We start from the raw sequence: 68,919 nt of genomic DNA, 5'->3' as shown, positions 1-68,919 counted from the left end.
TCACCGCATCTTAAGCCCCATGTGGCCCAGACGCTGTCCGGCCCGGCCTCGGGCCCCAGACCCCGGGCAGAGGGTGCTCTAGGAAGACGGCCTGGGGCCCTGAGCACAGGATGCCAACGAGCTGACGCTCACGTGTCCACCGGGCTCAGCCGCCTCCGGTGCCGCCGACCGGGGGGCGGCCAGCAAGCCCAGCGTTACAGACGAGGAAGCGGCGGGTTGGGCGGCGGCTGCACGGGGAATCCGTTTCCCAAGTGCATGAGGGAAGCTAAGCTCCCCTGGGGCCAGCCCACCTGCCGCAGGTCCGTGCCGGCGCCGCTGGCCTCGGGGCTCCAGGGCAGTCCTTGCGCTTGCTCACCCGCCCCCCGTACCTGGCTCACCCTGTCCCGTGCCGTGAGCCGGCGTTCCTGACCCATCCTGTGGAGGAGGGAAACGGAGACTCCTGCACTGCCCACCCGCTGTGCACGCTTTCCTACCGAGCGTCTGCCGCGGCCCCTTCTCAGACGTGTCGGCCAGTCCACGGCTCCACGGGGCACCCTGGCATTTAGAGGCCAGGAGCCGGGGGTGGGGGGTGGGGAGTGCCCGGCAAGAGCCTCTTCCGGCTCCCTGAGGCTGGTATGTCTTGCCGGCCTCGGCTGGACACGGCTTGCTCCTGGGGGGGCAGCACGGGAAGCCGTGTGACAGGTGGGCACAGGTGCTTCCGTGTCACCCTCCGGGCCCGGATGCCCTGGGTGGGGCTGGTCGGGGCTCGTCTCACTCCGGGGTCTCTGGTTTGCAGTCCGTGTACGAACGACAGGGGATCGCCGTCATGACGCCCACTGTTCCTGGGAGCCCGAAAGGCCCGTTTCTGGGCCTCCCCCGAGGTACGATGCGAAGGCAGAAATCAATAGGTAAGAAGCATGGCCTCCACCCACAGAGGTTGCCCCCTGGCTCTCAGAGAAGCCCTCAGAGTCCCCCAGGCAGAGCTGCCCCCTGGGGCCCACCCACCGGGGGGCCCTTTAGACCCCCACACAGACTCAAACTTTTCTACCTGCTGGAAATGACATCCAGCCTCGCGGGCCGAGCGGGCCGTGCTAATGCCAGCGGGGTGACGGGGCACGCGCCAGGAGGGAGGCGGAGGGTGGCCCAGGGCAGCCTAGGAAGCCCCCTCCACCGCCCTGCGGGGACCAGAGTGGCAGGTGGAGGTGGTCGCCCGCTCAACTCGATCCCCACATCCCCCGAACCGCCCGGTCCCTGCCACGTTCCAAGTGGGTGAGCTCAGCGGACACACTTCTAAGGGTGGTTGGGCCACGTTCTAGAACGCCGACAAACTCAACGTACTGCGTGTCGTGGAAAGCCGCGTGCCTTCTTGTTAATGCCCCAGCGATACCTACGGGCACTTCCGGGCATGGCGAACGTGACCCTGCCGGACGGCCCCCCGTGCGATAACCCGACGCTGTCTGTACCGTGTAAAGCCTCAGAGGAGCTGGACCCGGCGGCCCCAGGCCGGCCCTCGGGGACGCCGCGGGTGATATCTGGAAGCGCCTCCTGTTATCGGAGGCCTGGCTCCTCGGTCACTAGCGTGAGGTGGCTCCCAGTCCGCCGCTCCTCAAACCCGCCCTCCCCAAGAGCTCAGGGCCACCGCAGAGTAGCGTAGACGCCACTTTGTGCGCTGGCTCTGTTACTGCTTAATAACAATTCATTTCCTCCTGTCAGACAGCAGAATCTTTCTATCAGGTTAGTGAACCTTACGCTTCCGAATCTGTAATCTGAATGTAACCCCTATACTTACTCCTTAAGGCGTATTCTTAAATTACGACTCCTTGGGAAAGTTGTCGGGCGACCCACATGTTAGCGACTGGTCGAGAAGGCCTTTTAGAAATCCGTCTGTTCGATGCCAAAACGCCCTCCCACAGGAGTACGTTAAATTGGGAATACCCTTATCGAACGGAGATTTTCATTGGAATAAGTTACCGTAGTTTGTCCTACAAGTTTTTTGATTTGAAGTAATCCATTTTGTTACCTCCTTGAGCAACCCGCATGCCCCCCCCCCCCACCGAGTGAGACCCCAGTGCCTCCCATCTGTCGGTGTCTGTGTCTGTGTTTCGCTTCCGTCTCCTCGAGTGCATTCTGTTGATGTTTCGATATCTCGGACTGCTGGAAAGAGGGTCTGGAAAGCCTGGCCCAGCCGGCCCACACACAGAACTGGGGCCATCGCCATGCCGGGCCCCTCGGCACTTTCACACCCGACATCATCCGCTGCTTCGTCAGGTGGGGTCCTGCCTATGACGTGACCTGACTTTGTGCCAAGTCAGCTGAATGTCGACCCCACTTAATCGTGATGCTGGGAAACCCCCCGGCCCAGAGGGTCTTAGGCGGGACCCGGACGGGCTCCTGGGGCCAGTGGCCCAGGGTCTGTTCAGGAAGCTGCTCCCGGCTTGGGCTAAGGAGGAGTCTGGGCTCCCTCCCCCCGTGGCCGTGTGTCCCTGATGGCCCGGGAGCACCGATACCCTCAAGCCCTTGGGTGGCCCAGAGAAGTCAGGCAACAAAACGGGTCCCTGTCACGGGGGTGAGGCCGGCTCCATCGCCCCTCGGCCGCAGCACCAGCCACGGCACGTCCGTCAGTCGATGCGGTGGCACCCTCCCCCTCATCTCCCACGGGCAGCGTGACGGTGTCGGCCCCCAGACCCCACGCCCCGGGCCCGGGCCAGGCCCGAAAGGACAGACGCGTCCCGATCCAGCCCAGTCCCGACGCTCGCCCGCACACACGTGCGCGCACACACGCGGCTGGCTGCCCCGGGCGCCCCGCCGCGGCCCCACGCGTCGCTCACACCTCTGCTCCGGGCACCACAAGCGGAACATCTCAACAGCACGCACTCGGTGCCTCCCAGTGCCTTTCCCCTTCTTCCTTTCTTTCCTTTTCCTTTCTTTTCCTTGCGGGGGGCTCGGACGGGCCCCGTAAGCTCCTGGCGTTGTGGCCTGTGCTGTGCTCCGTGAACAAGTGCTCCACTGTGAGTGTGCAAGACGTAGGGCAGCACACCGGCCTAGGGGCTTGGTGGGGGGCTGCCATCACGGTCCAAAGCTGAGTCTGCCTTCTCCTTTTGCAGGAATAACGGAGGAAGAGCGTCAGTTTCTGGCCCCTCCGATGCTGAAGTTCACCAGAAGCCTGTCCATGCCCGACACCTCGGAGGACATCCCTCCCCCGCCGCAGTCCGTGCCCCCGTCCCCGCCGCCCCCTTCCCCCACCGCCTACAACTGCCCCAAGTCCCCGACCCCGAGAGTCTACGGGACCATCAAGCCGGCGTTCAATCAGAACGCCGCCGCCAAGGTGCCCCCCGCGGCCCGCTCGGACACGGTGGCCACGGTGATGAGGGACAAGGGCTTGTACTACAGGAGAGAGCTGGACCGCTACTCCCTGGACTCCGAGGACCTCTACAGCCGCAGCGCCGCCGCCCAGGCCAACTTCCGCAGCAAGCGGGGCCAGATGCCCGAAAACCCGTACTCGGAGGTCGGCAGGGTGGCGAGCAAGGCCGTGTACGTGCCCGCCAAGCCCGCCCGGCGGAAGGGCATGCTGGTGAAGCAGTCCAACGTGGAGGACAGCCCCGAGAAGACGTGCTCCATTCCGATCCCCACCATCATCGTGAAGGAGCCCTCCACCAGCAGCAGCGGGAAGAGCAGCCAGGGCAGCAGCACCGAGATCGAGCCCCAGGCCTCCGAGCAGCCGGGCCAGCTGCGGCCTGACGACAGCCTGACCGTCAGCAGCCCCTTCGCCGCCGCCATCGCCGGGGCCGTCCGCGACCGGGAGAAGCGGCTGGAGGCCAGGAGGAACTCCCCGGCCTTCCTGTCCACGGACCTGGGGGACGAGGACGTGGGTCTGGGGCCGCCCGCCCCCCGCGTGCGCTCCTCCAACTTCCCCGAGGAGGCCGACTTCGGCGAGGAGGGTGGCGCCGAGCCGCTGTCGCTGCCCGCGCCGGGGGCGGCGCCCAGGGAGCCCGAGAACCATTTCGCGGGCGGAGGCGAGGCCGCAGCTCAGGGGGAGGCCGGCAGGCCGCTCAATTCCACATCCAAAGCCAAGGGCCCCGACGGCGGCCCCGCGGTGCCCCCCAAGGGCGGCAGCGCGGCCGGCCCCGAGAACTACGTCCACCCGCTCACGGGGCGGCTGTTGGACCCCAGCTCCCCGCTGGCCCTCGCGCTCTCCGCAAGGGACCGAGCCATGAAGGAGTCGCAGCAGGGCTCCAAGGGGGAGGCCCCGAAGGCCGACCTCCACAAACCTCTCTACATCGATACCAAAATGCGGCCCAGCGTGGAAGCAGGCTTCCCTCCCGTCACCAGGCAGAACACGCGGGGGCCCCTGAGGCGGCAGGAGACGGAGAACAAGTACGAGACCGAGCTGGGCAAGGACCGGAAGGGCGAGGACAAGAAGAACATGCTCATCAACATCGTGGACACGTCCCAGCAGAGGTCGGCCGGCCTGCTGATGGTCCACACCGTGGACGCCACCAAGACCGACCGCCTGCTGGAGGAAGAGGAAGAGAAGGCCGACGCGGAGGCCAAGCCAGACAGCCTGCTGTCCGAGGTGCCAGAAGGCGCTCCCGAAACCGAAGGTGCTTTACAGATCTCCGCCAGCCCCGAGCCCGCCGCCGCCGCGCCCGGCAGGACCATCGTGGCGGCGGGCTCCGTGGAAGAGGCGGTGATCTTGCCATTCCGCATCCCTCCTCCCCCTCTGGCATCCGTGGATTTGGACGAGGATTTTATTTTTACAGAGCCATTGCCTCCCCCCCTGGAATTTGCAAATAGTTTTGATATCCCCGATGACCGCATCGCTTCCGTCCCCGCCCTCACGGACTTGGTCAAGCAGAAGAAACACGACGCCTCCCAGCCCCCTCCGTTGAACCCCAGCCAGCCGGCCAACTGTGCGGACAGTAAGAAGCCGGCCGGCCTCTCCAACTGCCTGCCCGCCTCGTTCCTGCCACCCCCCGAGAACTTTGACGCCGTGACGGACTCTGGGATCGAGGAGGTGGACAGCCGGAGCAGCAGCGACCACCACCTCGAGACGACCAGCACCGTGTCCACGGTGTCCAGCATGTCCACGCTGTCGTCCGAGGGCGGGGACAACGTGGACACCTGCACGGTCTATGCGGACGGGCAGGCGTTTACGGTGGACAAGCCCCCGGTGCCTCCGAAGCCAAAAGTCAAGCCCATCATTCCCAAAAGCAACGCGCTTTACCAGGACGCGCTGGTGGAAGAAGACGTGGACAGCTTCGTCATCCCTCCCCCGGCGCCCCCGCCCCCGCCGGGCAGCGCCCAGCCTGGGGCCGCGAAGGTGACGCCGCCGAGGACCTCCAAGCTGTGGGGTGACGTCTCGGAGGTCAGAAGCCCGATTCGCTCGGGCCCGAAGGCAAACGTGATCAGCGAATTGAACTCAATCCTGCAGCAAATGAACCGAGAGAAATCGGCCAAGCCGGGGGAAGCACTGGATTCGCCCACGGGCACCAAGCCCGCCAGCCTCGCTCCCAGGTAAGTCCCACAGTCGGCTTAGACAGAGACTGCCCCCTGCCGGCCTTCCCATCTCGCCCAGTCAGTGCTGGCCAGGAAGTGCCCTTGGGGAGCAGCCGGAGCGGACACGCGCGGGCCACACCTGTTACACAACGCTTGCGTCCCTTTCCCCTCCTCTCCTGGACGCCGGCACAGCCGAGTGCGGACCGCATCCACGCTGGCAGGACGTGGCTCTCCCGCGTAAAGACCTGGGATAGAAGGCAGCCAGCCACGGCAGACCATCCCTGCCCTGGCTTCCAAAGGGGAGCGCTGCTCCCTGTGGTTCCGCGTTCTCCAGATCCTTGCCGGGACCCCCACCCCTCCCCCCGCCCCGTAAGGCCATTCTGGAGCCTCGCAGAAGCCAAAACGGGTGAGCTCCACCAAGCTGGTGGCAGGGGAGTAACCGTGCCCATGGAGAGTGAGTGGGTCGGGGCGCGCACACGTGCGCGCGTGTGGTGAAGCGTGCACGGATCCTTCTCGCCTCCTCCTGTCGCCGACCGGCCGGAGGGCTGGGGAGGTGCCAGGCTGTGGCTTCACTAGTCAACTCGGAGGGAAATGGCAGCCCCCCCGCCGGCCCTTCCCATCCCGGCTGGCAGGCGTCACGGAAGGAGGCGGCCGGTTGCCCACGGGGTGGCCAGTCACAGTCTGACGCAGAGTTCGAGGTGCTGCCGTCGCGGCTGGGGGTAGAATGTGAGGGGCCACTTGTGAGGCTCTGCCCAGGCACGCCACGCCCTAGAGCGGGCCGCTGGCTCTCTGCCTGGAGCCTCTGCCCAGACCCTGGGGGTGCCGGGCGCTCCCCCCGCCGTCCCGGGAGCCCGTTGTTTGCTGGCCTCCGCTGACGTCCGCGCCTAGGTGTTGACGCTTTGACTAACCCGTCTTCTCCATACTCCCGTTGGACAGGCTTTTGACTCACACGTCTTGGGCCGTTAACCAGCAACACCACACCGTGGTTGGGCCTGCACGTGCGGGCCAAGAGCCACAGTTTCCCCAGCTGTCTTTCCCTATGGACGGAAATCAATTTCTCACGTGGCTCGCGTTACACCCGGGAGAAACACCGATTGGCCGGCCGTGGTAGAAAGAAGCACAGTAACACGCCGTCTTTGCATAGAGAATCCACCACCAACTGTGAGGTTCAAACAGTACCGCCAGTTGAAGACAGAGTCCGCAGAAGACCCCATTTCCGGTAGACGTCTACACACAACTTCAAATGTTATAAACTCGAAAGTCCTAAAGGACTTAAAAGCGGTCGGTTTTGCCCCTCCCCTTAGGTAACAGTACAGCTCTTCATCGCTGCCTGACGTGAGAGCACGAGTATCCGGATGCTTTCTCCTCGTGTTTCACACCGTACCGGGTGCTGGCATGTGAGCGAAGCATCTTGAGGACACTGACTGGGGAGCAGGGGGGCAGGTAGGGACTGTACCCATTCTCCAGGAAGAGCGACCGAGACGCCGAGTGGCAGGTCCCCGTGCGCGGCGGGAGGCCGAGCGGGGACTCGGGCTGAGGTCTCCGCCTGGCATTTCGCCTCCTTAGCCACGTCTGAGCACGCACGGGAGGGTCCCGAGGGAGGAGTCCAGGGCTCAGGCTGCCGAGGCTCCCCTCCCCGGTCCAGGGGCCTCCTCCGTGCCTTCCCCAACCGGGTGAGCCCCCCCGGGGGTCGGGGGCAGCGGGCGTCGAGCTGCGCCTCCCCAGGGCTTCCCCGCCCGCGCTCCCCTAGCGGGGAGGGGCCTCGGGGCACACGTCACCCGGCGGAACCCGCCGGATTTCTGGAGAGCTGCTGCAGGACCGCCTCCAAGCGGTGCTCAGGAGCCAAGGACGGCCGCCACCCCCCCCCCCCCCCCCCCGGTCCGTTCTGCTATTTATAACCCAATTCACTCACAACGCGAATATCAGCCGACACCTACTGAGGCCTCACCAGATGCCGGGCCCCGTGCTCTGCGGGGCCTGAGCTTCTGCCCGGTGAGCACAGGAGCAAACCGGAGGCCGAGAGGGGGAGCGCCTGGCCAGGGTATTCCACCGGAAGGCAGAGAGCCCGACCTCCGACCCAGGGGGCGTCTCAGGGTCCGACTCCCGCGCCCTTGGAGGAGCCAGAGAACAGCCTGGGAGGAAGGCACGGCCGGCCGACCCGCCCGCGGGGCTGAGTTCGCCGAGGGTGGCTCACCCGAGCCCCGCCGCACACCCAAGGCAGCTCTCTGCTGGTCACCAGACGGCCTCCGGCACCGATGAGCACCTGCAGCTGGCGTCCTATCCTCTGCTCTCGGCCGAGGCTGGCACTGACGTCGGTGGCAGCCGATGGCCCCGAGGCCCAAGGACGGAGAGGAAAGTCATTGCCTTTGGGCACTAAACTGGGCACTCTGCCGGCTACCGAGGCTTTGCTGATCCCACGGCCTCACCAGGCAAAGCTCTAAGTGGATGTGGGCTGCTGACAAGGGTGAGGCTGGCGACAGCTGCTGGGCAGGGGACGGGACGGGAGGGGAGGCCGGGCTGCCCCCTCACTTGTGGGTCTGTCCCCGGAGCAGGCCTCTCTCTCCCCTGCTGGGTCTTGCCTTGGTTGTCAGACCTGGGTATTTGCCCGTTTGGGGAGCAGACACAGCCTGCAAACTCACCCGCCAGGACGCTCCCTGCCCCGTCTAAATGCATCTCGAGGCTCCTGTCGGCACGGCCCTGGCGGCGTGAGGCCCGGACCCGCGATGAAGGGCGTCCTCCTGAGGACAGGGAAAGGTTCTTCTAGGCAGACGGAGGGGCGGCCGTGTGCGCGAATCGCATCCCCACAGAAACGGTGTGGTCTCCCGAGAGGGCCGAGTTTTGGAGCTCCCCCCTTTGGGGTCACCTGCCCCCTCGGGTCCTTCTTAACAAGTGCGGTGAGACCCTCACTTCTCACCAGAGCCCAGGGTGGGACAGGGGCGACGAGAGCGACAGGCCCTCGCTCACGGGGGACACGTGTGTCCGTTCCCTGAGATCGGAGAGGACACGGGTCTGGGGGTGTCTGATTACGAATACCTGGTAAAAAGGTGAGCAGGCAGCCTTCCCGCGTACTATCGTGGGAGGCGCCTCCTCGGACCACCTGGAAACACCCCGCCAGGCAGGCAGTTCAGGGGCAAGGGCGCCTTCAGACGCCCAGGCTGACTTTTCCAGGAAGCAGCCTCAACTCTGAAGAGAGTGTCAACCTAGATCAAAGGGCAGGGAGTGGGTGAGGACGCGGCAGAGCCCCGGCCGTTCCCGGGAAGCTCAGAGTCAGGGTACCCGCCCGGCCACCCTCCCTCCACTGTGCCGGAGGGTCCCCACAAGTGGTGGTCTCCCCGCTGGGGAGTGCCTGACGTTTTGCCGGAGGTGGCGTGGTGAGGGCAGGCTCCCCCAGGGCAGAGCTGGGAAGCGACGGGACACCATCCTTGGGCCCGGAAGCCTCACTGGCCATGAGTCCCCGGGCTGCAGTGTGGTAGGAACCAGTGCCAGGCCGGAGGGCCGAGCGGAGCAGGAGGGGTCCACGCCCGCAGGGGCCTGGGCCCTGGGACACTGGGCAGCAGACGCACGGTTAGCGATCGACTCTCCTGAGCCTTGGGACCCACCCCCAAACCAGACGACGTTCCAGGTCTCTCCTCTGGGGAGCTGCGCTCGCGAGGGGGAAAACGGACAATAAGTGATGAGACACACCCAGAGCACAGCAAGTGCCACAAAGGAATGAAAGTATATTCACGAGTGGAGTCGGAGTGCGCATGGGCAGGAAGGAGGTGACCGTCCTTGAGGAAGGGACCTTTGAAGGACCTGAAATACGAAAAGGAGCCAGCTGTGTGGAAAACCAGGAACGGAGCGTCCCAGGCAGGGGGACGCGAGCACAAAGCCCAGAGGCCAGAAAGCACTCTCCACACCGAAGAAACTGAGGCCCCCCCCGGAGAGGGCTGGCAGGCCGCGGGGGGTGGCGGAACTGCGTTCCGAGCAACGGCGGCCATCGCGGGCTTGCTCCAGGCTTAGCCTGACCTCATCTCCGTGTCATGAAGATTACCGGCAGCCAGGTGGCTCTCGAGGTGGCACAGGTACCCTTCAGCAAGCTGCTTCAGGGTCCACGTGCAAAGGCCAGCGGTCCTGCGCTCCGCAGACGAGGGGGTAGATTCGAAGGCCGAGGGCCTCAGGAACGCAGAACAGCTCCGTTGGCCTGACTTACACGCTGTGGCGCCCCAGACGTCGTTTCCAAAGCGAGACACGCACGCTGCTCTTTGCCCAGCATCCCCATGGCCCCAGAAAGTCAGTCTCACTGTGACCCTGTGTGTGCCGGGAGGAACAAGGACAGCACAAGCTGGCGGGGATCCCCGTCTGGCTCCCGTCCGGAGGGCCTGGCATCAGCTGGGTCCCCAGGCCCCTCCGGATCACCTACCCTTCTCGGTGGGCCCAGCGGTAACGTGGGCCTGGCCCTCCCCGCCGCCCAGACACAGATGGGCTTGTGGGGGAGGGAAGTCATCCCCTGGAGGCCCCGGGGGTGGGGGTCCAGGCTGCCTGGAGGTGTGAGCAGGGCCCAGTCCTCGGGAAAGCGGCCCTCAAGCTCCTGGCTGCCCTTCTGAGGCCCCCACATGGCCGCCCCCCTGTGTCAGCCCTCGCCCGGCCCCTGCCTCCGGCTCTACGGCAACTCTGCAATAATGGTCCTGAGAGCCTCCTGGTTTTAAAATAAATCAATTTGGGTTGTTAAAAAATTATCTGTGCCCAGCTGGTCCCAGAGCACAGACTTCAAACCTGGCTCAGTAACAGAAGCTGCTTAATGGCATTTTCACAACCTCAGTGCCATCAGGCCGGCTTTGTCATCTCGTGGCCCCCGACTGAAGCGTTAAGGGGATGTCGGTGCAGATAATTAGGCGAGTGCTACTTACAGGGGCTCCCGAAATTTGCTTTCGGTGTGTTTTCTCGAAGACCGTGTTCCAAGAGGGTTCTCCCGGCCCGGCTGCGGGCTGCCCCTTGCTCACGCGACCTCCCGTTGCAAGTCTGGTCCTTAGGGTCTCTCTTTCCGGTCTGGACATTAGGATCGGTCCGCGGGAACGCATCAGGGGGCGAATGCTTCTCCCTGAAACCTGGGTTCCTTCTTGACCTGCTTGGACGTGAATGTTCCGGTGGGAGGACCCAAGGCACCCGCTCACGCACCCGGTCTGGCTCTTGTAACCTCGGTCATGTCACTTAACACGCCGATCAGGAAACAAGCTTAACTGTCTCCACCCGCCATCCACACAGCAACGACACTGCACACCGACTGTGGGCCAGAGCCCGGCGAATGCAGACAGACTGGGGCCCTCGGGGTGCTCAGGGCCCAGGGTGGCTGTGAGTTCTGGGCATCAGAGGCAGCAACAGGCCCCAGGCGTGGAGACACCGATGGCAGCGCTCGGACCTCGGGCAGGCTTGGTCCTGACTTGGTTCTCCTCCCCATCCCCTGTGTGTCTGTAACGCCCCACCTGTCGAAACGCTGTGCAGACAGCTTAAGCGCGGACAGCAAACATGCCGAGCCGTCGTCACTGAGCGGCCTCTGGCCCACGTTCAGTGGTGATTGTTCCGGAGCGAGACGGAATTTGTAAACACAGTGAAAAAGCCGCTTGGCTTTGCCTTCCCCCATCCCAGGTACCCGGTACTGACTGATGGCATAACAGCACGTCTCTGTGTATGTCCCTGGTTAGCTCTCAGTTCTTGCTTTAATTCCGCTTCCATGTGGATTTGATCTAAAAGGCGGCATAGAGAGTGCTGATCCAAGGGAGAGTGTGTGTGTGTGTGTGCGCGTGCGTGTGTCTGTGTTCCAAACGAGGGCAACAGATTCCTGTGTGCTCCACCCGGGAACCCAGCAGTTGCTTAGCAACGTAACGATCTCTGCAACCAGGAGGATCCTGTGAATGCCGTTAGCGTGGGGGAACCGAGAGTAACAGAGCTACCGAGAAGGAGGGCAGGATGGGCCAGCCCAGGGCCGGCCTTCACTCTGCCTCTCCGACTCTCCCGGTTACTCTTTCCGGGGCCATATCCCGCAGGGGTCGGGGGCCGGCCCCAGACACGTGGCCAGATCTGATGTCCCCCCATCGTTGGCCGCCGGGCTCTCATCTCCTACTGTGTAGATTTGCAGCAAAGCACGGGAACCCAAGGGGCGCCCTCCCGCACAGGGCACGTTGATTCGGCCTTCACGCTGCCGGTGCAGAGCCCAACTTGGGGCTCAAACTCATGAACCCGGAGGTCGTGACCTGAGCCCAAACCGAGAGTCAGAGGCTCGACCGCCTGAGCCACCCAGGCGTCCCCCGTGTTGTCTCTTTCTTGACAGGCTTTCCCTGACGACGGTCTTCTCTGTACTTACGTGCTCCCGAGCCACAGAAGGCAGGGTCGTGAATTTCCCATTGTAACCACGAAAGCAAGGCCCGTGTTCATCCTCCGCTCTGGGCCGCCGTGTGGACCGGCCACTCGGCCTGCCTCCTTGGCCAAAAAGGACGAGCGTCAGTAGATTCTCGGCCAGTGTCCGTACCTCTGCTTTCGTTTCATCTGTCCAAAGAAGCTGCTCTGTTTTAATTTTAATTAATTTTGCAGTGTTGTCTCAAGCCATTCCGTTCTGTCATTTTCACGTGCTCTCGTGATGGGTGTTAACAGAAGAGGGTCGTGCTGAGCAGAAGTAAGTGCCGCCCGCGAAACTGCCTTGACCTCTGGGGTGTGCTGCTGTCCCTCCCTGCTGCCCACCCGCGTGTGGCGGAGCCTCCTCTTCGCCCCTGGCGCCTGCGAGCTTTCCTTCGAAAACGAACACTCCCGGCCAAGTGAGGACGGCTGGGAGACTTGCAGTGGGCGAGCGGTGCCGACCAGCGGCCTCTGCTCAGAGACGCCCCCACGCCCTGGCCACGGGGCCCGGGCCTGGGGACCGACTCCCTCACCGTACCGCTGTGCCGGGGCCGCCCGGAGCCGGGGTCCCGGGCGCCGTCGCCACGCCGCGTCACCTTGGGAGAGGGCACCCCGGGACTGTTGCCGCGAGGCAGCGCCCGAGCAAGGGGGCTCTTGTGGGAGGCTCGCCCACTCTCCACGGCACGGCTGTCCTCCCCCAAAGGTCCTTGGCCCGAGTTACCAACTCGGATCGCCTCTGGATGGAGCAGCCTTGCGTTGACTCGTGATTTCATCTCCACCATCTTGGCTTAATTGCCGTTATGGCAGCAGAGCGAACGGGTCTTCCCCCGAACAGATGGGCCCTGCCGCTGTGCCCTACCACCGGGGGGCAGGCAGAGAGGCCGCGCTAAAGAGCACCCCACGGCGTTAGCCGCGGCCCAGGCTGGCACCGGAGTGGGCTCTCTCCAACCCGCTCGGGCAGCAGAATCTGCAGGCTTCTCCTTAAATCTTTGCCGCGTCCACAGCCGACCCCTCCCTCGGGAACCCGGATCTAGATGCGGGAGGTGCCGGTTCCCTCTCCCCGCGTGGGGGGCCGGACGCCAGCAGGGCTCCTCCCCCTTGATGCTGAGTAGCCCAGCCTGGCAGTAGCACATGGGTGGTCTTTACCCTCCGGTATAACCAGCACCCACAGCCCCCGGGGCTTCTCGACCGGGTTAACAGACCCCACCTGGGGCGCCTGACCCCCAGGAAGCTGCCTGTGGATGGGGCGGGGAGGGGGGGGTCCCTCGACAACTACTGCTCCAGCATTCCGTGCTTAAAGCCACAACGGCTGCCACCGAGTGGGGAAGTGCCACGAGGCTTAGAGGCCTCGAGGCAGCCGAATGGTGGTTACACCCAACTCTGTCGGTGGCAGAGAAAACAAACAGCAGCAAAAGGAAAGCTGAGGCAGGGAGCAGGCAGAGCGGGCCGCGTGCCCAGCTCACCCCTCCCTTCAGAGAGGGCCCCCCATCCCTGTCCTTGTCTGTTTTCACCGCCCACCACGTTAGCACCTGTGCCACTCTCCCCGCGCTCCCGAGCAGGCCCCCGCTCTCGCCGGCTGGGAGGGAGGGGACCCCAGCTCACACACGGAGACAAAGGCTCACAACGCGCACCCACTGGTGTTTGGCCGGGATCTTTCCGGAAGGGGGCGGGTGGTCCATCCACACTCCCGTGAATGAGCCCAAAAGGCAAGAAACCCACAGCTGCTCTCGCCGCCTCTCCGGGGGCTGTGGCTGTCCCCGAGCAGCGGCATGGATATGCCTTCAGTTTGGGGGCAGCAGGGAAGAGGGTGAACCGGAGCCCGGGGGCCGGACGGCCTGCTGCGGGCCCTGGCCAGGGCCAGTGAGGGGCTGCACCTAAGAAGGCCCCTCTGTACAGGCGAGCACACAGACCAGAGCCTCCCCTGGTAGCACGATGCAGCCTCGTCACCCCCTCAGGGCCAGTGCAGGCGGAACCTCAAAGATGAGGCTGCCCCCGGCCCGGCCCCTGGACTGCACCTGCCACAACAGGAAGGGCATGGGGGGGGGGGGGGGAGGACTCCCGCTGCCACTCGGGACAGTGGGGTTCCTCTCAGATCGCTGCTTCTTTGCCAAGCATCAGACACACCACCAGCGAGCCTCTCACGCTGGCTTCACGCGGGGCTGAGACCGCCCGAGCGAACCACCCCATCCCGCAACAAAACGGCCCTGCCGACGCTGGGCAAAGTCACAGCGCTCGGGCCCAGTACAGGTTGCGTCTTGGCAAATCGCTCCTTGCTTGCTCTCAGGGTCCGTGGACGGTTTCCTCAAACCCCAAGTGCCCTCAAGCTAGGTGTGGGGCTGCCCACTCACTGCAGCAGGGCCAGCCTGCAGGGGCCCTTCCCCGCCCTTGTCCCTTCGGGCCGAAAGGCTGAAGGCCTGACAGGCAGCTGGGAGAGAGAGTCTCCCCCGAAGGGCGCTCTACCTTCTACCTGCCTCCCGCTGGCGATCTACCTGTGATGTCCCCAGACACATCGCACCCAGGGAGCAGGACCTCGTTCAGGCCCCGACCTCAGGTCTCCGAGGGAGCCCTTAAAAGCGCCTCAGTGGCCATCCTCGTCTGGCCCTCAGTGCTCCCGCGGCACAGGCGCACCGCCCCCCCCCCCCCCCGCCCCAGGCAGCAGCCGACCCCCCCTCCCCGCCCCCGTCCCCGCGCAGGGCCAGGTGGGTGGGCGGCCTCGGTGTGTGTGCTGTGGTGTCTTCTCGGAACTCTGCCTCCTGCCCCCTTCCTCCCTGCCCCGGTCCTGGCGTGGCGCGTCGTCCGCTCACTTGCCAGTGCACCTGCCCTCAGCATGTCTCCCGCCGCCTCCTCGGCGACCTGCGTCCCGCAGGCCCCGCGCCGCGACCCGGCTTGTGACGCTCTCCTCTCTTGTTGCCGTTTCAGAAGCCCAGAGGTCATGAGCACCGTCTCAGGTACACGGAGCACAACGGTCACCTTCACGGTTCGCCCGGGGACCTCGCAGCCCATCACCCTGCAGAGCCGGCCCACAGACTTTGAGAGCAGGACCTCAGGAACGAGGCGCGCCCCGAGCCCCGTGGTCTCGCCAACGGAGATGAACAAGGAGATTCTGCCCGCCCCCCTGCCCGCTGCCGCTGCCGTCCCTTCCCCCACGCTCTCAGAGGTCTTTAGCCTTCCAAGCCAGCCCCCGGCCGGGGACCTGTTTGGCTTGAACCCAGCGGGACGAAGCAGATCGCCGTCCCCCTCCATACTGCAACAGCCAATCTCAAATAAGCCTTTCACGACTAAGCCTGTGCACCTGTGGACTAAACCAGACGTGGCGGACTGGCTGGAAAGTCTCAACTTGGGTGAGCATAAAGAGACCTTCATGGACAACGAGATTGATGGCAGTCACCTACCAAACCTTCAGAAGGAAGACCTAATCGACCTTGGGGTGACTCGGGTCGGGCACAGAATGAACATAGAAAGGGCTCTGAAACAGCTGCTGGACAGATAAGGGTGGCTGCTCCTTTACCTTCACAGACTCCTTGTTATAAGTAGAGATGGGCTTCTACTGAAATATGCGGGCGGCCAAGCACGGTCTGTGAGCGCCAACCCCATTCCACGGGTTCGTCTCCCGGTACCCAAAGAAACGCCGAGTGTGTCCGGGTGTGGCTGAGCGAAAGCCTGGCGGCTCCCCCACTCCGCACGGGGGCTTCACGGGCTGTTTCTGTGCAGCGGGGGACGAGGGGAGGGAGTCCTGCCACCACGGAAAGAGAGTCACGGCCTGCCTCGCGGCGTGCAGGTGACCTCCCTTTGCCAGGTCCCAGGGACGCCCCCGCCGGTTTAGCGCGGGAGCCCGGCTCTCGCAGGCAGACACCGGTGCGCTCCAGATACCTCCTGAGACCTCCCTCCTCTGCTTTCCGGGCAGCTCCCGCCCCCACCCCCGGCCCGCCTCAGTTCGCGGCCTCCGGGAGGACACTCCATGCTCACTTGCTCCTTTATTTCCTGCACTTGGCTTGCGGTAAGCCACCCCGGGCCTGTCTCTCCGGTGCCCCTCGCTGGGCCCCAAAGGTAGAGAATCTGTTTTTTTTCCTTTGGATTCTTTACCCCGCCTCCTCCCGCGATGTGCATCCGTGGTTCTCTGGCCAGGAAGTTCCTGGCCGTGGTGGGGAGTCTGATGGGATCGTGCCCGGCTTTGCTTAGCTTTCTTTCTTTCTTTCTGCAAATCTATTAGCATAATTCCAAAGTGGTCAAACAGATGTCACGTGGAGTTAGTCAAAGCACAAAGTCACGATTCCGAGCAGGAAGGGAGGCCCGGCCCCGGGAGCCAGCCGGTGCGCGGCCGCTTGGGTCTCTTCTAGGGGAAGAGCGGGGAGTTGTCCGCCGAGCGTCCCCGGCGCGGTGAGAAGGGGATTCTCTGCCTTTCGCACGTTTTTAAAATGGAAAGCGTGTCTCGTTCTGCAAAGATCAGAGCAGGTGAGCGTCCACTTTACCACGAGGGGGAGACACAAGGCTAATGGCGGGCATGTGCTGCTGTGGGGGAGACGGCATCTTCCCCGGGTGCGGCACAGTGACCTCTGTTCTGAGCCCGGCCAAGGGTAAGCATCTCTGCCGAGAGTAAGCATCTCTGCCGAGACCGCCCCTCTGCTCTCTGAGGCCAGGGAACCCCACCAGTCTGGCCGGTACGACAGGCTTTTCGAGAACCCGGTGGCTGAGGCGTCCGTCCACACAGGACCCAGGGTCCAGAACACGCAGTGGGCTGCAGGCTGAGGGTGGGAGCAGACACATGAAGAAAGGAAAGACAGGGAGGTTTCCCGGGCTGCACCAGGCAGGCCCCTCTCTCGCGAGGTTTTCTCGAGTCGCACCCATTCTCTTCTCTGGAGTCCCCTCCCCTGTGACAATACCGCCAATTTCCAAGGGAGGTTACCACCTGCACAGGGGTCACCGGACATCCAGCCAGGCTTCCAGCACATTCTCCCACACTTGGAAGAAACTCGAACAGCAGGTTTTGGCTTTTATTATGATTTCAGAACTAGCCTAGCCCATCTCTAATTATAAAAACATGGTATTTTTTTTTTCCTTTCTTTTCTTTACGCTCACAATCAAGTGTCTGATTAGGTCTGGAACAGCTCTAGAATGAACACGTAAAATTTAGCAATTTAAAATCTCTTTCTTTACTGCAAGTTTAAATAGTTGTACAGATAGTTTATAAGCACAATATTTTAAGAAAAAAAAAAGTGGCTGGTCTACTAGGCAGCCTTTGTGCCACTTCAGTGCTAGAAAGTTAAAGACAAAAAAACTTTTGTGATTTAATAATACTATTTCTGTGGAATTAGAAAAGTATGACCTTTTTAAATCAACCTTATTTGGATGCGTCTGAACCAGCAGAGCTGTGTTACATTTTCTATCTTTGCTAGAACTTCGTCATCGAAGGACAATTATTTCTTCAGAAGTGGTTACAATTCACAATGCAGCGGTTTCTCCAAAAACAAACACGCACCCCCCACCCACCCACCCACACACACACGCACAGTTCTTCCAGCCACGTGCCCCCGAATTGGAAACTGAGTTCCGGCCCTTCCTCCGCTCCAAACCCCTTTGCAGTCAGACTGGACCTGCACGCCCCACCCCTACTTGAAGTCAGTTGAACGTGAAGGCGCTTCTCCCCCCCACCCCACCCCACCCCCTCCCCCGTGCCCTTGCCGTCTCTCCGTCGTGGGGTGCGCCAGGACGCCGTGGGTGGCCTGCTGAGGCCGCCTGCTCGTTCACAAAGTGCAAAGGTGGCGGTTTGGCCATTATCCGTCTTCCATTTGGTGAGCTTGCCAAATTCAGTCAGTACACCGCCTCACCGCGGCCCTTCTTTCTTCTACCTACTGCTGGCATCACCTCCGTGGCCGGTGCCAGGCGACACGCCGGGGCGAGGTGCGAGTGAGGGAAAGGCGCTGCTGGGTGGCCACCGGTGGCTGTAGAGCCACCGGACCCTGGCGGCCGGGCGGTGAGGGTGGCTGCCACTCCCTTTCTTAGACTTCAAGCCACGGGCAACTAACCAGAAGCGAGCAGACTGCAAGGGGAAACCGAGAGCTGAGCAGTCATCAGTTTCTGCCTTGTCTTATTAGAGAAAAGTCACAGGAGCCCGCAGAACCCGCACTGACCGAGAATAACACGTGTTGCCAAGACCAATCCATCTCGAGCCCTAGTCAATGGTTTTGCTCCAGAAAGCAATAGTTCCTCACTTAACTCGCTGCCCAGTGCTCTTCCCCTGCCCCCCTCGGACACGTTAGGACCAGGCCCTCTTCCATGGTGGGACAAACGTCAAACTGCTCATATAAGGATCATGTGAATACTATCCCGGGTTTTCAGATCAACTTTTCTTACCTACTGTAATTTAAATAAATTGCATTTACATGCCTCGTCTCTGTAACATTGTGTATACAAAACCAAAATTTCTCCAGATGTAAATTATGTACACCTGCCAAGATACCTTCTCCAGGGTGTCTGTGCACATTTTAAGTTAATTCATAGAATATAAAATGACTCAATGTGACTGTTGATTTGCTGAACTCTACATATCACAAAGTGGGTTATCTGTGGTACTTTAGTTAGTAAAATGGTGATTTTTTTTTTTTTCTGGGTTACCGAACAAGCAAGCATTACCCAGGTGATCTGGCGATGACTTCGTGTGTGGGCCACAAACATGGATTTTTTCCCATTAACCAATTTTTTTTTTGTTGTTTTTTAGAAACTAATATGTTTCACACTACGGTTTGTGTAACTTGTGTTCGCATTCTCTGTGTTGCTGTTACTTTTGTGCTTTTATTCCTTTTAAACTTTATTTTGAAAAAGAAAAAAAAAAACGAAACAAAAAACGAGCTCCTGTAATCTGCACTTCCTCCCGATCCTTCGATCTCTTGTATGGCAACCAAAATGACTGTAAGAGAAATAAATATACGATTGCACTAAGGTTGTGGCTCTGATTACACACAGTGTAGCTGTCTGAGTGGACAAGTTGCCAGCTTGCGATCTCACGCAGGTAGGACAACACCGCCACTCTACCTCCGTGCAACTGAGCAGGTACTAGGTTTCGTCCAAGAGTAAGAACCTTCCTTCCGGCAGCTCACCTGCCGCGGCTCTGCTTCCTTAAAGCGCTCTCGTGACGCAGACGGAGACACGCCTGACTTCAGAGCCAAGTGCGTGTCGGCGTGCACGTCTGTGAGCTCCAAGAGCCCGGCCGAGGCCCGGCCGTCCTCTCTGGTTGGGGACGGCAGTGGGGGTGGGGCCGAGGGGGAGCCGGAGTCACAGCTCTCCTTGAAGCACAGACCCCGATGCCCCCACCTGCCGGTCTTCCCCCCACCAGGCTCTGGGGCCACAGCACCGGGCGGCCTCTGTCGTTCCCACGAAGCCAGCCATGTTGTGCTAAGCCGGCGGGCCCCAAGCCTCGAGGCAAGAGGATTCGGGTCCTTTGGCAAAGAGCTGAGCCGGGGAGACACGGGCTATCCCTCTGCCTGTAGGGAAGCAGGTTTTCAACACCGAACCTCTTCTTTGGCCTCGTCAGTGAAAACCCGAGGTCTCTGGTTCTTGGACACTCTCTCCTGTTCTGGCACATTCTCCATCTGCACAGCGGCCACTATGTTTCTGTGCTCACGAAAAGTTCTAAGCCTCAGATCTTTCGTAGTGTCCTCTCCCCTAGGCCCCCTGCCTCGCTGTCTGGTGGTTTCTCCCAGACCTTAACCACCCCCATCACCTCCAGTGGTTTCTTCCAGACCTCCTCTAGGTTAATGTAATCAGTTTGTCTTGCGGTGGGGGGGAAAAATTCGAAGCGTTTTTCCTTCCCTCGTACTTTATTTGAGGCGTTTTAACAAGCAGGGCACTGGAGTGTCTGTCCACACCTGTAGCTCTCCGTGTAGACACCGGGTGGTTGGAAGCCCCACGGCGCCCGGGGGAGCACGGTCCCCGCTGCCCCGGGGCAGCCGTGCTCCCGGGGGGACTCGGGGAGTTTCCAGACGCGACCCTCCGACTCCAGCAGACCTGACCACTTCAGTTTCTGAGCCGCACTGTGTCAGTGATTTTCTTTCTTTACTGTTCCTGTACCATGTTTCTCCATTCCACAGTCTTTACCGTTTTGTGTCTAAGATGACAAGCACTGTCCATTGCTTCTACTCTGGAACTCTCTGTTTATAGCAATTCTGAGACTTTAATATGAGCCTTCAAATAAATACAGAAAACAAAAACAAAAAACAAAAAAAAAACAGGAAAAAAATCAAGTGTGTGCCTTGGGTGTTTTGAACCTGATCTGCATAAAAACCATATTGTATTCAAATGCTGTATATTGAATGAAAGGATAAATCTATCTTCACTGTATTAATGTAGCTGATAAAATAGTTATAGTGCCTTGTTTTCTGAACTGAGAAGCCCGTATCAATGCACAACGTAAAGTAAAAAACGATTCGAGAAATGAAATGTTGAGAAGACCTAGACATGGTTCTGGAGCCTTCATCCTAAGACTGTGCCACACACACAGTCGTTTAAATTTAAAAATAAAAAGAAAATTGAAATAAGATTGTGTTATCAGTTAATTTTCCACTGCAAGTGCTCTCTGCTCTTACTTCCACTATTTTTGTTCACTTAAAACAGAGCGTGTCTGAGAGGCCCCGTGGGCGAGAGGGGCGCGCGGGCAGGAGTCCTGGGCCCCCGCCTGCTGCCCCCGCTGCTGCCTGGCCCCTGGCGGCCCTTGTCGGTGGCTTGTCGACATCAGCGGCGTTGACTGTTTGCAGAGTTTGTAAAAAAAATGAACAAAATATTTGCTTTTAGTGACGGAGGCCACCCATCCCAGCACTCTTTCCAATGTTTACAAGTCAAAGAAGCAGCAGCACACAGTCCGATTTTCTTGTAAAAGAAAAATGACACGAAATACACAAATTCTGGCCCAACGCCGCCACACTCCTCGTGCTGAAGGTCATGTGAGCAGCCCTTGTCATCTCACAAGTTGTCCGGGGTGCAGGGAGCACGTCGGGGCCCACCGCTCCACCCGCAGGGCCACGGTGCAAGCGGGGGATGGCTCAGCCAGCCCGGAGGCAGGGACACACCACGTGCTGCGTCCCTCGCCACGTCTCTGGGCTCTCTGCAAACACGCGTCTGGAGGGAGCAAGGACCTACACGGGCTGTGCCTGTTTATCTCGCGAGACTCTCACCGGTGCCGCTGCGTACCAGGCCAAAGTCAACTAGAGATCCAAACTTCTTCACTGCAGGCCACAAATGTAGCCGATCACCTGACAATCTGAAAGGGGCGGTTTGGGAGACACGGCAGGGTTTCTTAGGGGTCCCCGTTCCACATGCCACTGGCCCTGCCTCTGCCGGAAGCGTGCACGTGTCCAGAGCCAAAGGGGTGTGCCACAGCACCAGCCACGGCCACCAGGCAAGACCGACGGGCAGCCGGGCCCCGGGCCCCACAGGAGATGGGGATCAGACAAACGGCGGGCTGGCCTTCAGGGCGGCCAGGTGAGCAGGTGTGAGCGCGAAGCCAGCTGATCTCAGCCGTCTCCGGTGGCAGCACACCTGTCCCGTGCCCCTAGCCATCAAGCCTTCCTGCCACCGCCCACTCGCAGTCTTTCTTGCCAAGGGGCTTACGCGACTTAAATGTGTTCTGCAAACCCCAGAGCCCAGAGGGCAGGAGGAGAGCACAGCCTCTGAACTGCCAGGGAGGTGACCACAGCAAAAGACAGACATCAGCTATACATCTACCGGGTGCCTGTGTGCCAGGCACCATCCAGACCACTGCCCTCACTGAGGGTCTAACAGCCCTGTGGTAGGGAACAAATAGCCCCGTTTTACAGATGAGGAAGCCAAGTCTTGCCAAGGTCCACGGTGAAGGCCCACCCAGGATTTGCTATAAAACCTCCACGGCGAAGTCCCTCTGTAGGAAAGAGAACCCCCATCAGGCGCCCCGAGAACGGCTGCTGGTGTCAGGGTCCGTCACTTTCTGACCCTCCAAAGTCAACTGTGCAGGGCCAGGGGTCCAGGAGGCTGGGCAAGGTGGGGGCTCCTTCCAGCGGAACCGCCTCAGGGGTGTGACAGAGGGAGAAGATCCAATTCGGAAGTAACCTGTTTACCTCGCTGCCCTCGACTGGGATCAGGGAAGCCAGGACCTAGGGATCAAAGGCTGCCTTTCCCAAAGACTTGATAGAGGCCCGCAGCTTAGAGCTTCATTACACGTGGCATCTGCTTTAAGGCTCGCAAGGATCCGCGAGGTAAGTACGGAAAAGACGATCGTCTCTCTCACCGATGACAAATCATCCTGAAGACGGTGAGGCCTCACCAAGGGAGCACAGCTGCCCTGGACCCCGTCCTTCCCAGGCCCTCCCGCTAAACGCTTCCTCCCTTGGCTCTGGGCCACCCAGAACCCTCCCAGCGTGTTCCTTCGTGGCCTTCGTCCACCAGAGCCCGCCTCCGTTGCAAGCAGAGAGGCCTTGCGGCGAACCGCTCCCAGCCCCGATGCCCGTGTGTTCGCTCCCACGCCCCTCGGCCTCCTTCCGCCAGGTAGAACGGACGCAGCCCCTCCTTGCCCTTCACAGTCACCCTCGGTGGCGGAGGAGGGAAGGCGAAGCGAATGGAAGATAAGGAGCCAGTCACACGGCTGCAGAATGAGTTCGAAAGGGAGTCTCACAGGCCCACACAGCTTTGAAGCTTTACTGAAAGCCACCGGCACCAGGTCTCGGAGCCTGCCATCTGGGCAAGCTAAAAATAAAGGTTCCGTTTTGGAGCAAGAGTTTATAAATGGGACTACAAAGGTCCCGATAAAGACATCAAGGCTCTGGGGGAACCGCGTGGCCTGAAACCTCTAGCCCTGGCAGGGGTTGCCAGGGAAGCCCAGCCCCCACCTCCCCCCCCCCAGCAGTCGCGAAGCGGAGAAGGTGACGGCTCTTTACGGCTGGGGGGGGGGGGAGGGACCACAAAAGGAGAGGGCTGGATCTAGCTTAGCGGCAACACTACGGACACAGCCGCGAGGACCCCAGCCCTGCCCTTGAGGCCTGGGCCCACGTCATCCGGAGCCGTCGGACCCCCGCCCCCCTCCCCAAGCTCCTCCTTGCTCACCTTGCTGCCACAGGTGGGGGCTCCAATCTGCCTGCTCCTCTTGGCGTCTGGAATGTTCTTCCCCTGTGTCTGCACCGCCTCCTGAACCATCAGATTCAGAGTAAAAGTCATCTTAATCACCCACTCACATCGCCGTGTCTTCTCTTCTCAGGGCAGTTATTACTACCTCAAAGTGGCCCCTTAATTAGCTGACTGGTCCCCCCCCCCCAACCTGGCGGGCAGACACATCCACACCCACCCACCCACCCCAATCCGGAAGAGACGTCCGACAGCACAGGAGCCTGTCCTGCCCCATCGCAGGCACTGCTGTTTCCCTGCCTGAGCAATGCCTACAGAGGCAGCCGCTCCTTCCAGACACCCCCTACCCTCCCCGGACACCCCTCACCGCCTCAGCACCCCCCTCCCACGCCCCGCCCCTCCCCTCCCCCCGCAGCTGCGGCCTCAGTGCCCGCGGCTCCCGTCTGGTCCTCCCAGTCCCGGTAAGGGAGGCAGACTTCCCTAGCGCCCCAAGGCCCTGCCCGCCCCTGGGCTGAGCCGCCCTGTCCTGGAAAGTTCCCGGGGCCTCCTGCCCTCGGCCCACCCGTTTAGGTGCAGCTCCTGCCGCAACCATCCGTGGCCCCTGCTCCCCCACGACCCCGGGCACCTGTTCTCTCTAGGGCTGCCGGCCTCGCAGGTCCTGCCTCGGGGAAGCTGCGGAAGCGGTAACGGGAGCCCGGCCCTGGTGGGGATGGGGGTGGCGGTCCCTCCCCAGCGAGGGGGCCCGACGGGGAAGTGGGGCTCAGCCCTCCTGCTCCCCGCCTGCCACGGGCCTGCCATGCGGCACGCGGGGTGTCAGCGGCGGCCGCGAGGACTGCGGCTGGCGCGCAGGGGCCCGGACGGGGGGGGTCTGGGGGAGCCCGCCTCACCCTTGGCTCCCGGAGAGGCGGCCCCCGGGTCCCGAGCTCCGACAGCGGTCTCCGTCACAGCTCCGCCGGGCCACGGGAGACGCCACGGCCGCCCGCCTCGGCCGCAGAGGACCCTGGGCCTGTCGGTCACGTGCCCCGCGTGAGCCAATCAAGGCCGGCACCGGGACTGCTCTGCACGTGCCCAGCGAGGACCAATCCCGACTGGCAAAGGGGGGATCGTGATTGGCCCAGCTGGAGGAGAGGCAGCTTTCGACCAATCCCGGGGGCCAGGAGGCGGGCCGTGGATGAAGCGCCCCGCCCACCGGGGAAAAGCTCGCCGGCAAGTGAGGGCGCAAATAAGAGGCTTGCGGTCCAGCCTCAGGGCTTCTAGCGGGCGAGGCTAGAGCGGCCTCACAAAGCTGCGAGCATCTATCTGTCTTCACCCCCCCATCCCTGGAAGCAGACCAGTATAAATAAAAGGCAGATTGGGGCTGCAAATAATGGAAATTCCACTTAATGGCGTCAACAAAAACTGCTTTATTCTTTCCATAGGACTTTGTACAAAAACGTAAGCTCCGCGTGGGCAGGAATTTTATCTGTCTTGTTGGATGCCCTGCATCGGTAACAAGATGTTCTCAGTAAGGGTGTGCTGGAAACATGGGTGAATGGGAGGACCCTGGCTTTGATCTGAAAGCTCAACATAGGCCTGAGATTCAGCCTCTCCCTCCAATTTCTCAGCCTCACAGCAACAAAAGGCTGCTGCCACCCCACACGTCACATTCTGTTCCAGGCGAGGAAGAAGAGGGGAAGACCATGGCAGCTGTGTCTGCTCTTCTTTAACGGAGAAGCCAGTGCATTCCCAGAAGTGTCTACCAATATGTCATAGGCCAGTGGTATCTGGAACCATCCCTAGAAGCAAGGCACACTGGAAAAGTGGGCAGTCGGCTCCACACAGTGCTGCGAGGAACAAAATTGTGGATGTGTTAAAAGACAGAAGGAGGGGGGGGCGCCTGGGTGGCTCAGTCGGTGAAGTGTCTGACTCCTGATTTCAGTTCAGGCCCTGATCTTGTGGTTTGTGAGTTCCAGCCCCAAATCGGCCTCTCCACTGCCAGTGCACAGCCTGCTTGGGATTCGGTCTTTCCCCCTCTCTGCCCCTCCCTACTAGTGCATGTGTGTGCACTCTCTCTCTCAAGATAAATAAACACAAATTTTATAAAAAGGGGCACCTGAGTGGCTCAGTCGGTTAAGTGTCCGACTTCGGCTCAGGTCATGATCTCGCAGTCCGTGGGTTCGAGCCCCACGTGGGGCTCTGTGCTGACAGCTGGGAGCCTGGAGCCTGCTTCCGAGTCTGCATCTCCCTCCCTCTGCCCCTTCCCCACTCATTCTCTGACTCTCAAAAATAAGTAAACATTACAAAAAACTTTTTAGGGGCGCCTGGGTGGCTTGGTCGGTTGAGTGTCCGACTTCGGCTCAGGTCATGATCTCGCGGTCCGTGAGTTCGAGCCCCATGTCGGGCTCTGTGCTGACAGCTCAGAGCCTGGAGCCTGTTTCAGATTCTGTGTCTCCCTCTCTCTGACCCTCCCCCATTCATGCTCTGCCTCTCCCTGTCTCAAAAGTAAATAAAAACGTTTAAAAAATAAAAAAAAAAATTAAAAAAAAAAACCTTTTAAAAGTTATAAAAAAATAATTTTAAAAGAAGGCAGAAGGTAAATGGAGGATGTATGGACAGGTGACGTATGGGGTCGCAAGAGCGTCCAGGTGGATTCTCCTCACTGAGCATTTGAAAGTGCACAACCAGTGGCATTAAACGTATTCACACTTCCATAAGGCTGTCGGCACTGGCCGGTTCCATCCTGCCGAAGAGAAACCCTGTGCCCGTGAGCAGTCACCCCCTCCCCTTTTTCCCACTGTCCCCGGCCCCAGGCACCCAGGGATCTCTCGGTCTCTGTGGATTTGCCTACTCTGGACATTTCATGAAAGTGGAATCACAGATGTGGTCTTCTGGGTCCGATTTCTCCCACGGAGCATTTTTTCAAGGGTCATCCGTGGGACAGCGCACCTTTTACGGCTCAAGGATGTTCCGTGGGAGACGGAGACCACACTTGGTTTTTCCCTTTGTCGGTTGATGGGCGTGTGGGTTGTCTCCACCTCCTGGCTGTTGAGAATAGTGCTGCTGGGAACATGCGTGTGCGAGGATTTGTTTCAGTCCGTTTCCAGTTCTTTGGGGCGTATATCCTGGGAGTGGAGTTGCCGGGCCATGTGGTTGCTCTCTGTGGAACCTGTTGAAGGAGTCGCTGGACTGTTTCCTGCAAAGGCCACACCATTTACATTCCCACCAGCGGTGGGTGAGGGCTCCTCCCTGGAGACTTTCGAGGTCCTGTTTCTGCAGGCTGAAACTCTTCGGGGCCTGGTCTGTAGCTCACGCTTCCACGTACAGCCCAGGACCCGGGAACAGGCTGGGGCACAGAGACTCTGCGTTTCCAGCGAGCCCCCAGCCAGGCACTGCTGGGGAGACTAGTGTGGACTGCTCCCCTCCCCTCCCCGCGGCTGGCCGGCGGGGAGCGTCTGTGAACAGGCGGATGATCAGGCCTCCTCCCAGGCATCCGGTTTCAGTAGGAAGTGTCAAAATTCAGAGAGCTTTACTCCTATGAATACTTGATCGAGGGAGAAACAAACTGTTCTCGTCCAGGGAGATCTCAAATTTGAAAGTGGTAGGAAGCTCAGGGGCGTGTCATTATAGGATGGCTTATAAAGCAAGAACGGTTACCAGGTGGGAGTTTCCAGATGGCAGGGAATTGGTTAAACGGGAGTCTCTTACACCATTTGGGGGGGAGACGACGTCTTAGGTTTGCCACGTATGGCTCTCGGAGGCATCGACAACGAACAACCTAAGTTCTCTTGTTCGTGAGACGAGCAGGGTTAAGCTTGCTTACATGGGTTAACTGGACCTATCCGCTCGGGACCTTCAGGTCTGGTCTCTATTTTATTTGATTTTTAACAAGAGGAAGCCCCCGAGTCTGTACGGTTAACGCTCTCCTGGGCGGGTCTTACGGGCAGTTCGAGAAACTGCCCCTCGCATCCCCCGTCCGTAATCGGCAGGCGTGGGTGAGAGGTGGGTGGCGACAGCCTGGAGCACAGGTGACTTTGTGGCACGGGCAGCTTGTACATCTGCTTTCTGGAACTGCCAGTGCCCGGACCGTTGTCCCCCGTGCCTCCGTCGGTCTACAAAGCACAGCAGGGGAGGCTCTAAGGCAGTGGGTCTCCCAAGTCTGGTCCCTGGGCCGGCGGCATCAGGGTCAGTCACCTGGGACCCGGTTAGAAATGCAAATGTTTGGGACACCTGGGTGGCTCAGCCGGCTAAGCGTCTGGCTCTCGGTGTTAGCCCGGGTCATGATCTCGCGGCTCGTGGGTTCGAGCCCCAGGTCAGGCTCCAGTGTGGAGCCCGCTTGGGATTCTCTCTCCCCCTCTCTCTCTGTCCCTCCCCTGTTCATGCTCTCTAAATAAATAAATAAATGGGGAGGAACGCAAACGTCTGTCCCTCCCCCACCTGCAGAACAAGAAGCTCTGGGGCAGGACCCAGCCACGCAGGCTAACAAGCCTTCCAGGTGACCGTGGTGCCTGCTGGAGTTTGCAAGTCCCTTCTCCAAAGCGACCCCTGCAAAATAAACCTGCCCCAACCCTCTGTGCAGTATCAGGGGTCGCTGCCACTCCAGCAAGTCCCACGTGGCTGTGTAGGGCTGAGTGCGTGCCCCACTCCCCCAGGGGCTGTGGCCCGCAGGTCACTGAGGTCTGCGTGTGGACGCCTCGGAGAACAGCTCATGGAGCCAAGCTGAATGCCCAGAGGGAGGGCACCGGGGGCCTGAGGCCACTTCCGTCCTGTGCCAAGGAAACCCACCCAGCAAGTTTCACTGTTCAGCGTGGGACTTCACCTGGGAACCAGCCGCCCCTCTGCACCACCCACCAGTCCGTGAACCCCGCAACCTCTGGGCTCCTCAGCGGTCTCATCTGAGATATGGACTGACGATCCCTGAGGCCCCAGGAACTTGTGGGGGCACACGAGGTCTTGCCTGGGAAATGGCATACCACTGCCAGCGGGCATAAACAAAGACAGATGGGATCCTCTTGTTAATCAAGTGTCGAATGAAACTCAGGAAAGTATCAGGCAAGAGCGTGTCTCCCTTCCCCGCTGGCTTCCCGAACCCCAGGGTGCCTCCCCAAAGCTCTCGCCTATTAAGGATTCCTTGTGATCCTTCCCTGGCCTGGTGCATACATCTGCAAGCATATGCGTATGAATCATTTTAAAAACCCAAATATAGCTCACTCTACTCACTGCTCTGTACTAGTCTTGCTCCTTTCAAAATTATGAAACTGATCAGTTTGAAACAGACGACGGGGAGCAGCGAACACTCACGTCCGCCGCCCAGCTTGAGACGTCGGACGTTACCGGGACGCTCGTCCCTTTTGTCCCTCCTGATTCCACCTCCTTCCCTCCACCCCAGACGTAGCCACTGCCCTGAACTCGGTGTTTATCACCTCTCTGCATGTTGCGACATGCGCATCGCTTACGTATGTGCCCATAAATGATATGTGGTAGTACCGTGCACATTTTAAAACCTTATACGGGCGTCTGGGGGGCTCAGTCGGCTGAGCGTCCGACTTCGGCTCAGGTCATGATCTCACATTCGTGGGTTCGAGCCCCGTCTCACATTCGTGGGTTCGAGCCCCGTGTCGGGCTCTGTGCTGACAGCTGGGAGCCTGGAGCCTGCTTCCGATTCTGTGTCTCCCTCTCTCCGCCCCTCCCCCCCCCATTCGCACGCTCTCCAAAAAATAAATAATAAAAATAAATAAAACTTGACAGAAACTGTCTGTACGTCATGCATGATCGGTTAGCAAACCTCATCAAGAGAACAGTGCCTGACACTGAGTCCCCAGCCAGTTAACTGGTGGCTAGCATCATCATCGATAGTATAATTATTGGCAATCGTGAATCCCGCAGCTGGCTTACTTATTTCAATATCACTTTTGAGGCTGATCAAACACGACAGATGCAGCTCGAAATCATTCATGTTCACAGTTGAATCTATTTCATTATAGGAATATATCAAAATTGATGTATCCCTTCATCTGTCGATTAATCTTCACATTATTTTTTTTTGCTATAAAAACGATGCTTTTCGACATCATGCTGAATGAAACAAGCCTGCCCCAAATTACCACGTGTTGTATGATCCCATTTACATGATGTCTGGAGCAGGAAGATTCAGAGACAGACAGGAGATGATGAGTGGGTGGCGGGGGCTGGCGGGGGGGGGGGTGGTGGCTGCTGCCAGGCATGGGGTTGCTTTTTGGGTGACGAGAATGTTCTGGAATCAGACAGAGGTGATATTCCCGTAATTCTGCAAATACACTAAAAGCCGTTAAACTGTGCACTATATAGGTGAGTTGTACGGTAAGCAAATTATATCTCAATACATCTTTTGGGTTTTTTGTTAAGAAAAAAAATGTTTTTTTAAACGTAACGTGGGGCCCTACGTTGGATCTTGGAACAGAAAAAGGACACTCGAGGAAAAATTTAAATCCAAAAAAAGGCTGCCATTTAGTGAATGGTGTTGTACCAACATTAATTTCTCAGTTTGAATGAGGGGACCGCGGTTGGATAAGAGGTTAATCTTAGGGGAAATCGGCAGGGAGTATATAAGAATTCCTCGTATCATAACTCACAACTTTTCTATAAAATTATTCCAAAATTAAAAAAAAAAAAAAAAGCGAGCAGGGCTGCCGTGAATACCCCCAAGTGCGCGTGTATGAGAGCATGTCTCCGGAGCTCACTCAGGACTGGAGTCGTGGAGCCGTAGGACACGGCATCTCCGGGCTCCTGGGAAGGACCCAGCCGCTGCCCCCAGGACAGCGTGTCTGCCAGCTGATGCGCATCTTGGCGACAGCTCCCAGGCGCCCGGCTCCTCGGCACCGGTGTTCGGCACCGTCCCGCAGGCCCTGCGGATGGGCACGGAGGTCATCTCTGCTCCACGCACACGAAGTACAACCAGGGTAAATCCCTACAAGTAAACCGTGGGGGCGAAGGGCGTTCGAGCCACTTTCTTGAGTCCTTGAAGGGCCTGACGGCTGCCCCCTCACGAACGGTGTCGGGGACACCCGTCGGCACGGCCACATCTTCTGCGAGGGAGCCCGTGCCCGTTCTTTGCTGGATTCAAATGAGAAACTCAAACATCTCCATGGTTACGTGTTGCCGCCTTACAAACTGCCCCCAAGTTTAGTGGCCTGAAGTAGCAACGGATGCTGATTGAATCTCCCGCTGTTTCCCTAGGCCAGGAACTTGGGACCAGATTAGCAGGGCGGTCGTGGGTCAGCAGCTGTCGCGAGGCTTTGGTTGAGGTGCTGACTGAGATTTTCTGGGCACGGACGGTTGGTTTCCAAGGTGACGCACTCACAGGGCTGATGGCAGGAGGCCTCGGTCCCTTGCCACCCTGGCCTCGAGGGCTGTCGGAGCTTCCTCACGACAGGGTGCCGGCTTCTCTGAGAGCCCGTGATCTAGGAGAGCAAGGTGTCTCCTACGACCTCCCGTCTGGAGGTGACACCTGCCACGTTCACGGTGTCCTATTGTTACGCAGGATGCCCTGTTCTGGGAGGCAGGGACTGCACGAGGACACGATACAAGGAGGCAAGGAGTACTGGAGTCATCTCGGGGGCTGGCTGTGACCTCACCATTGCACTTTATGGATGAAGGTAGGACCATAAGCCCACTTAGTCAATTCTGTTACAAAGGGGTAAAGAGCATCTACAAAAAACTGACAGGTGACACTGCACTTGATGGTGAAGGACTGAGTGCTTTCCTCCTAAGGCTGGAAACAAGGATGTCTGCTGTCACTCCTCTCGGCACAGCACCGGACGTTCTAGCTGAGGCGATATGGCAAGAAAAGGCACACAGACTGGAAAGGGAAAAAATACAACTGTCTCATTTTGCAGGTGATTGTCTATACAGAAGATCCCAAAGAATCTACAAAAAAACTGAAAAAAACCCGCATAAGTGTCTAGAGCTTCTGAGGGAGCTCGGTAAGGTTGCAAGATATAAGATAAACATACAAAAATCCACTGCCCTTCCATAGACTACCAACGGACGTGTGTGTACTGAACACGGAAATGTAGCTCATGGCTGCGAAAAAATAAATGAAACGTAAATGTAGATCTGGTCAAACACACGCAAGACTTCTATCCTGAAAACTACAAAACGCTGGTGAAATAGATGAAAGAAAATGTAAAGAAATGGAGGGAAATACCGTGTTTCTATACGGGATGGCTCTACCTAGTGAAGACGCTACGTAAGTGTAACGTAATTCCTACCCAAATCCCAGCAAGATTTTTTTGTGGATGTCAACAAGACGGTTCTAAATGTATACAGGATAGCAAAAGAACTACAATAGCTAAAACAATTTGGAAAGGAAGACTAGTGAGAGAAATCGGTTTACCCGATTTCAAGACTTACTTTAGAGCTGCTATAATCGAGACTGTGGTATTGATGGAAAGACAAAGGGATCAATGGAACAGAGTGAAGAACGCACATCAACTCCAACCACACATTCCTGCCAACTGAAAAATGTTTCGTTTTGTGTACAAACATAAATATTACTGTTTTCTTTGTTTGCAGTAAATGGAACATGAGGCCTTTTTTTTTTTTTTTTCAGGGACACATGGCAAGAGGTAGTAAGAACTCCTGAAACACACAGGGTTAAATTCTAAAACTTTAGTTTTATTTATGACCTTCGTCTTTCAGGACTCTGGGGCCAAGAAGTCGGATATCACGTGGGCATCAAGATGCCTAAATGATCCTTCCAGAAAACAGATGGGATCTTCAGGGCTTAAAAGTCTGCAAAAACTCCTGGGTGCACTTAGAATAAAGCCCAATCCTCTTAATTGGCTCATAAAGCCCTTCATGATCCGGCCCTGCCTGTGTCTCTAGCTCCCGTGTCGTCCTCTCGCACACGGGCTGCCCTGCTGGCCCTGGCTTTCCTGTACTTGTCCTCCAACACTCAGCTCCGGCCTGACCTCATCCCACGGTCTGTCCGTGGCTCCGCCCGGCTGCCCTGCCCGGGCTGCCCACGGCACCCCTACTTGTCGTACGGTAACAGGACTGTCTGCCTGTCGTCGTGGTGACGGACGACAGGACTCAGATGACCTCTTCCCTTCAGACCATTTGCCATTTCAGCGTGCAAGCCAACGGCACGTAGTGCATTCACAATGTCGTGCGACCTCCACCTGCATCGAGTGCGGGGACGTCACCGCCCCGAAAGGAAACCCGAGAGCCAATGGCAGTCACTCCCTCCTTCCCCCGTCCTCCAGCCCCTCGTAACCACTACTCCGCTTTCTACGGACCTGCAGAGACTGTCTCTTTATCCCCGCATCCCTCATTCTCGAAAAGGATTTTTTAAAACTTATTGATTGTTGAGAGAGAGAGAGACCGAGCGTGAGCGGGGGAAGAGCAGAGAGGGAGGGAGACAGAGAATCCCAAGCAGGCTCCGAGCTGTCAGGGCAAAGCCTGACGTGGGGCTCGAACTCACAAACCACAAGATCGTGACCCGAGCCACAGTCGGACGCTCAACCAACCGCGCCACCCAGACGCCCGTTTCAGCTGCACTGACCAAACGTCACGCAACCTCTTTTCCCCAGCCCAGATCTGAGGGCCAGACAGACAAGTTACTTCGGTCTCCAGCGTTGCCAATGGGCAGATGCCTCCCCGCTGAGGGCCCCGGTTTCACTGGGCTCCTCTGCCCAGGGCTGCGTGCACCCTGCTCGGCCGGGAGCCTTACCTCCCGCCCCCGTGCGCGCGCAAACCCCTCGGCTGTCGGTCCCGCCGGCTGTAACCGATGACCTCACGCTACTCAGACCTCGAGGGCGAGCCTTCTGTTCTGCTCCTGCTGCTGCTTCTGCTCTGGCCCCTGAAGATGTCCTCGACCTTCCTACAGGCTCAGCTCTACGTGTAAAAGAGGTTTGTTGCAACTCATCTCACACTTTAGGTATTTTGTGGCAAGACGGGTGTCATGACATCTAGTCCCCAGTGTTTCCAGGACCGAAAGTCCTTGTTTTGAATTTTTACCATGAGCCCGTCGTGAGTCACTCGCGAGTACGGAGCAAACGGACGATGAAAAGGACAGAGAAGGAAGGAAAGAAGGGGACCGACCCCCGAGGGTAAAATGAAGCCCAAGTAACAAGAATATGCGTCTTCGCTTACTAGGTTGTCAGAGATCTCACGTTGTTACAACACGTGAGTTCGGCCAAAGAAGAGACGTGTCCTCACGTGGAGGCTAATGCAAACCTTTTCAGAGGGAAATTTCATATTCGCAGACCCAGCGAATCAGCTGGGAAGCTGTTCGCGCTTACAGCAGAAATGACAATGGTTTAGACAGAATAAAAGTTTCTCTCTCTGCCTCATCGGAACACACAAGCCAACAAAAAAAGGTACCGAAGCGTGCAAAACCAACGGGGCAGCTCCTTGGTGTCGTCATGAACCCAGGCTCTTTCTATCTTTCTGTTCCACTATCCTCAGAAAGTACCGTTGAGGTGCCTCGTAGTCCGCGAGAGCTGGCAGAGCTCCAGCCATCACACCCACATTCCAGACAACAGAAAGGAGACACGGAGAGAGGGGAGAGGTCAAAAGACACTCCCACCGTCAGTCCCCTCTGCAAGGACCGTCCCCAGAAATCCTCCACAACCAGGTTTCACTTCCAAACCACTCACGTAGCCTCGTCGCATAAGTGATGGGAAATACGGTCTTTTAACCGGGCTGCACTTCTGAAGACAACTGAGATGGGTGACTAGGAAGTGGGGGAAAGGCAAGCAGTGGTCTCTCCGGCACTCAGCCACCCCCTCCGATCGCTCACCCTCCGGACGCCTGTGCCCAGGAATGCCGGGACACCGAGAGGCACCGTCCGTGACAGCAAAATAAACATCCATCTGTGGGGCTCGCCTAATCGCCACGTTCCCAAGTGAGATTCTGCACAGGGGACACAAAAAGATGTAATAAAGCCAGACAAAACGTATTGTTTAAGAAGCAAGTTGCAGGGGCGCCTGGGAGGCTCGCTCCAACTCTCGGCTTTAGCCCAGGTCATGATCTCCGGTTCTAGGGTTCGAGCCTCACATCGGGCTCTGCGCTGGCAGCGTGGAGCCTGCCTGGGATTCTCTCTCTCCCTCCCTCTGCCCCTCCTCCCCCGCGTGGGCGATCTCTCTCAAAATAAACAAACTTAACAAATAAAAATAAAACGGAAGAGCAAGTTACATTCGGCGAAACACCGTGTGAACCTCTGTGCATATTAAAAAATTCACTTGTTCTACACGTGCACTTGTATACAGAGACTCCTTCCCGCAAGTCACTGACAGAATCACCTCCAGGGCACGAAGGAGAGGACAGAGGGGGAAGAGGTTTCGTTTTTCACGACGGGCCGTGTGGCACTGTCTGTGTGCTTTTGGACATCAACTCCTAATGCTTTTATACTATGGGATTTGCAATTCGCGACCGGTACAGCAAAATAAGTAGTAAAAAGGGCCGATGTGCACACAGGCCTCCTAGGACCCTCTACCTCGCCTTCCTTCCACCCCCGCCTATAGGAATGCGGCCTCTCCCTCGGCAACAATACTCAGAGGCAACTTCTGAATAGACTTATTGGGGGCCAGAAAGATCTACTTAAAAAACACTTTGGATTAACAACGTATGGCGTTTCTCTGACACGGTGAACGGAACAGGTCCGGTGAGTCGGCAACACGGAGCCCACGGCCCAGGCGGGATACAGGGCACAGCTCCCATTCAGAAAAGACGGTGCGGATTCCATGGACACGGAATGTCCAGGAAGGGCAAACCCAGAAAGGAGGGGAGTTGGGTGCCTGGGGCAGGGGATCGGGGAGTGACTGCCAATGGGCGCAGGGGTTCTCTCTGGGAGACGGGGGGGATTCTGACATGCGGCTCACAAACCTGAACGCACTGAAAACCACCCACCTACGTGCCTGAGATGGGGGACTCGTGAGATTTGTGAACTGTATCTCAATAAACTGGTTTTAAAAATCACGCAGGGGCACCTGGCTTGTTCCGTCAGTAGAACATGTGGCTCTTGATCTCGAGGTTGTGAGTTTGAGTCCTGCTACTGGATGTAGAGATTACTTAAAAATATAATCTCAAGAAAAAAAAAAACAAACCACACAATGTGATGTAAGTACTGTCCGCTGTGATAAAGAGAAGGGAAAGGGGTGGGGCTAGGTTTGGGCAAACCCACAGATTTAAGTAGACTTTGAGGGAACACCGGCTAGGGGGGAGGGAGTGAGCCTGGGGGCACTGGCAGAAGGAACACTCTGAAGTGCAAAGGCCCTGAGGCAGCGACGTGCTGGCTCATCAGGAGGGAGAGCGGGAGGGGCGGTCAGCCTCAGGACCCTTCGTGAGGACCGCAGCCTGACTCCCAGGGAAACAGAAGCGGCTCTGGGGTTCAGAGTCCCAGGAAGGATGTGAATTCACATTGGAAACATCTTCAGAGGGCAGGGGAGGTCGGAACCGCGGCTGGGAGGGACCTGGACGGGGTGGGAGCAGGAAGGCGGACCATGCCTCCCCGTCACGGCGGACAGCCAGCTGGCAGATGGGCCGGAGGGGAGAAGGAAGAAGTCAGGGTGACTCCAAGGCCGCAGGTGTCAGAAGGGAAGGATGGAGCTGCCTTTGCGGAGTCGAGGGTCCGCAGGAGGGGCAGGCGTGGGGTCAGCTTTGGAGTCCGGCCGCACGGGGATGGCAAGAAGGCGGTTCGGCATCTGGACGGGGAGGCCCGTCTGCAGGATCGTCCCCAAGCGTGGGTGTCTGCAGGCCAGGAATGTGGCCGAGGACAAAGCCCTGGGGCACCCCGCCATTTAAAAGTCCGGAGGAGAGAGTATCACGCATCAGGACCAAGAGGGGACAGGAGAACGGGGGTCCCGGGAGCGGCTGCTGAGAACGTTCCCAGGACAGATGTGGCGGCAGAACGTGGGGGCACGTCACGTAAGACGCAGTTCCGGTCCCAGCCCCCGGGGATCCCCGAGGGGGCGTCGACGGACTGGGGTGGGCCGGGCAGCCGGACGGAGCAGGTGCGTGAGGAAACAGGAACACAGCAGCCAACAGGCGGAGGCAAGCCCAATGTCCGTGAACAGACGAGCGGATGGACGAGGTCTGGCCCCACCCTGGACTGTCACTCGGCCGACAAGGAGGGACACCCTGACGCCTGCCACAACGTGGCTGTGGACCCGGGGGACGTGATGCCAAGTGAAACACACACAGAAGAACAGACCCCCCTGTGATCCTCCCACACGAGGTCCCTACCACTACCCCGGGGCGGTGGGGGACACCAGCTCCTGAAAAAAGGAAAAACGCGTGAATCTGGATGGCCTGTGATCTGTGCTGCCCCGCCCCCACCCCCCGGGTCTTCCAGGGGCGGCGAGGGCAGCTTTTCCAGAAGTCTCAAAGCCCTGTCCTGCCACACGAGACGCCCGCCAGGGGAGGCCTGCCTCTGGCCGTGGCCTCTGGGAGGCCAGGTCTGCGGACAGCACACGGCCCCTCCACGCCAGACGGCGAGTGGGGACGGCTCCACGGCACAAACCCGCATGACCAGGAGCGGACCGCCTCTCAGCTGGGCGGCCCACGTCTGCTCACCGAAGCCGTCCACCCGGTCAGGTCCACGCCAGCCTCCGCACGCCCCGCGTTCGCCGGCTGCTTCTAGGTTACCGTGTCCGGCGGTCGGCCCAGGGCAAGGCCCAGGAGCCAGGCCTCGCGTCCACCAGCCCCTCTGCTCACGAGTGTTGCTCTCTTGGACCTCGATTTACTGCACCCCAAAGGAAAACGGAGCCTGGGCCGCACGATAACCATCTCGGGGTTTCGGAAGCATAGTTCAAAAAATGGATTTCTAAAGGAACGTTTTCTATTTTGCTTAGAATCCTCGTCCAAAAACTTGACGACGTCAGAGCATAAATACAGTTCCCTCATAAAAAGTGCCTCTTAAAAGGGGGATCCTTACTTGGTCTAGAGCTGAGAAATTACAGGGTCAGGGGTCAGGGAGCCACCTAAGTGAGTGAATCCCAAAACAAAATCAGCACGCAAGTGGATCAAAAAAAGTTTATTTTGAATATTTAATTAAAAAAAAAAAAACCACACCTAGGACGTGTGCTACAGAAACTTAGGTACAACAATTGCATAGAAAACCCAACCGAACCGCGGTAAAGCGAGGACTATGCAGAAACGCACTCCAGGAAACGGACGCCGACGTCTCGAACTCCGGAGACCGCCCCCCCACAGACCTGGGAAGACACCGCGGTGACCGCGGCAGGTGCTGACCCGGCCGCCAGGCCCCCAGGAGGGCGGCGGCCCCCCATGCAGCACCCACGGGGGCCACCCTGGCCGGGAGGCGGCCCCCCCACTCCACTTCCTGGCCGAGTCCGCCAATCCCCTCCTACCGTCCCGACACGGTGTTCTGGCACGAAGCGCAGGGGTGCCTTGCCAGAAGAACGTTTCTGGCAGTTTCCGGCAGAGGAGGCACCTGCCTGCCCGCAGTGGTGGCCGTTTTCTCACGCAACAGACGCAGAGCCGCGTGCGGCCGGGGGAGGCCCTCCGGTAACACACCGGGGACACTGCTTGGCAGGTGGCGGCAGTCGGGGGAGGGAGGCGGGAGGGGGACTGGGCCTGGGGAACAGGTCCCGGGGGCCTCCCAGCACAGGGTGCTCCCATCTGGAGACACGGCCACCGCCCTCTACCCTCCCCTTGGTCCTGACCTCCCGTCAGGCCTCCCTGCTCCTGGGACGGCAAGCCCCACCCGACACCCACACGACCACGTCCGGCAGGGGCCCCGAACGCCGCTGCCGAGGGGCGAGGACAATACCACGCCCTCAGGAGAACTAACGGTCCCCCAAATGGCTCCATGTGACGATTTGGCAAAAAAAAAAAAAAAAAAAAAGGAAAAGCAAAAGAAAAAGAAAGAAAATACCTCGAATGCGTAAAATCAATGACCAAAGTCCTCCTAAGGAACGTGATTACAATATATTAGCAAATTCTGTGGCATAAACATTTCCAAAAGCATCAGCAGAAGTATTAAATATAAAAGCGGCACGTCCACGGCCCTCCAGGCCCCGGAAACCCACAGACGGCGGGAGTGACGCGTGGCGCGGGGCCGGCGGGCCTACTGCCGCAGCTCCACGTAGTTGGCCGGGAAGAGCCCGTACCTGCCCTTACAGAGCCCCCGCCACCAGCCGTCATCGATCATCTCTATGTTGGTGATGATGTCGTCGGGGTCGAAGGAGATCTCGTCGTCACCCGCTAGGAAAGAGGAGGATGCAGAGAAAAGGACGGTGAACCGCAGGGTCTCCCGCCACGGGCCCCGCCGGGCAGACACCTGGACCTCTGCACCCGGGCCGGGCAGCACAGCACGCGTGCCCAGGCTCCGGACGCCAGGCTCCTCCCACTCTCCCACCGCACAGGGGACTTTCACGGGGCGCCCAGGGGAGCCCAGACGGCAGCCCGCGCGGCACAGCACCAGGATGAACCCACCAGGTTGTACAAATTACAGATGCCCAATTTCACAAAACCCACACCCAGGCACCCAAGCGCGTGGGCACGTCCGTAAACCACAGGAGGGGAGCGGGAAACTCTCCGTGGCCGCCCCCTCACAGGAGCATGGCCTTGGCCTCAGGCCGGCCGGGGGTCAGCCCGGGAGGAGAGGCGGTGAGGTGATGCGGAGCGGAGGGAAGCGGCCCCGACAGGACACGAGGTGCCCGGACGGCCGGGAAAACGTGGCTAGACCGCGGGCATCCTGGCATCTCAGTGCCGACTGTCTCACTTGGAGGGGGGACCGTGCCTTTAGTGTGGGCAGCATCCTTGGTTTTGGGGAATTCACACTGGGGTCTCTAGGCGCAGGGACAACACTGCGGCCACGAGTGATGGGAGGTTCGGGGAGGTGCGGAAATGCAGAGAAAGGGGGCATTTTTGTGACTGTGACATCATCCCAAACTTTTAAACGCTGTTAACAACGCTCTCGGAGTCAAACTCCCACGAGCGGAGTGGCTGTGGAAACGAGTGCCAATGGGCACGTGGGCATCTCACCAGCCTGGTAGTCGTAGAGGGCGACAGCCGTGATCCCAAGGTCGTTTTCGTATTCGTCGTAGGTGTTCTCCTCTAAAAATAAACCAAGACAAGAGCTGAGGGGTAAGGGCAGCACCACGGAGCCGTCCGCCATTAATTTCTCGTCCGCGAGGCCTTCCGGGCGGGAGAGGCCGTGGGGGGTGCTGGGCGAGAATCAGGAGGAAGGACTCCGGCTCCTGAGGAACAAACCCACCCCTTCCCAACGCCAACGCCGACGCCACCAGGCGCGTACGGTGACCCGGACGGTTACTGTGACGGCTTTCAGAGAATGGTTTTTGAAGGTTTAAAGATTTAGTACTTTCAGGAAGGGTCACGTCGTGGTTAAGTGACTGGCAAGCCGCGGGGGGACCGCGCTGCCCAAATGCCCCCAGTCACGCTTGGGGAAAAGGTAAGACTCCATCGTGAGGTGTGCTGTCTGATGGATTCAGGTTAAATCTGTCCAAACGTATTGAACGAAATCTCATCTTTAAAGTTAAGAGACCGATTTCGGTGTTCGTCCCGCCGAAGCCTCTATAAACTCTTCGGGGTGTATGGAAGCTGTTCCTGAAAACCTCAAGACACTCCGGCCTCCCGGAGCCCGGCTGTCGCCAGCTTCCACTTTGGAGAGAGCAGCAGAGGCCCCTGCTTCCCACTCGGCCCCACGGGCCGCCCCAGAGCAGCAGGGCCTTCCAGAAACCACACCCGAGAGGTCGGGTGCCCTCCCGGCAGGGGGGTGGACACCCCACAAGCAGGGGGAAGGTGGAAGGGGCCAGGCAACAGGGTGACGGACGTTCTCGCGAAGGAGCAGAGGCAGAGGGGGGCGTGGCAGGCGCCCCTGCGCCCATACCTGCTTGATAGTGGCCCGGGGCCTCCGCGGCCTCGTAGACGGCGTCCGGGGCGTAGGCCAGGCCCTGCTGGCCACCAGCCTCTCGGTAGTCGGCGGCCTCCACGCTGTACGTGGGCTGCGGCTCAGCCTTGAACGAAACCGCGTCCTGCGGGAGGGGAGCGTCGAGGAGACATCTGCTGTGGCCGGCAACGAGTCCCGACACGCAGCTCGGTCTCCGTCCTGGCGGGATCGGCCACGTGCACGCGCGAACGAGGAGGCCTCGCACCCGCTGACGTTCAAAGAACACTCGGACCCCAGTCGCGGCGAAGCAGCGTGAAGGGGCCACGTGCCATTTCCTGCCGAGTAACCTCCCCCCATCACGGGCCCCCCACGCCCGCAAGTAGGGCTGCAGGGCCTACGAGTCCAGGGGGCACGGCTGCCGTGCAGAGGGAGAGGCAGCCTGGACAGGGCCCCGGTGGCCACGTGACCCTGGGCCCCCCCCCCCCCCCAACCCCGGGACCCAGACGTGCTGTCTGATGCTCTCCCAGGTTCACGAGCACCCAGACGGCTCACCCCCTCAAGACTCAGCTGAGCTGAGCCGCGTTCTGTCCCTCACGCCCCAGTGGCCTCTGACGACCTCCTGGTGAGAAGGTGGGCATGGGAAGCGGGGCAGTGGCCGCGGGGATGCAGGGGACGGGACGCAGGGCTCGGCCAGGAGTGGTCATGGGCCCAGGGCCAGGGGTGCCCCCGAGAGGCAGAGAGCCCAGTAATTCAGAGACACGGGTTCTGGGGCACAGGTGGGCGGTCACGAGGCACCGACGACGAGACCGAGGAGTAAGGGCGGAGGACAGTCTCTGGGGAACACAGTATGCGAGGGGGACTGAGGGAAGGAGAGCGGGGAGGGCGGCCGGCGAAGCCAGGTCACGGGGAGGGTGGCAGGTGGGTGCCGGGACACAGGCGTCCAGGAGGGAGAGCGGGTCACAGAGTAAGTGACATGAAGACCAGAACCACATCCACGGCATCAGGGGATCTACCGGGAGGCGACGGACTGGCTGAGCGCTGTGCCCCCCCACCCCCCCCAGCGCTCACGAGGGCTACTCTCCAGGCCACCGTCTCGGGTCAGGCACCAAATGGAATATGTGGGGGTCCCTCCCCGTGCACGGTGGCTTCGACGGGAAGGGCGTCTTTGGAGAATCAGAGACTCGTTCGCCAACTGAATGAAAACACCAACCTCATAGACGGGGCTTGAGGGCGGCCTCTCCTCAGCCGGCTGAGGGGTGGGAGACGCAGGGGGGGTTTGCTTCTGGGCTTGGGCTTGCTCCTGTAATCAAGAGACAAGGAAGGGTCGTCACCAGGCTGCCTCCACAGCAGGACTTCCCAGGGAAAGGCCACAGCCAAGTGCGGGGAGGACTAAGCACGGAGACCAGCACCTGGGACCGAGAGAACAAGGGGGCGTGAAGGTCAGGCATTGTCACAGACGGGACGTCAGGGGCGCAGCCCTCCTGCCGCCACCACGGGCAGAAGAGGGTGGGCACAGCCGTGCAGAGAGCCCGGCAGCAGCACGGCCGCCCCGCGCCCCGCACACACCCGATCTAGGGGTTCGGACAAGGAGGTCGCGGCTCTGAGCTCACGCTGGAATGACGGACGCTTCTGGGGCCCTGAAAACGGGGTGAGCGTGCTCTGTGCGGACGACGCGCACGGGAATCCCTGGGGCCAGAAGGTGGACAGCGGAGAACAGAACAGTGGCGCCTCGAAGGCGCGGACGGCACGTCCCCCAGATCCCGGCGGGGGTGGGGGGGGCGACCTCACACGGCCAGAGGGACCGAGGGTGTAAGAGGTTCGACAGGAGACGAGAGACGGCCGCGGGCTCCCCGGGGCCCAATGGAACCACAGGGCTCCTTCCTTCCCGGAGGGAGGCAGGCACGTGCGAGGCGGACGAGGGCACGCGGTCCCGGAAGCGGAGGCTGGAAGGGGCCCCGAGCCAGGGAAGGCGGGCGCCTCTAGAAGCGGGCGAAGGCGAGGGGGCGGATCCTGAGAGAGGATAAACGCGTGTTGCCTCCACCGCGGCCGTGACCGTGGGGCGTGGCGGCCCCAGGAAGGCAGCACCAGCTGCCAGCCTGCGCGGTGGGGCCGTCGTGACCGGACTGCTGAGACAGGGACCGAGAGAGGGCGGCCGGCGCCCCGGGGCCACGCGCCAGGCAGCGGCAGGAGCCGACGGGGGGGCCCTCCGCCTGCCAGGCAGCGGCAGCACCGTCAAGCGCGCAGGCTGCTCGGAACCACCCACGGGTGAGGCTCCCAAGGCCGGACGGGCTTGTGTCCGGCCGCCCAAGTGCGAGTCGCCGTACGAGGCTCCACCTATCAAAGCGCCTGGCCGCACGCCCTTCTCCCCTTCTCGTGGGAGCTACCGAGACCCGACCGGCCCGCCCACCAACGGGAGCCTCCCACAACCAAGAGGACTCTGGGCTGAGGGGCGCTGGGCTGGGAGTCGCGCACGGGGAGGAGCAGACGACAGGGCAGGGGCCGGAAGCGGGGACCACACGGCAGAAGGGGCGGCAGGGGGCTTGAAGCAAAGGCATGAGCGCGGCAGAACCGCGGACGCGGCCCTTCTCCAGCCGCCTGCTCCTCTGAACCTTGCGGGCGCGGAGGGGCCCCCGGGGCCTCGGTGGTTAAAGCCTTAAAGCCTCGAGGCGTAACATGAGGAAGGTGTTAATCACTTGCGGAAAGAAAAGCAACACGGGCGCCTGGTGGCTCAGTCGGTTAAGTGTCCAACGCTTGATTTTTGGCTCAGGTCACGATCTCGCGGTTCAAGAGTTCAAGCCCCGCATCGGGCTCTGCGCCCACAGCACAGGCGGGACGTCGGGGGCGCAGCCCTCCGGCCGAACCCGCTTGGGATGCTCTCTCCCCCTCCCCCACCCGTGTTCTGTCTCTCTCTCAAAGTAAAGACATAAAGATAAAAAAATAAACAAAAAAAGCAGCAATTACACCAACGCGCTGTTACCCTGCGCGCACTACAACTTTCGGGGCTTGCTCATGCCTCGGGTGCCCGGTGCATGTTCACGCTCTCCCCCACCCGTCTCCCCTCGCTGGGGGTTCTCGGGGCCCAAACCACCGATCTGGGGAGGAAGGGCCCACGGAACTAAACACCGCTCCCGTGCCCTCTGACTCCGCGTAGCAGCCCTCCAGAGAGCGGCGGTGAGCTCCTCCGCGCCCGTTCACAGGGGGCCGTGGGGCACAGGCTGCCTGGCCAGTAGGTGACGTGCCACGGACGTCCGGTCCACGCAGAGAAGGCTGAGGACGGGACGAGCCCACTCCCGCCTGCTCGCGTCCGTCCCCCGCCCCCACCTTCTCTGGCGACACGCGGGACACAGAACACAGGTGACAGCAACAGACCAGGAACAGAAAGCCGCAAGGGTCACACAAGAAGCAGAAAGCAGGGCGGCCGCTCCACGGGGGGCTCCTTTCGCACCCTCGGCCCTCTCCCCGGGGGGAGAGGTCCAGAGGCGAAGGGTCGGGACAGACACGGCCAGGGGCACATCGGGACAGGGCTCAGCGGCGGGCAGGCTTGCGGGTCAGCAGCACGGCGGACCGTCCGGCACCAGGCAGCCAAGGGCTCCCTGACGTGTGGGCTGAAGCCCCGGGGCTCCCGAGAGCACAGCCCGCAGTCAGGGCTCAAACCCGGTCCTTCTGGGACCTGCTGGACTCACGTGCAGCTGCCTCCGGGCCTCTTCCTGCTCCCGTCTCTCCTTGGCCATCCTCTGCGCCCTCTCCGCTTCCGCCTTCCGCCTGTCCTCCTGCTCCTTCTCCTTCGCCAGGTTTTCAAAGTTCGCTCTAATGTTGCTGGTTCTGCTGTTTGCTGCAGGGGGGAGGAGAGAGGGGCACGGCTGGCGTCAGAGCAGCGACGGCTCCCCCGGACCGGAGCGCCGCGGGAGCCAACCGGGCGTGGAGGCGTCCCCCGGCGGCCCGCCTCCGGGCCACTCTGTCGGCTGCACGCGGTGCAGGACCACGGGACAGCTCAGGCCTCGCACCTGGAGCGTTTCATGTTCCGAACAGCAGCACTTCCTCCCTAAGGGTGCCCTCAATAGAACAGCAAGCACTCATGTGCTGTAAATCTTGAGCCCTGAGAACACGTCTGTCCACCTCCTGAGACGGGCGGGAGGGGCCGCAGGCGCAAGCCCTGTGGTCTCGAGGAAAACCACTGGCGCGGCTGAGGCGCACGATGATCTGATTCTCCACGGAACGTTCTCTGGCCTGAAATAACCGACGAGGCCTGAGCACACGCGGGCTGGCCTGTGGCGGACACGTCTCTAAAATGACGGAACGGAGTCCGTCGTGTGCAGTTATCGGGCACCGGCGAAGTCACGCTTTCAAGAAAAGTCACGATTGTGGAAAACTCGTACCCACTACTGCGAGCGTGACATTTCCCCGATTTTCCCTGGAGATGCTGACGAGATGGAGAATTCCATTAACGAACGTAAGCTGGGGTTTCGTACAATGAAAAGAAACACCACACTTCAAAGATCAGCTGAACTCAGTGGCCTAGTATCTTCCAAACGCCCACCGCGTGCTACAGAACCAGGCCACTCTGTGCGGGCACCTAACCCCCGAGACAAGCGGGAACCCCCGCCCGTCTGAGGCCGCTATCGTGAAAGAGCGTCCAGGGACCCGAGGAGCTACCGCCACGCCCTTCTCGCCTCCGCCTGTGCATCTGGGGGGTCCAATCGCCTTCCTAAACGTGATTGGCCACAAGACACTGAAGGCAGAAGCAGCCGTGAGAATAAAGACCTTGCGCTAAGCCAATGCCAATGCCAATGCCGCACTTCTACGCGGTTTGGAAAACGTACTTACTTTTTCCACGGAGAATATCATTACGTGAACGCGTAATATTTTATCGTCACTCGTAACATCCGAGATTCTCGGATTTTTGTTTCTCTTAACGTTTGTTTATTTTTGAAAGAGAGAAACAGACCAGGAGAAGGGGAGGGGTGGAGAGAGAGGGAGACCCAGAATCCGAAGCAGGCTCCAGGCTCCGAGCTGTCAGCACAGAGCCCCACACTGGGCTCCAACCGATAAACTGTGAGATCATGACCTGAGCTGAAGTCGGACGCTCAACACACCGAGCCACCCAGGCGCCCCCTTGAATTCTTGGTTTAACCTCACTACAGTAGAGATCAGGAGACGCAACCCCCACACGCGAAAGCTCTCGGGGGCCCTCAATGATCCCCACAAGTGTGCAAGTGTCCCGAGGCCACCGAATCTGAGAAACACTGACCCAGGGAGCAAAGGGGACACTCGGCTTCCTATCTTCGACTTGTCCCTTTCCATACGGTTTCCCCAGCTCAACAAACTCTTTAGGGCCTGGCCCACGTGACGGAAGGGCCTAAGGAGGCCTTTTCTCATAGCGGCCACCTCCGGGGATAGGGCGTGTGCAGCCTGTGCGGGGCCAGGGGACAGACGAGGCAGGAAGGTCTCCATCAGCCTCTGCGCAGGCAGGCGGCACACTCCTCACAGCACAGCCGCGGCTGACGTGGGCACCAGAGAACCTCCCAGAACCCAGTCCCGGCAGCGAGAAGGGCCCTTGCAGACGGGCGGCTAACCCAGCCCTGCCTGGGGAGGTGCCCCCAACACAGACCCCGTCGCCAGACGGCTGCCACCATGGCTGACGGGAGCCTGTGGGCGTCCGCGGGGACAGGCTGGCCTTCTGCCCGAGGGGGGTGAAACGCTGTCCCTGGAGGGAGCAGAACCAGGGCGCCCTCCGCTGCCCCAGCCGCTCCCAGCCGGCACCGTGCCCCCTGCGGGAGCCCCATGCGATGCCGGGTCCGTCCACCAGAACTCACCTGCTTCGACGGGGATGGTCTTCTGATAAGCAGGGGCCCCCTGGGTGACATCCTCGAAGGTGGAAGCATTCTAGCAAGAGAGAAGGAGGACACTCAGGGGAGCACCCCCCTCGCCCTCCACGGCCCGTGCGGGCTCCTACCGCAATGCAGGAGCCCGCCGGCCCCACACCCACCTCTCCGCCTGGCATCATGGCGTCAGGGCGGGAAGATGACCCCGCGGGACCCTGCACCGGCCGAGATGTGTCATCATGCACCCACGTGGACCCACACGGGGGACAACGTCAGGAGCGCACCCGATCTCAGCCGCACGAGCCTGGGCGACGGGCACATGTCAGCACAGGTTCGGGGCTGTGACAAACACATCGCCCTGGCAGGGGCGCGGATAACTGGTCAGGGGAGAGGGTGGGCCCGAGTGAGGGCAGGCGTGTCTGCCAGACGTCTGGAGCGTCCTCTCACGTCTGCTAAAACTGCTCTAAAAAAACCTGCCAAAAAGCTACCCCAAAACTACGCATCGGCCGGCATCGGGCCATCATAACCCAAGCGTGTGCTCTTCCCAAGCCCCTCGCCCACCCCCCTCCTCGGCCACCGAGAGGGGCTCGAGAGCCGGCAGGAGCCCCAATGTCTCTGCTGGGCCACGTTCGAGCCTCGCCGGGCCTGATCGCCCACGTTTCCCAAGGCACAAGACCCCCCGCCCCCCACCGCCTCATCGATTTTGGAGGACAAACTCTGTCCCAGCAAAGCGACAGTGTGACTGTCGGATCCAGACGCGCAAAAGGGCTCACGGAGCGCGCCAGCCATCCTCGGTTTCCCTGTCAGGGAAACAGGCCTGAGGCTCAGGACGTTGCCAGTTTTCTGACGCACAAACGAGGAGAAAGGGGCCCCGAGGTGGGGAGCGGGGCAACCCAAGCTCCCCCGGCCACCGGAAACCTCTGAGAGGGGCACGCGCCCCTGGCCCACCTGCTCTGCCTCCCCCCGGCCGGCGGCCCCCCGGTCCCGGTGCCCGCAGCACAGAGGGGTCACCGAGCCACCCTTGCCTCGTCTGCAAGGCGCGGCTGCTGGCCGTGTGACCAGACCTGCCCCATCCCGGACACCCCCTCCCAAACTGCCGGTGCAGGCAGTGCCGCTTTCCAGAACACCCCACGCCACCCCCACCCCCGCCCCGTCCTTGAGGGAGGAGGGCGTCAGCGCCCTCCCGACTGTTCCCTGTGGGTCCCGCTGCACCACGGCCTGCCCCGTCCAGCCGATTCTCCGGCACGCCGCTCAGGGTCGTCTCCGCCGCCACCCCGGGGGCTGCCGCCTCCCCATCACCGCGCCCTGCCTCCTCACTGACCACGACCCCCTCCCTCCACCCCCCTCCCCTGGTCCCGCCTGCCGGGCACCCCTCCACCACTCCCGCCGTGGACCCGAGTTCCAGCGACCCACCTCACTCAGGGACCTCCTCGCATCGCCACCCGGCTCTCAACCCCTTGTACGCATCTACTGGGACCCGGGCAGTCACCACACCTCTCCAAGCCCATGCCCCGCCCCTCGCTCCCAGGGCCACACACGGTCATGCGTGGAGTCCCCTGGGTGATGACATCTGTGTGGTCGGCTGTGAGTCCGACGGAACTCCAGAAGACCGGCCATGCCACCTGTGACCACGGGCCGGGCACGGGACCGGTCTTTGAGGACAATGGAGCCACAGCCCGGGCAGTCCACGCTGACGTGGCAGGACCACAGCCACCCCGGGTGTGAGGACTGACTCGCTGAGACTCCGAAGTCACCAGAGGGGACAGAGTCCCGGTGAGAGCAACGCGCTGGCTCTGGACACTGTCCCGCGGGCCCCCCGCAGTGAGGCGGGCGTTCTGGATGCGCGTGCTCCCACACGGCAGCCAGCGCCCCCATGTGGCCGGTGAGCTCTTCTACCGCGGCCACGTGACCGAGGGACTCCACTTCCGATTAGGTTTGCTACTGATGGGAATTCACGCGGCCACACGTCCTCAGGCTGCCCTAGCGTCTGAAGGTCCGGGTTCCGAGGGCAGCGCAGCCGCACGCCTTGGCGTTTTATGGTGCTGCAGCTGAGCTCGGGGCCGGCCCAGGCTGCTCCCTGCCCCACAGCACGGCTGTGCGGGGCCCAGCACCCGGGAAGCAGCGTTCCGAGTGTGGGTGCCTCTGAGAACAGGGCCCAGCCCCCACCAGCAACGGTCCACGGGGCGGCGCGCGGCAAGGGCTCCGCAAGCTCCCGCCCCCGTCGGCCCAGCACGCCGCAACCCGGGCCGGGGCCACTCACCTTATCCATCCGATCCTTCTGCACCCCGTATTTTCCGCCGAATCCTTTGGAATAGTCTGAAATGTGGCACAACGCGACACTTACTCTCAGGTCGAGCGCCAGGAGACGCGTGCAGGCAGATCCGAAAGAGCCCAAGAAAACGCACCCAGAGCGAAAAGAAACGAGAACGGCCAGACGATGGGTCTCGCCTCGCAAGGCGAGTTTTGCTGCTACAACGGTACTCAGTACGCAGGCAGGCGAGGGGCGGGCAGAAAAGAGGCGTGTGTGCGTGCTTTCCGCACTCTCCCGAGGGACAGAGGGTGCGGGGTGCGGGCTGGCAGGCAGGGACAGCGAGGGGGCCGCGGAGGGCACCGCTTCAATAGCACAGGCCTCCGCCCAGCAACGGCTGACCGTCCCCGCCCCTTCCTTCCCGTGTCCTGCTCTGAACGCCACAAGGAGGCTCAGACGCGGGCTCCTCTTGCTTTTTACGAGAAAAAACAATTCCACGGGGAAATTCTGGCAGCTGAATACTCGTGTCGCGGCAACGCAGACCTCCGTGAGGGTCACACCGCCACGCGGCATCAATGCCACGCGGAGCCAAGGCCACGTCCAGGCCGTGTGCCGGACCAACCCAAGCGCGTGGTGCGCCTTCCCTCGCCCGCCCCCGGCACACGTTGCTAACACTGGCACCGGAGGCCTGAACTCTGCCTCGGGATTCAGGGCCACACTGCTCTCCAGCTGGGGTCCCACCCCGAACGGCTGAGTCCAGATCCTGACTGTAATTGAGTAAGGAAAAGAGGCAGCTGTCACTCAGGCTCCCGATGCCTAGAAAGTCCCTGTCCCTTTTTAGCTCTGGGCACGTACTGTCGGCTCTGTGTGAAGAACTCACACGTGACACAGGTGGTGTCACCCAAAAACGGAGAACACCCAAAAACGGAGAACGCCCCAGCCAAAGACACCACCACAGAGGAAACACAGAGACCAGAGGGAACACGCCTGCCCCACGCCCCTCGCTGCCACCCGGCCTCTGGCCTAAGGCTAGTGGCCCGGCCGAACCACACACGTCCCCCCCGTCTCAGAGGCAGTGAGGCAGCGCGTTCAATGGCTCCCAGTGGTCACGGTCCACAGCACGAGCTCCTGTAGAAGGCTGCTGGGAGACCAGAGACAGCCCATCCCAGAAACTACTCACATGATGGGGTCAGAGTGACACTAACCTGCGAGCTACCGCCTCATTTTGCCAAACCTGAAGTCTGAAGGATAGAGGGGAAACGGGGGAGTGGAGGAAGGAGGGGTGCAAGTTAGAATCACTCCCGCATAAAAGTGGGTTTCAAACACCCCCGTGCCCCCGATGAGGGATGGCGGGGAGCTCGGAAGGCTGAGCCCCTGAAGTCTGTGCTAGAAGCGGCTGCACCAGAAGGCGGGGGGAGGGGGGGGGAAGCGGGGGGAGGGGGCTGGTGAGCGACTATGCCTTGCTGGGACTCGTGCTTGGCCAGTCTCTCCTTGTACTCAAACCCCACAGCACAGGAGTCCTGCCTCTCGGACTGAACACCAAATGTGCCTCCGAAACCAGCCTTGTGATCTGAAAATCCACCGGCAACGGTGGGGAAAACCGAGAGAGGAAGCAATTCGGTTAGAATCGTACGAGCGAGTGCACGAATCAAACGTGTCATTTAAAGAAGGCAGGGGCTGTGCCGGGCTCAGGGGCGGGAGCAGCTCCCGGGCTCACAGAGAGTCCAAAGGCAGCTCCAAGGTTACAGGACAAACTGAAACTCTGAACGCTTCAGCCAAGATGTGAAAACAGGTTAGGAACCGCATCTGAAGTAATTCACAAAAGGCACTCCATGCTCTGAGATTCCCTTCCAGGCCCTACCCGTGCCGCAGACACGAGGGCACGTCTCTGTGCGTGTGAAGAAAGACACGGTGTACAAAAGGACCGCACGGCCCCGCTTCCCGGAGTGCTGGCCGCAAGGGCGGGTGCAGGTCTGCGTCACCCACGAAGGTGCCCCCCACCCCCACCCCGCACCCTACGGCCCAGGGACACACTTCCGAGTAGAGGCAACGTCTCCCCTCCCGAAGCCCAGCACACTCTATCAACGGAGTTCATATGCGGGCAGAAAACAGCATTCCCGAAAATGCTACGGGTCCTGCCAGGTGCTTCAGATGCACAGGTGAGTGCAGGGCCTCAGCGGCAGCTGGGGGGGGGGGGGGGGTTCATCGCTGCACTAGCTGAAGAGCTTTTCAAAAATGTGGGAGGCACAGGACAACCCCAAACAGTGAAGATAAAACAACACGCTACAGAAATACGGCAGAAATACGGGACGTGGATGGAACTGTGGATGAAAAGAAACGAAATTCTGGAACGATCTCAAGCAGGAGCAGGCAAAGTCAGCGTACCTTTTTGGGACTCGTGCAGCTGCAATTTCTCCTGGTGATCCCAGCCAAGAGCACATTTGTCTTGTCTGTCCGTCTGCACGCCAAACTTTCCTCCAAACCCTTTCACATAGTCTACGTGCACAAGAAAAGGCCACAAGCTAGTGTTAGCGGAGGGCACGCTTCCCACGCGGCCAAACACCCACCACGCGCCACATCCCTCCTTCCCCTCCCAGACCTTTCGCAAAACTTTGGGACGCGTTCACGAGGAGGACCTCCTCGCGGCACGTCTGGAAAGCAGCCTGATCTGTTGTGTCCGTATCGCGAACTCATACACACGGGACCCCAACAAGAAGCTCCGCACAGCCTGAACCAGCACCCACGGGCCACCACGATCGCACCGTTTGCAACACAGAGGTGTGGCACGTGGCCACCATTACAGGCGACTGCTGGGGTCACGGGGTGCTGGGGCCAAACAGGCGTGAAGATACAGTTTCTTGCTTAACAGCTGTGTTGGGACTTGTATTTTAAAGCTCGATGTTTAGGGGTGCCGGGGAGGCTCGGTCAGTCGGGCGCCCGACTTGGGCTCAGGTCACGATCTCGCAGATCACGAGTTCGAGCCCCGTGTTGGGCCCTGGGCTGACGGCTCGGAGCCTGGAGCCTGCTTCGGATTCTGGGTCTCCCCCTGTCTCTGCCCCTCCCCCACTCACACTCTGTCTCTCAAAAGTGAACAAACGTTTTAAAAAAAAAAAAGCTTTGGGGCGCCTGGGTGGCGCAGTCGGTTGAGCGTCCGACTTCAGCCAGGTCACGATCTCGCGGTCCGGGAGTTCGAGCCCCGCGTCGGGCTCTGGGCTGACGGCTCGGAGCCTGGAGTCTGTTTCCCATTCTGTGTCTCCCTCTCTCTCTGCCCCTCCCCCGTTCATGCTCTGTCTCTCTCTGTCCCAAAAATAAAAATAAAACGTTGAAAAAAAAAATTAAAAAAAAAAAAAGCTTAAAGTTCGCTGCTGAATTACAAAGGGGCATCTACTCTAGGGGTGGCTGGCCACGCTTCCCGTTTCCGTTCTGGTCAACAGCAGACACCACGGGAGTCACCTTTCTGGGATTCGTGCTTCTCCGTCTTGCCTCGGTACTCGAAGCCCACGGCGCTTCTATCCACCTTGTCCTTGTCGATGCCAAACTTGCCCCCGAAGCCCTTGGAGTAATCTGCAAACGAGGGCGGCACCGTTTTCGCGGCAGCAACGCAGTCGGGCGCGGGGACCCCGGAGAAAGCGCTTCTGTCGCCCGAGCAAAACCGAAACGAACCCAACAAGGATCCCTCGGCCGCAGCGGAAGGTCACTAGCAGGGGGGACCCTGGAAGGCGTCACTTGTACGTGTAGGAACAGAAACATCCAGGGTAGCAAACAGAGCAGATGAACGGCTATCGAACCTTCCCTTCGCTCCAAAGGAGATCAGAAGCAGGCGCGTTACCAAGCTTCTGAGGTCGAGACGAGCCACGGAGGCGCCGCGGCGAGCTGTCGAAAGGTCACCCTGCTTCACGAACTAAAGCCAGCAGAGGTGCACCGGTGGCACCTCCAAAGGAGGAGGACACGCACGAGGCATCTTCCAGAAACCTCACTTCCCCGCAAAGCTAAGTCACGGAAATACACGGCCTGATACTTAAGCACGGCTCCCCCAGGGACACGTGCGCGGAACAGAATGCGAAGATCAGAACCCTCAGGAGGCCCGGGGGCTGCCGAGGAGCCCCGTCTGCCCCAGGCACGTGGGCTCCCGCCACCCGACTTCCCGCAGGCGGTTTCTGCTCCTCACTGCCACATCGGGGAGAGAGTCTGAACAGCACCGAGCGGGATCCAAGAGCAGGCCCCGATCGGCAGGGTCACAGTGGGCAGAGGGGCCCGGGTAGCAGGCAGGGGCTGCGCACTCCAGGGCCAAGACTGCGGCCTCAGGGCAGACGGGCAGGCCTGTGACAGGAAGCACCCCGCGGGCCCACCGGCAGCTTCCCTGGGTAAATGCCGAGCCGGTGGTGTTCCCAGTGGCGGGGTTTAACCTTGTCTTTTAAAGAAACCCGGGTTTTTAAATAATATAGCGAGCTCTCTGTTTGTAAGGGTTGGCAATTATTTTTAAAAACTTAAATGTGCAGGGGCACCTGGGTGGCTCATTTGGTGAAACATCCGACTCTGGGTTTCAGCTCAGGTCACGATCTCCTGGCTCACAAGTTCAAGCCCCGCGTCAGGCTCTGCACTGACAGTGGGGAGCCTCCTTGGGCATCTCTCTCTGCCCCTCCCCCAATTAGTCTAAATAAATAAACAAATAAATACACAAGAATATTCAAACGTGCAGGGGTGCCTGGCTGGCTCAGTTGCTGGAGCACGTGACTTGTGACCTCAGGGTTCTAAGTCTAAGCAGCACGCTGCATGTAGCAATTACTGAAAAAAGATAAAATCTTAAAAAAATGTAACGTGCACACGAAATAAACGCAAAAGAGCCAACAATCCGCGGCCTCTGCAGGAGGGTACCGTGTCTGTAGGGCACCCCGCTCGGACGCAGCAGTCTGTCACCGATGCCTGGCAGGGGATCTAACCAGGGACAGGAAGACCAGCCCGGCCTGCAAGGACCCTCTGCCAGCATCCACCAAATTTTAAAGTCAAGGTCCTGTGACCCGGCAATTCCTTTTCTGGGAATTTACTCTTCTGAGTAATCACATATGTCTATGACACAAGAGAACAAGATTTTTAACTTCAAAAACCACCAAGAGGGGCGCCTGGGTGGCTCGGTCGGTTGGGCGTCTGACTCCGGCTCAGGTCACCATCTCGCGGTCCGTGAGTTCAAGCCCCGCGTCGGGCTCTGGGCTGACCACTCAGAGCCTGGAGCCTGTTTCCGATTCTGTGTCTCCCTCTCTCTCTGCCCCTCCCCCGTTCATGCTCTGTCTCTCTCTGTCTCAAAAATAAATAAACGTTTAAAAAAAATAAAAAATAAAAATAAAAAAAATAAACCACCAAGAGCCTGAATCCCATGGTCCAAAGAAGAGCGACCTGGCTCGGCAGACTATGGGCTCTTCACAGGACGGGGCTGAGCCGCCGTCCGAAGGACGACAACCCCCCCAGGCCCACGGAAGAGGCAGGAAGCCCCTCACACGTTCAGGTAAAAAGGCCACGGGCGTGGAATGTGAGCCGGCCTCCCCAGGGCCGGTTCTGGGGACGCGGGAGGCCGGGGACACGGGGGGACACGGGGGGCCCCGAGCGGGGAGGACGTGCCGCCGCAGGCCGACCTTTCTGCGACTCGTGCTTCTCCGTCTTGCCCTGGTAGTCGAAGCCCACGGCGCTCTTGTCCACGCGGTCCGCCTGCACACCGTACTTGCCACCAAAGCCACTCGAGTAATCTGAGGGGACAAGACAGGGGTCGGGGACAAAGCCCAACGACAGACTGTTCACTTGTCAGCGACTCACGACAACAACATTCCGGAGTTAGGAGTCAGCGGGAGATGAGGCACATGTTTGAAAACGCCACCCACGGCCACACACCAGTGAGCCGGGGCTCGGCCTACAAGCTTGCGTCCCGGGCAGCGAGGACCCCAAGCCTGTGACGGGCACCTGCTTCCCGGGGCAGAAGCGAGCCGTGTTCTCACTCGGGAAAGTGACCGTCTGAAAGCTACGTGGCTGCAATCCCTTTCCAAAGGGACAGGAAATGTCCGCGCCCTGGCTCATCCGATGACAAGCAAGAGGCGGAAGTCACCAGCTTGCTCGAGACACATCAAGTGCCTGAGAAGGTGACACGCTTTCGCTGGTAAAAAAGGTTCTAAAAGACGGGCACACCGTAAAGGTCAGCCAGCGCCGTGTCAGAGAGCACGCGTGCACAGTAAAAGTGAACCATCGTTGGTTTAAAGGCTCGCGTTTCCACTGTTGGGGGGACGTGCGTTTCACGAAGCGGGCCTCAGAGCCGACCGTCCAGGGAACGCCGCTCAGAAAGACAGCTTCCGCGGCGGCGACAGGGGACCCAGACACCTGGAGAGCACAGTCCTCCCCGGAGGCGACGCCGCCCTCCCCAGGGAGCCGCCTCCGGGGACATCGCCCTCCCCCACCTCGGCCGCAGGCCTTACCTTTCTGCGAGGCGTGTTTCTCGGTTTTCCCCTGGTACTCAAAGCCCACAGCAGACTGCAATTGCCACAAAGAGGGACGCACGTTTTTAGAGGTCTCCAGAGCGGTTCATCCGAACCCCGAACACACGTGAAAAGTTTGAAACCACGAACCACGTTAGTTTTTTCCCTCCGATTCCCTAAGCCAGGGGCAGGCCTAACGCCCAAAGCTCCGGGCGTGGAAATTCGCTGCCGCAGAATGTTCAGCAACGCCCGGCAGGCAGCGCGGGCGGACCTGTGGCCGCCCGCGGCCCCCGAAGGGCACGTGGGGCTCGTGGACTTCAGCCCCACGATGCCAACCCGGGCGACCCCCACCGCCACACGTACGCCCCCTTTTCACGTGGGCTCCTCCAAGAACAACACTAACATCGGCAGCGAGAACGGGCACGGCGGGGGCGTCTGCGCACACGGCCCCGGGAGACGGGAAGCCCCATCGCCCCGTTTTACAGGCAGTTCACGCAGAACCGCGGCAAACGGGTAGTAACGCCTGAGTGCAGACAGACGTGGAACTCCAAAATCCAACTGCTGTGATATAAAACAGGGTCCAGACGGCCTTCGCTCAGAGACCGAGAGGCTGAGGCCCAGAGGCGCCAGGCGGCACCTGGAGACTGGGCCTCAGCCCTGGATGGGGCGCGCGCGTGGCCCTCTGAACACCGCCGCGTCAGGACATCCGTGCAGGGAGGGTGGCTAGACATGGTCCCCAGGGGCACGTTCTGGGGCAGTGGAAGGCTATCCCGGTCTGTCCGATCAGCAGGTGCCAACGTGGGGGGTTCGCACGGCAACGAGTGTGTTCCCGCTCTCACGTCGTAACCTGACCCATAATCTCAGAGCCAGGGATCGGGGGGCTTCTAGAAGCCCGGACGCCCACCCCACAGTCCGGCGTCGAGGCGCTATCTCGAGCGGCCCAGAGGACGCCCCGGTCTCGAGGGAGGGGCCCCATCACCCGCGCTCTGGTGCCCCAGACGCCTCACTCACCTGGTCAACTCTGTCCACCTGGACACCAAACTTGCCTCCAAAGCCCCGGACGGAGTCGACCTGGGAGCAGTGCTTGGAGAGCTTCGACTGATACTCGTGGCCGACAGCTGACTGAAACAGGTCACAGAGAGAAGGTGTCCGTGTCAGACACCCCCGTGGCACGGCCCACGGGGAACAGGCCCCCACGTGCGGTCCACGCCAGGGCTCCTCCCCGAAACACGCCCAAGTGCGCAAGCCGGCAGAGGGGGGATCCCCGAAGCCACCCGAGACCCTGCCGGGTGGGGGCTTCTGATGTGACGGGCGTGGGGAAGGGGCCACGAGGCCGGTCCCGTGCAGAGCCCAGCCTGACACCCGGCACCCCCAGATGGCGGTACAGTCGCTCGCTCTGCTGAAGCGAGGCACCTGCCTGCCGCGTGGCGTAGGAAAGAGGACCAGAGATACCCGCCGACAGACGGAGACGCAGACTCGCGCTCTCGGGGGCGACACGCGCTCGGCCACTCTACAGAGCCACCGCGATCGCGACGCCCACCCCGTCCACCCACGGGGTCCCCCACATGGTAAAGTCGGGGCGTCCCGCCACCCTGGCCTCCGCAGGGTCAGCCACCCGGGGCCTCGGCGCCACACCTGGCGCTACAGCTGTTGGTAAACAAAGCTTCTGGAACACAGCCCCCACCGTGCATTTACATATGAGGCCGCTTCTGGGATCCGACCACCAAGTTCGGTAAATGCCAGATGCCCACAGCCCGCGAAGCTGAAAAGACTGACGACCAAGCTCCCGGGCGGCCCCCGACCCCGCCCAGCCTCCTGGCACCAGGCTCTGTCCCCAGCGTGGACGGCCCGGACGCCTGACCGAGTGTCGGCATCTGAACCTTCCTTCTTACGGCCGACGGTCTCGCCGCCTGGGACGCGGCGCAGACAGCCCTCCGCCTGCTCTCCCCGGGGCTGCACGGGACGCCTGGGTCAGGAGGAGCCGGGGCGGAGGCGGAACTCGGGGGGCCGTCTCAGCACAGCGCAGGGGAGAGAGCGGCCGAGCTTCACTCGAGGCCTCAGAGCCGGGCCACGCTCTCCCCTCCCCGGCTCCACTCTGATGTCCGTCCTGCCTGGAGACCGGAGGCACACTGACCTCCCAGGGCCTCCAGGCTCCCACTCAAAAGTGCTGACAAAGGCCCCCCCAGGGGACCGGGGCCCAGCGGCTGCCACGCCTGCCAGACCACACTCCTCGCGCAAACACGTGCCTGCCGGAGCGGGGTTTTGTTCTCCGAGTCTCCGTCACGTTCTCCTCAAATCTTAACCCAGAGATCTCTGGGCTCTTTCCAACTCAGAGCGGACAAGTTACGGATAACTTGAGTTATGTGTCTTTGGAGTCTCGTTTTTTTTTTTTTAAGCTTCTTTACTTATTTTGAGAGAGACGGACATAGCGCGAGTGGGGGAGGGGCAGAGAGATGGGGAGAGAGAGAATCCCTAGCAGGCTCTGCGCTGTCAGCAGAGAGCCCGACGCGGGGCTCGAACGCACAAACCGCGAGATCGTGACCTGAGCTGAAACCAGGAGCCGGGACTTAAGCGACGAGCCACCCAGGCGTCCACGGAGTCGCGCTTATTTCTGACAACAGGTTGGTCCAGTCGTGCCCCCGGGAGCTGCAAGCTAACCTTGCCTACGGGTGCAGTGAGGCACGGAGGGAGGGGCTGCGAGCCCATGGGAGCGCCCCCACCGCATTCATTCCTAAGGGGAGCCCCCCCCCGCCCCACTACACCAGCTGTAGACACCCGAGCGTTTCCCTGAGCCGTCTGGGCACCGTCACTGTCACTCGTGAGACACCGCTGAGCCTGCCCGGTGCCAGGCCAGGCATGAGGGGAGGAGGACAGGTCCCAGCCCTGGAGAGCGTCCACGGAAAGGCGGCGACGTCCAGAGGGAGCGGAGGCCCACAGGGAGAAGGCACGGGGGAAAGGCAGCTGCAGGCAGGCTGGCGGGAAAGAGGGCTCCCCGGGGAAGCTTCGGCGACTAGAAAGGCCGGAGCCCAAGGCGTTGGGAGGACAAGAGCGGCAGAGAAGCCAGAAGTGACAGCCGTGTTATCACTGCCATCTGATAGCTTCATCATTTGCCCCAACGTGTCGTTATTCCAACCCAGACCTGGGGACCCAGACAGACCACGAATTTCTCTCTGCTTTAACTCCCCACAACACCACGGGCACAGGCTTTGTCTGGGGTAGGGAAGGCTTCTACCTGTTTCTCTCCTGTCCTAAGCACGTGGGGCCGGGGGCCGGGGGGGAGGGTTTGTCTGTTCGTACCGCAAAAGGCCACCAGGCTTCTTCTTTAGAACCCGAAGATTATTCCGCTCCCCACCCTGCCTGTCTAGACACCTCCGGGAATGACAGTCACACCAGGAGACGTCCCGTCTGTTTCCTGCAGCTCACTCTTGGTCCAACCCCAGCTTAGGCAAATCCGGGACCTGGCGTGGGGGCCCCACGGGCCCCCTACGCATCTGCTCTGTGCTAACACCCGCAGCGTGGCACGCGGGGACACAGCGGTGCCATTCCGTGCTCGGCCCAGACACAGACTCCGATCCGGGCAGGTCTCGGATTACAGAAGTTCCGGATCAGCTGACGGTTTCCCTTGTACGCAGAACAGAGGCAGACGGCTGTCGGGTCAGGACGTCACGCTGGTCAACCCGGGAAATTCACGTCTACGGGGAGGTCTGTGGACCGTACGCAGGAACCTCACTTGGGAAACACGTGACCCACCACCCCTACTCCGTATCCTCTCGCAGGGGGGGTGGTGAGCAGAGCTGATCTGCTCCCGGTCTCTCAGGACAGAGGACGCAAAGTGCCAGCCGAGGCTGATGCGTTCAGTCGACCACGATGACGCCGTGTAGGCGGGTGGCAGAGAAGGCTCGCCCGCTGCCCTCAGGGAGTGCTCTCTCCTTCACGGAGAGAGGGACTCTACACAGAGGACCAGGCCATGCTGCTCTGTGAACATCACCAATGCCTGGAGGACAGCAAGGCACCTGCTGGCTGAAGGCTCGCCCGCGCCGTGAACGAGAGTCCCCCGGTCTGGTTCCGGTCCGCAGACCGGCTCAGGTGAGGCTTGTGGTGAGCCGCGGGCAACAGGGACGCCGACACCCACGCTCAAGATGCCCCTGGGCTGTCGTCCTCGTCCCAGAGCCCCTCCCCCCGACCCAGGCCAGCCGCCACATCGCCCACACCCCGGCAACCGTACGAATCCCAAAAGAGCTTCTAAGACACAGGAGCCCTCGTGAGGAAGGTCGGTCCACAGAGGGCATCTCACCTTCACCGCGCTGACGCAAGGCTTTTAGCCAAGAGGTCTGGGCCCCTACCTCGCCAGCCCCGTCCCCGCCGAGGACCGGCACGCAATGCCGTCGCCTACCTTGTCCATGCGGTCCTGCTCCACGCCGAACTTCCCGCCGTAACCGTGAGAAGCTTTTGGTCCCGTTTCAAGCTCCTTCTCCTTCAGGCTCTGGTGTTCTTGAAAAACATTCTCTCTCAACTTGTGTATGCTGGAAGGGGAGGGGAGGGGAGGGGAGGGGAGGGGAGGGGAGGGGAGACACAGACACACACTGAGAGGGCGGGCGGCGGGACCGCGCGGCCCCTCTCCTCCTCGCCCCCGTCCCTGCCTTCGCCAGCCGGCCCATCTGGTCAGCAGAGCTCAGAGTGACGCTCACAGGGAAAAAGGAACTAATCTGCGCTGGGCCAGTGAGTCATCCCAAATCCAAGAGTGGCCGCGCCAAAACGTGAGTTTTTCTCTGATTTCTTATGGAGAAGCGGTTCTCTTTCCTCAGGTAGCGGGATCAGGAGAAGCCCTTTGGCCGGCATCACCTCACGGCACAAGCGGAAACCAAGCCAATGGTCCCGTATCCCAGAGACCCTGAGGACGCTGCTCAAAGACCGTGAGACGCAGCGTGGAGACCACGTCTCTACTTGAGGTGTTACTGCTCTTACCTATTCCAAGGTGACACGAGAGACTTTCAGAATTTATCATCTAAAGCCACTTTCTACTTTTAACACCGGGGACAGCGAAGCGGATCACGAGACGTGGCCAAGATGTGGCAGGTCAGGAAGCTTCTAGAGCTGCCACCATCAGGGGACCATAAAGCGGCACAAAGGCCACCCCACGGGGCTGTCCAGGGGTCACCGTGTCCACACATCTGGACAATCCCAGAGTGCACTGAAAAAGCAGACCAGGCCCGGCCACGGCCCAGTGCCCTCGGCGGGGCGGGGGGAGATACTGTTCCAACACTTGGAAGGGCCACAGGGCGCCCATGACCGTCCCAGGGGCTCACGTGACATCCAGCACGTTTTGAAGCCACGGGAACAGAAACAACGAGGGAGCAACGGTGACTTCACCAGCTTGGGAGTCGGCTCCCAGGGCCTCAACGTCCTCACGTGGCTTCTGTGGAAGGCGTGGGCTCAGCAAGTCAGGGAGGAACCAACACTTGGGTCTAAAATACCCACGCTACAGACTTCACCCTCTCTTGGGGATGATTTCCCGGCTCGGCCTCAGCCAAGAACAGCTTCATTTTCCCGAAAGATACGGGGCCAAGGAAGACAAACCCCGCGGGCGACCCGGACAGATCACAGGGACGGCCCTTCACGGCAGGGACAGGAGGGTACAAGCGGAAGGCGGTGCGGCCTAAATGAAAGTCTGAGCACAGTTTCAAGGCTTTTACGTACACTTCCTGACAAGGAAACACCACCGGCAGGAGCAGGGCCCGCTCTCCCGCGGGACAATCCCTCAGCTCTATTTGGGGCCTTTCGGGAGAACACGATGCTTAGAATCCGGCTCCCCGGTACCCCACGGGCAGTGACAAAGCAGGAAGATTAGAGTCGTGGGGGTGGGGGGTTTAAGGTGTGAGGTATTCGAACCCACCGTGTGGGGCAGGAACCCCCCACCTGCAGACCGCGTGGGAGACCGCATCCCTTAGAGATGCTAGAATCGTCAATACAAGACCTGTTGGTGACGGGAGCTTCTCAGCGACCACGTATACGTGCAAACACACGGAGAGAAGCGTGGAATCGCGTCTCGCGGGAACCTCAGCTCGCGAGACAGGCCGAGGCGTGCCAGTGTGCATTCACAGAGAAGCTGTGTGTCCCCCCCCCCCCCCCCCCCCCGCCAACCGGTCTGCATCTTCGCCCTTCAAAAGGCCGATTTCACACCAACATTAAGAGTCTCCTGGGGCGCCTGGGTGGCGCAGTCGGTTAAGCGTCCGACTTCAGCCAGGTCACGATCTCGCGGTCCGTGAGTTCCAGCCCCGCGTCGGGCTCTGGGCTGATGGCTCAGAGCCTGGAGCCTGTTTCCGATTCTGTGTCTCCCTCTCTCTCTGCCCCTCCCCCGTTCGTGCTCTGTCTCTCTCTGTCCCAAAAATAAATAAACGTTGAAAAAAAAAAAATTTAAAAGAGTCTCTTACTTGATGTGCTCCTGGTGCCCAGACCCTTGCACGGTCTTGGCCCCCCATCTCTGCTCCTTCTCACTCACGTCGTTCTGGAAAGAGAGGTCAGGGAGGAGCGAGGCCCACGCGGGCCTGTAAGACGCACGGACAACCCGAACGGAAACAGGAAGAAAATCACTTCTGGGAAAAGTGACACAGAGGTAGGCTGGTGACTCATACCACAAAATCGGGGTCGGTCTCCCAGTCATCGGCGCCCCCGTCGTCCTGGGCGATGGTCACGGCGTGGCCCGCCGAAGCTCTCCACATCTGGAAGAGCAGGGCCCGGGGTCAGGGAGGCCTGGGAGAACGGCTCTCAGCGGCCAGCCGACAAGCTCTCTGGCCACAGCATGACAGCTCGGAGCTCGGGGGGCCGGGCGGCCGGGCCACCAAATGCCCACCCACAACCCCGCACGGGAATGACATCAGACGCAAAAGAGACATCGTGTGAGATTTCTAACACTGCTCTCAAGTGGCATCTGAGACCCATCAGAAACACTCCGGCTTCAACTCAAGTGGGAAAGTATGCTGCAAAATAAGAAAGTCACACGCGCGTTGACATCATCCGTGAAGAATACACCCCTCCAGGGGCGCCTGGGCGGCTCCGTCGGTCGAGCATCCAACTTCGGCTCCGGTCACGATCTCGCGGTTCGTGGGTTGGAGCCCCGCGTCGGGCTCTGTGCTGACGGCTCAGAGCCTGGAGCCTGCTTCGGATTCTGAGTCTCCCTCTCTGTCTGCCCCTCCCCTGCTCACGCTCTGTCTCTCTCAATAAATATATGTTAAAAATTAAAAAAAAACAAAAAAACAAAAAAAACATATCCCTCCAGGGGCACCTGGGGGGGTTGGGCTCAGTCTGTTAAGCATCCAACTTTGACTCAGGTCACAATCTTGCCGTTCATGAGTTCTAGCCCCACGTCGGGCTCTGTGCTGTCGGCGCAGAATCCGCTTCGGATCCTGTCTCCCTCTTTCTCCGCCCCTCCCCCGTTTTCGCTTGCGCTCTCTCTCGCGCGCTCTCTCTCTCTCTCATGGGCTGTCCCCTCCTCCTCCAGCACGTCAGCGCCGGAAGGGGCCATCTGGCACAGAGACCAGGGACAGCGGCCTCACACCTGAACGAGACAAGACTTTTCCTGACTGCGAAGGTAAAATCAAACTTTTAAGGATTTCAAGAGAAACCCATGTGTGTGAACGGGCTCGTTTTCCACCCAAGTACTGGTAAAATTTCACCTCTGCCAGGAAGCAACTGGAACACTGTTTTAAGTTGATCACCCAGGAGTTCCAGCCACGTGTCCGAACCGGGGACACCCAGTGGGCGCTTTCTGGGGTGCCACACGGGTGCTCCTGTGGCTTGAATTCAGCCACAACGAAAGCCCGTCTGGACCCGCCCCCTCCAGCTCCACTGGGTCTCAGGTCCAAATCCGGGTGGCAGCGAGGGGCAAATCGGGGCACAGCTCTCACGTCCCCAGATGCGACTCCTGTCACTGTCCCCTGAACAGGCAACAGTTTGCTGGCAGGTAAGGCAGGAGCCACACTGTCCCCTCAAGGCCACCTCAAACCTCGCTCCCTTCTGTCTAGGTGTCGCAAAGCCCGGCAACAACTTCCCAGATGTAATCTGCTGTTGACACGATGTAAAAAAAAAAAAAAAAAATTTTTAACGTTTGTTTTTGTGAGACAGAGACACAGTGCAAGTGGGGGAGGGGCAGAGAGAGGGAAACACAGAATCCGAAGCAGGCACCAGGCTCCGAGCCATCAGCACAGAGCCCGACGCGGGGCTCGAACCCACGAACCGTGAGATCATGAACCGAGCCGAAGTCGGACGTTTAACCGACTGAGGCACCCAGGTGCCCCTGTTGACATGGTTTTAGACAGCAAACAGACTTGGGGCGCCTGGGTGGCGCAGTCGGTTAAGCGTCCGACTTCAGCCAGGTCACGATCTCGCGGTCCGTGAGTTCGAGCCCCGCGTCGGGCTCTGGGCTGATGTCTCCCTCTCTCTCTGCCCCTCCCCTGTTCATGCTCTGTCTCTCTCTGTCCCAAAAATAAATAAACGTTGAAAAAAAAAAAATTTTTAGACAGCAAACAGACTCAACTCTCAGCCCGGGAGGGGCAAACCAGACTATGGTCCTGGGGCGCCCATTCACAAAGGAAAGAACGGATGACCGAAAGTCACGAGATTTGCCCCCAGTCTCTTCATCTCAGTCAAGTGTGCCCCGTGGCCCCGAGCTGGAAAGAGGCCACCCAACTGCAGGACTTCAGCTGCCTGCGGTTCGGGCCAGAGGAGACAGTCACATGAAAGGACAGGGTCTCTGGGGAGGGCCGGTGAGGCCGACTCTCTCCAGATGGTGAAGGCGAAAGAGATCTCTGCCCGTTGTTCTAGACTCATCAGGAAAACACGGCAGGGCCCCACCTTCCCTGGTCCTTCTGGAAGCCAGCTTCATCAGAGGGCAGAGAGAGCACCTGTGCCTGCCTCCTCACATCCTGCCTGGGAGCCGCGCCCACCGTCCACCCGCTTCCTGCTCCCCAGCTCCAGCTCTCTTTGGAAACCACAGGCCACACTGGAAACTGGGCGTGACGTCTTAAAAGTCACTGATTCACTTATTCGCAAGTAATCTCTACACCCCACATGGGGCTCGAACTCAGGACGCGGTGACCCCAAGGTCAAGAGTCACGTGCTGTTCCAACAGAGCCAGCCAAGCGCCCTCCTGACTTTAATTTTTACGTAAACAACAAAATATCCTCCCGGCAAATTACTGTCCCGACAGACCCAAAGGGAATCCCCTCCCCTTCCCGGCTCACGGACTCACCCCGGTGGCCCCAGGGGAGAGGACACAATGGCGACAAGGCACAGACCTTTCTTCCCGCCCCAAGGTGAAAGGCTGCTCACAGGTCCCTGTCTGAAACGCGGTGATCCGATGAGGAAATCCCAGGCATCTGGAGCGATTCCGTCTGTAACACGATGAAGAAGAAGTTCAGGAGGGCGTCTGCCGCCAGGCTCTCTGGGCAAGTCGTCGCGGTGCAGAGCCTCTCAGGAATCCCTGACCTCCTCCCGCACGCACGTCACACGGCTTTGGGAAGAAATCTGAGAGGAGGGAGGGAGGGAGCGCACTCTACTAACCAAAAAGCTCAACCGGTCTCCGGACACATTGAGAAAATACAGAAAACAACAGGTCTCCAAAGATTTATAGCTGCTTAAAGTTTTCCCTTCGTGCAAACAGAAATTATTGCTGCAGCCTGCCAGCATACATCTTCTGTCGGCCTTCTAAACAACGACATTGCTGGGGCGCCTGGGTGGCTCAGTCGGTCGAGCACCCGACTTCCGCTCAGGTCACGATCTCACGGTCCGTGAGTTCGAGCCCCGCGTCGGGCTCTGGGCTGATGGCTCGGAGCCTGGAGCCTGCCTCCGATTCTGTGTCTCCCTCTCTCTCTGGCCCTCCCCCGTTCATGCTCTCTGTCTCAAAAATAAATAAATGTTAAAAAAAAATTTTTTTTTTTAAAAAGACATTGTTAAAAGTAATAAAATCTATCACCGTGAGTTAAAACACACACACACACACACAGGGCCACCTGGGTGGCTCAGTCCGTTTAAGCATCCGACTTTGGCTCAGGTCATGATCTCAAGGTTCGTGGGTTCGAGCCCCGCGTGGGGCTGTGTGCTGACAGCCCGGAGCCTGGAGCCTGCTTCGGATTCTGCGTCTCCCTCTCTCTCTGCCCCTCCCCTGCTCACACCCTGTCTCCCTCTCTCAAAAATAAATAAACATTAACAAATAAATAAGCTAAGGAAATCTCTCTGAAAGGGACCGTGATGCGGCCGGGAGACACACGGCACGGGGACTGCTGTCTGGATGAGAAGCGGGGTGACTCGGGGAGCAAGGGAGAAGCCGGCTGCACTTCTAATGAACGGTTACGGTTACTGCACAGAGATCAAGACTCCAATTAGTCAAGCCACCGACTCCCCACCGACTCCCGAAAACGATACGGCAGCCTCGACAGGCACCGCACCGTTGGACATTACGGAGCAGAGGAAGAAAGTCCCCTCGTTCCCTAGAAACAAGCCAGTCCCGAGCAGGCGCCGCTTACACCCGCGAGCAGCTATCACAGACCAGGAGCCACAGCGGTGGTGCTCTGCCAGCCTTCCTCATGCTCCATTTCCTACTGAGGTCCTGACCCTACGATTCACGCCCGCCTTCTCCTCAGTCCCCTCTGGACACCCTAACTTCTGCAGGCTGCTCCGCACACACCAGGTACCGAAGTTGTTACCATCATCAGCAAACATCTAGAAACATCCACACAAAAGCAGCTAGTGATAGGCTCACATCTACAACAAATTAGTACCCACTCCAAATTCTAAATTAAAAACAATTTTTTTAAAAAACATCACAAGGATAACTGTTTGAAAACATAAAAGCCTGGATGTTTTTTTACACCCAAACATAATGCCTTTGGCCCCCTACCTCACACCATACACAAAAACCGGTCAAAAATCTAAAATTTAAGCGTAAACTATTAAGCTCTTACAAGGAAACACAGGAATAGATTTTCATAACCTCCAATTTGGCAACAGTTCTTAGCACGAAGAAGAAGTGGAAAGAACAGATAAAATGGACGAAATGTGAAACTCTGTGCTTCAGAAGCCGCCATCAAGAGCGTGAGGACAATTCACAGAACAGGGGAAACTGTTCCCTAGTCCCATGTCCAAAACAAGTCAGGAATTCCTGCAACTGCATTAATATAAAGGACACTTAACCACACTGCCAAACGGGGAAGGACCTGAACAGACGTCTCCCCAGAGATATGAGAGCTACTCACATAAGCTACTAGCTACTAAGCTCACAAAAGATACCTGGGATGGTGAACCGTCAAGGAAGCGCAACTCGAGACACAGCAGATACCATTCCAGGATGGCTGAAACCAAAGACACAGCCAATAACAACTTCGAGGGGGGTGTGAAGAAATCGGAACCGCCTCACCCCACGGGTGGGAATGCAAAGCGAGGCACCGTGTGGCAGGTCCTCAGAAGCTTAAACACAGTTACCAAATGACCCAGGGGTTCCAACCCCCAGAGACGGACGCGAGAGAAACGACAACTTCCGTCCGCACACCAACCTGCACGGGACGTGCACGGTATCCTTCACGACAGCCCCAAAGCAAACACGATGCCAACGCCCGTGTTACGTAACCGGCCCACGTGAGCCACTAGTAGGAGGGAATAGGATCTGGCAAGAAACGGGAGTGAAGGCCGGATGCCCCGCGACACGATGACGTGAAAACACACGAAGCAAAGCAGCCAGACGGCGAAAGACCGTGTATTACACAGTCCCGTGTACGTGCAATGTCCAGAACTACCAAGTCTATGGAGACGAAAAGTGGACGGGTGGTTGCTGGCCCTGGAGGGAGGGTAACAGGGATTCTTCGTGAGGTGCCAGAATCACCCTAAAACTCATCGTGGCGACCGATGGCTGCTCAACTCTGTGACTAGACCAGAAAACTATTTAATGGCACCCTTAAAAAAACTTTTTTTAGTGTTTAGTGCATGTTTGAGACAGAGAGAGACAGAGCACGAGCAGGGGAGGGGCAGAGAGAGAGGGAGACACAGAATCCAAAGCAGGCGCCAGGCTCCGAGCCGTCAGCCCAGAGCCCGACGCGGGGCTCGAACTCCTCAACTGGGAGATCACGACCTGAGCTGAAGTCGGACACCCAACCGACTGGGCCACCCGGTCGCCCCTTAATCGAACCCTTTAAATGAGTGAACCACACGGTATGTGAATTATATCTCAATGAAACGGTCACCCAGAAACACTGTTCGCTGTTCACCACGAACAGACCTTCCTTGCAAGCGTCACACGTGCCCACCGACACCACACCAGCATGAACTCAACTCGCGCTGCCACACAGAGTGGGAAACTCTACAGGACAAAGTTTCAGATGATGGGACAGAATTCACTTTGCAGCAACCCCGCTACCTTCGCTGGGGCAGAGGGGCAGAGAGCGAGAAGGCATCTGAGCAGCCAACACAGGGGTCTCGAACACCCACGCCCCGCCAGAGGAACGCCCTGGGGGGGGTCTGGGCCTGTGTGCCCTCCTCTGCTCAGAGCGCCCGCGTGCACGCCCACAAGGTGAAGGCCAGGGACTGTGACCCAGTCCACCCGTGGCTGGCACAGTGCAACGCAGGGCAGGGCCCGGAAGACTCGCGCACTCAACCACGCCCTTTCTGAGCACCTTACCTGTGCTGCACGACACCCACCAAAGTCTGAATCACCAAACGCACTTAATTAAAAGTGTTCTAAAGATGAGCCCATCCAAATGCTTCCACTGGAAGGCAAAGGCCGTAGTGCCTGGGAGACCTAGGGTCAAACCGGAGTCCGCATCCCCCTCCCCCTTTATTCCTGGGTCCGGAAGTGACCTTCAGGACGCTTCCCGCTCCTTCGGGATCTGGGACTGCTTTTCCGAGAGAGCCAGAGAGACACCGGGGCAGTGACTCACCAGGCGGTCAGAGGGGGCAGGACAGGAGGGGCCTGCCCGACAGCCCCGGGCTGGCCGGGCCTGCTGGGCGGAACCCCGCGGCCAGAACCCAGGGGGTTAATCCCTGAAGGAGCGCGGCGCCCGCAGGGCGGGCCGGGGAGGGGAGGCCTCCAGAACTGCGCTCAGCGGAAAATGGCATTCCTCCCCGAGAGGCCCCACAAGGCCACGGATTCCAGCCCGAGGAAGCCCGGTCCCCTCTCCCCCCACCCCCCCGCCCCTCCAGCGGGCGGATCGCGCGCCCGTAACGTGCAAGCGATGGAAACAGAACACGCAGAAAGCCCCAAAGCACCTTTCCGGTGACTTCCAACATACCCAGAGGAGGGGCCGCCCCAAATTTAGAGCCTCGCAACTTGCCGCAGGGGCGCACGTCGCCGCACTCCCACTGACCTCATTGCACAACCTCGCGGAAGGTGCGGGCTGCGGGAGGACCCCGACCCCTCGGATCCGCCCCTCCCCTGCCCCCGCGACCCCGGCCGCTCCCCGCCGGATTCTCGCCTCTGGGACCCCGCCCCGCCGGCCCCGGCCCCCTCCCCGCCCGTCCCGGTCCTCCCCCCCCCCCCGACCCCGTTCCTCCCCCACAGGGCCCCTCTCCCACCCCACCTCGCCCAGGCCCCCGGCCCCTCCCCCTGGGGCCTCCCCCCTCCCCTACAGCGCCGAGGCCCCCCCACCCCCGTCGCACCCGCCCGCCCCCCGTCCGCTCCGCAGCCCCGACCCCACACCTCAGCCGCCCGCCCGGCCCGGGGACGCCTCGCCCGAGCTCCCCCCGCGCCCGAAACCGCGAGCGGAAGAGCGGCGAGACCGCAGCGACCGCCGCTTCCTTCCCGTTCCGGGGCTGGCGGCGCCCGAGGGACGAGGCAGAGAAGCCGGCCGCCCCCCCCCTTCCCTCCCCGCCCGGAGGAGGCCGCGCTCGCTCACCGCCGCCTGGGGTCCGTCCGGGCCCGCTCGGTCCCGGCCCCGCCGCGCCCGCTGCTCCCGGCGCCCGGCTCCGCTTCCGGTTCCGCGGCGGGGAGGCGGGGCCGCATCCGGGTCCCGGCAAGGCCCCGCCCCGCGCCCCCGCGGCCCACCGCCGCGGACCCCACGGCCGGGAGCGGCCTCCCGCGCCCACGTGGCCCGGGCCGCGCCCTCCGCCGGCGCCGACGCGAGCTCCGCCCGGGTGCGGGCCGCCGGACAGGCCTGAAGCGCACTCGGCCAGGAGGAAGTGCCGCGGGGCGCCCGCTCGGCCTGCGATCGGGGGAGGATTCCAGGTCTCCCGGCCCGGGTGGAAGGAACGTGCGCCAGGCGAGCGAAGGCGCACACTCATCATCCCCCGCCCTCCCCGTCCGACCATCCGTCCCTCCACCCACCCTCCATTCACCCACTCACCCAGCCGTCCGCCCTTCATCCATCTACCCATCCATCCATCAGACAGCTATGATCTGTCCATCCACGCACCATTTCTTCGCCCATCCACCCGCCCATCCTTAGTGGGTCACCTGATCTTCCACCGACCCACCGTCCTGTGCATCCAGAGAAGGCCACAGATGTATCAAGAGAAGTTCCGCAGATTATAAACATGGACCTTGGCCGCAGGGTCCTTCAGCCTAGTAAGGAAGTCAGGCATAGTCACGCAGATACATAACTAAGAAACAGAATAAATGCAATAAAGAAGGCAAAGGTGTTGTGAAATCGTTTT

The 68,919-nt window shown here is 60.1% G+C and overlaps 2 protein-coding genes across 23 annotated transcripts in view; one reads left to right on the top strand and one right to left on the bottom strand.

Annotated features, from left to right (window-relative positions):
• SHANK2 (SH3 and multiple ankyrin repeat domains 2) overlaps positions 1-18,780 on the top strand; it is a 497,685-nt gene extending 478,905 nt beyond the window's left edge. For 13 of the 19 annotated variants that reach the window (XM_023238944.2, XM_023238943.2, XM_023238942.2 and 10 more), the window contains 4 exons: positions 776-887; positions 1,693-1,713; positions 3,084-5,493; positions 14,764-18,780. In XM_023238944.2, the coding sequence (XP_023094712.2) occupies positions 776-887; positions 1,693-1,713; positions 3,084-5,493; positions 14,764-15,334 (3,114 nt within the window). In that variant the 3' untranslated portion in view covers positions 15,335-18,780. Of the gene's footprint in view, positions 1-775; positions 888-1,692; positions 1,714-3,083; positions 5,494-6,411; positions 7,319-12,042; positions 12,125-14,763 lie in introns of those variants that run through there. The other 6 variants (XM_023238947.2, XM_023238946.2, XM_023238937.2 and 3 more) reach the window with 6 other exon arrangements.
• Positions 18,781-36,904: 18,124 nt separating this feature from the next.
• On the bottom strand, positions 36,905-68,316 carry CTTN (cortactin). 4 transcript variants are annotated; one of them, XM_045039686.1, is made up of 18 exons: positions 68,163-68,316; positions 63,533-63,674; positions 60,918-61,004; positions 60,717-60,790; positions 58,679-58,808; positions 55,297-55,407; positions 54,286-54,340; positions 53,458-53,568; positions 51,284-51,394; positions 50,216-50,326; positions 49,290-49,400; positions 47,843-47,898; positions 45,574-45,643; positions 43,444-43,592; positions 40,971-41,060; positions 39,761-39,905; positions 38,896-38,967; positions 36,905-38,112 (listed from the first exon to the last, which is right to left on the bottom strand). In XM_045039686.1, exons 1-18 carry the CDS (start codon positions 68,267-68,269, stop codon positions 37,976-37,978), a joined length of 1,869 nt encoding a protein of 622 aa, XP_044895621.1. In that variant the 5' UTR covers positions 68,270-68,316; the 3' UTR covers positions 36,905-37,975. The 4 variants fall into 4 exon arrangements, with proteins under 4 accessions (XP_044895621.1, XP_023094740.2, XP_044895620.1 ...); XM_023238972.2 differs by lacking the exon at positions 49,290-49,400 and having other exon boundaries at positions 68,163-68,315; XM_045039685.1 differs by lacking the exon at positions 49,290-49,400 and having other exon boundaries at positions 63,579-63,674; positions 68,163-68,209.
• Between the last annotated feature and the right edge of the window lie 603 nt (positions 68,317-68,919).

Source organism: Felis catus, chromosome D1 (assembly GCF_018350175.1).
Source record: "Felis catus isolate Fca126 chromosome D1, F.catus_Fca126_mat1.0, whole genome shotgun sequence".
NCBI lineage: Eukaryota > Metazoa > Chordata > Mammalia > Carnivora > Felidae > Felis > Felis catus.
The sequence above is the reverse complement of the archived record's forward strand: the minus strand, read 5'-3'. Positions and strand labels throughout refer to the sequence as shown.

Coding starts and splice junctions, on each gene's coding strand:
- CTTN (XM_045039686.1), bottom strand. CDS start 68,269: ATGCGGCCCCGCCTCCCCGCCGCGGAACCGGAAGCGGAGCCGGGCGCC. Junction 51,395..53,457: donor GAAGCACGAGTCGCAGAAAG/GTCGGCCTGCGG, acceptor CCTCGTTTGCAG/ATTACTCCAAGGGCTTCGGG. Junction 39,906..40,970: donor CCTCAAGCCCCGTCTATGAG/GTTGGTGTTTTC, acceptor CCCCTCCCGCAG/GACGCGGTTTCGTTCAAGGC.